The sequence below is a fragment of the Coenobita brevimanus genome, chromosome 103 (genome assembly GCF_032717465.1).
Source record: "Coenobita brevimanus isolate Jiangsu-jjx chromosome 103, ASM3271746v2, whole genome shotgun sequence".
In the NCBI taxonomy this organism is placed as follows: domain Eukaryota; kingdom Metazoa; phylum Arthropoda; class Malacostraca; order Decapoda; family Coenobitidae; genus Coenobita; species Coenobita brevimanus.
The window spans coordinates 7,521,453-7,583,253 of record NC_137056.1 but is presented as its reverse complement, the minus strand read 5'-3'; the positions used below and the strand labels follow the sequence as shown (position 1 = coordinate 7,583,253).

The following is a 61,801-nucleotide window of genomic DNA, read 5'->3' as shown; positions in this document are numbered from 1 at the left end:
ATGTCGACGATGATGATCGTGATGATGACAAAAAAATGGAAAGGGGAATAAATACGTTAGTCGATTTCGCGGATCTGTTAATAATTGATAATGATGTTCCGTGCTATACCCCAAACCAAAAATAAAAAATAAAAAAATAAAATAAAAATCCATTGGCCATTTCCAGCTCGCCACGTTGATCACAAAGCAGATGTACAGTTCTCAGTAACAGGAAATTAGGTCAGAACTACACTTATTTATTTCTGTACCCCTGTTCATTCTGTTATCCACGTCTCTCTCTCTCTCTCTCTCTCTCTCTCTCTCTCTCTCTGTTTCCCTGTAACATCTACCTATTTGCTATCCACGTGTCTTGCTTCCACAAACTACAGTATATATATTGTTTCTCTCTCTCTCTCTCTCTCTCTCTCTCACTTCCGTACCCAGAGCCTGAGAGCAAAGTATCAAAACAGGAGGGGGTGGGGGAGAGGATGGGGGGGACTCGAGGGGATATGGCGATTGGGTACACGAAGGTTGACACGTGTAAAGCAAGGTCGAGTGGGTGAGGGGTGGGGTGGGGTGAGGACATGGTGGGGAGGGGTTGGGTAGGGTGAAAGAGAGGTGGGATGTGGACAGTGTAGGGAGGGGTTGGGTGGGGCGAAAGAGAGGTGGGGAGTTGACAGTGTAGGGAGGGGATGGGTGGGGCGAAAGAGAGGTGGGGTGTGAACATTGTAGAGAAAGGTTGGGTGGGGTGAAAGGGGGAATAGGGTGAGGACATGGTGGCGTTGGGTGGAGTGTAAGAGGCTGGGTGGGAAGGGGGATGGAATGACATTGTGGGCTGGGGTAGAGTGGGAGAGGATGGACGGGGTGCAAAATGGGTGAGATGAGGACATTGTGGGATGGGGTCGATCGGGATGGAATGGGGTTCGATGGGGTTGTTTGGGGTATGATGAGGTAGATAAGGTGTTTGGAAGGAAGGATGGGAAGAGTAGATGGAGGGAAACTGAATGGAATGGGGATGGGGTAAGGTAGGACAGGGAATGTTGGGTAGGGTGATGAGAGGCAAGGACAGTGTAGGGTGTGGCAGGGTGAGACAGGGTTCATGGGAAGGTAGGGTGAGATAGGGTGAGTACATACTAGGGTGTAAAGATACGAGGTAGAGGGGTAAAATGGGAAGGTGGAACAGACAACGTGCATCGAAAGGTAGAATGGAACTGGGTGGACTTTTACGAGGGCGGGGAGAAGTGGGGTGGAGTGGGTGCAGTATGATCGGAATGGATGAACCAGAGTGGGGCAGAGTGAAATGAAGTGGGTGTAGATTAGGGTAAGGTGGAGTAGGGACACTATAAGGTGAGATGGAGTGTGGACATCCTAGGGTAGGGTTTTGAGATAGGGGAAATAGGTAGGATAGTTGGAACAGGGACAGGTAAAGGCCGGATGGTCTCGGGTTGGGTGGAATAGGATGTGACAGTGAAGTGTAGGGTAGGAGTGGATAAGCTGGGTAGGGTGGGAGAAGGGACATCATAGTGGAGGGTGGGGTAGGATGGGGGAAGTTGGATGGGATAGGGATGGGACCTAATTGCGATGAGTGGATTGAAACTATGGGCTAGATTCACAGACACTCTTAAGATCAATTTCCTGTCTTAGCTGTTACTTATTTTTCCGAGGAAGGGCTAGGAGAAAGAGGGTGCAAAATCTCCCCATGCCTTCAGTTCATCCTGCAAATGAAAGTTACGAGAGGGAATCGATCTTAAATATGTTCGAGAATCTCACCCAAGTACCGTGAGTGGTACTGAAATGGGAGAAATGGAGTTCCCCCGAGCTAAGCCCTGTATTGGACTATATAGCCCCGCTAGGGTTACAGGAGCGAGCTACCACTCCCGGCACGGCAGCCCGGGCGAGGCTCGAACTCGCAATCCCCCGATTACGAGTCCAGCGCGCTACCACTGTGCTACCGCAAAATGAATGCGATTCATTTTGCACCCTTACATTCTCTAGTATGTTATTCTTATCATTTTAATATCGACATAATTTGGATGAAAACATAAGAAAGCATACTGAGGGCAACGTGCAGAATAAATCGCAAAAGGGAGAGATGTCACGAAGTCTTTGAAGGCACTTAGAATACTACCTTATATTGTAGAGTTAGAGTGGAGTCCCATCTGAGAGGAATCGAGAGTGGGATTGAGGTGGGAATGAGGTGGGAAGGGGTGGGATTGAAGTAAGGTCGAGATGAGATGAGGTGAGACGGGACACATCTTGGTGGATACGAGGGTGGGATTGAGGTGGGACAGGTTGAGATGAGTTGGGACTGAGATAAGGTTGAGATGGGGCGAGGTGAGGTGGGTCTGGAATTGATATGGAGTGGTGGGGAATTAGTGCTTTATTTGTTTTTCTTTTCTAGGCGAGAATATTTTGCACACTTTTTCAGTCATAGGAACCCCAGGACGGCAACTGAAACTATTACGTGGCAGTGAACACAATATGCTTTCTGTACTGCTTTTACTCCAGCCTGGCCTAAAAATGCTCTCTCTTTCCACCTTGAATACCGACTTGTAAAAATTAACACGAAAATATGATGCAGCTCACGAAGAAACGCAGTGGAAAATATGTAGAGCCATTGTCGTCTTTCATTGCTGAGCTACGTGAAATAAGCCGCAAAGGGGCGAAAATCTGAACCAGGTTAAGGTAAAAGGAGTATAGTTGTCTCCGAGATGAAGGTAGGTTGGGGAGCTTGTTAGTACATAGTTTAGCGGAGTGGGAATTGGACTGATAAGATGGAGTGGGGTGAAGTTGTAGAGTACGTTGAGTGATAGAAAAACAGGGGGTCACTGGGGATGTGTGGAGGAAGGTGGAAGTGAGAATGATGAAGACTTCTGGGAGGGGAATGAAGGTGGATAGGGTTACTGGATGGATTGAGAATGAGGGTGGAGAGAGTGAATGGGGTGGATGGAATGCCAGGTGGGGTGTGAATTAGGTTGGAAAGGAAACTGGGTGGATAGAACGGGTGAATGAGAAGAGGTTGGATGAGATTTAGCGTGGAGAGGCTAGATGGGCTGGAAAGTAGGATGGAATGGATAAGTGAGCTTAATGGGGAAATATAATGAAAGGGGAACACAGTGGGGTTTGGTGGGGTTTAGTTTTATGAGTAGGGCGGGGTTGAGGGTGAGCTGGGTGGAGGGAAATATGGGATGGGATGGGGAGCGGAAAATGGGCGGGGAAGTAGCAGAGGGAGATGGCAGATGCAGGTGAGGGGAGGATTGAGGGTAGATAGAGACGTGATCCATCAAAATAAGAAGCGGATCATAGTCGTAGCAGAATGTGGATGGAGAGACGGCAAAGATAGGGGAGGGGGGAGCGAGGCAAGGTGCGGTGTAACACTGTGAGTTTGAGCTTAAAGACAGGAAATAAAAATGGACGGGATAGGGATAGAAAAACAGAATGACACGGGGTAGGACGGGTCGGAGAGGACAGTATTCCTTTGCTCCCCTCCTCCTAACCCAGGTCTTCTCATTCGTACCCCCTATAGTAGAGAATAAAGCGTATATCGTAACATCAAAGAGCTTGGCTGGTGAGTTGGTGGATGGTGGGTGATGGATGGGGTGGGGTGAGGGGGTGTCACTGGGAAGAACTGCGTAGTGCACGATGGGTGATAGAGGGGCATAGGGGCACTGTTTATTTCTTTTTAGTTTGTTTTCATTTTACTCAGTGTACAGATTAAATGGTACTATGGTGATGATGATGATGATGTTGATGGCGGTAGTGAGACGTGGGGAAGAGACATGGGTTCAGAGAGAGGGCAGAGGGCACTAAGGCGAAGGGAAAATGGGCACAGGGGACACACCTGGCAAAAGGTTAAATAGTACTATGGTTAGGTTGATGGTGGTGGCGGTGGGAAAGAGAGCGGAGTTATTTTAAGGGGTTCAGTGAGGTACCAGGGGGTTAGGAAGGGGCGAAGAGTTTAATAGGTATGATGATGATGATGATGATGATGATGATGATGATGGGAGGTATGGAAAAGAGTGGTCTGTTGGCGTATGTGCGACGTTTTTAGTATTTTTTATCCCAAGTATTTATTTTTCCCCTAGTATAAATTAGTTAGTGATAAGATTGGGATAGTATTAAGATGGTGGTGGTGGTGGTGGTGGGTGGTGAAGAGAGAGGGTTAATTGATATGGGGTGAAGGGTGGGTTCAGAAGGGGAAGGACAGGGACGAGAAGTTAATAGGTTACATAGTTATGATGATGATGATGATGATGATAATGGTGAGGATGAGTGAGGAATCATTGAGAGGAAGTAAGGGGGTTTCGGAAAGGGATAGGGGACAGGGAGGGGGCGACGGGGAACAGACGAGAGGTTAATAGGGTAGGTTGGAGTGTGATAGAGATCTTGATGATGATGATTATAATGATGATGATGATGGGAGGTGAGGAGAGAGAGGGATCATTGGGAGAGGTCCGGCGGGAGCGGGGACGGGGTAGTGGTATTAGGGTAGAGGAAAGAGAGGGAAGAGCAAAATGAGGCGAAGATAGAGAGAATAAACAAAAAAGTCTCCATGACAGGTAATAATAATCATATCAAAGAAGTTGGTGAGATGATGGGGCATTAATGATGGGGTGGGGAGGATGTGTCACTGGGTAGAAAAGGGGAGGGAGGGGGCATGGGGCCACAGGGGATACTTTTTAATAATTCCCAACTTGTCTTTTATAATACCATTGTGTAAAGTAACAGATTATGTGGTGAGATTAATGAAGATGATGATGATAATGATGTTGATGTGATGGTGATGATGATGATGATGATGATGATGATGATGATGATGACGACGACGAGGCAGAGAGAGGAGTCACTGGGGAACGTAAAGGGGGGCAGGGGGGGTACCAGAGGGAAGATGGGGGAAGGATAATATTAGACGTTGTCAGGTAATCTGGTTAAGATGATGATGATGGGAGATGAGGAAGAGAGAGAGAGAGGTCATTGGGAGGGGTCCGTAGGGGATAGAGGGGGAACTATGGGGATAGGTGGGAGGGCAGGAGATAGGGAGGGGTACTAGGGGATGGCGCTGGGGATAGGGAGAGGGGAAGGGGTGAATGAAAGTGAGGGATAAGGAGGGGTCCAAAGGGGACAGGGAGAGGACAGGGATAGGGAGGAAAACATGGAATAGGGAGGGAGGCATGGGATAGGGAGGAGCAAGAGATAGGGAGGGGGTCGGGGATAAGGAGGGAGGGAGGGAATAGGGAGAGAGGCAGGAGTAGGGAGGGTACCAAGAGGTAGGGAGGGGGTAGGGGATAGGGAGGGAGATTGGGGATAGGGAGGGAGGTAGGGGATAGGGAGAAGGTAGAGGATAGGGAGGGAGGCAAGGATAAGGCGGGGGCAGGGTATAAGGAAGGGGGAGGGGATAGGTTGGAGATAGGGAATAGGGATGGAGAGCTGCGGATATGGAGGGGGCAACGAATGTGGAGAGGGCAGCGGGTAGGGAAGGGGGCAGGAGATAGGAAGGAGCGGCAGGGAATAGGAAGGGGAGGCAGGGGATAGGGAGGAAAGGTAGGGGGTAGGGAGGTGTATATAGGGACAAGGGGGGGTACTAGGGGGATAGGGAGAGGGAATGGGGTGGGGTACAAAGGGGAGAGGAAGAGGTGGGGCAAAGGGGGGGTACACGTGTCAAGACTGTTTTGATGACCCCAAGGTTGCTTTGAGGTCCTGGGGTACGGTGGTAGTAGTAGTAGTAGTAGTGGTGGTGGTGGTGGTGGTGGTGGTGGTAATATCGATGACGGTGTAGTGATGATGGTGGTGACTGATGGTGATGACGATGATGATTGCTGGCGATAATGATATGTGATGATACTAGGAGTAATGAGTTTGTGTCATGTTGGTGATGATTGACAGTGATAGTGGGTTGGTGATGCTAGTGATGATGACTATGATGACCGGTGTTAACAGTTGCCTTTTTGTTAATAGCTATAATTTTGATAGTGATAACGATGAGTGAGAGATATTGTTGATGGTAGTGATATGGCAGCTGATGGTGATATGGTGATATATTTGGTGATAACAGTAACTCTAAGATGACTATAGGCTACTCCTAAGCTGAGGAAAATTGCTTGACGGTAATCAGAATAGACAGTTAGGATGGTAATGATGATGATGATGATGATGTGTACGATAATGTTTTTTTTACTATAATGATGAGTATTATGATGAAAAAGAGAACGATGATGATGATAATGATGATGATGATGATGACAGTGATGAAAGAAAAAAAGAGAAAATATGATGATTTATTACTAAGTGGGGGCGCTCGCCATCCACTCACTCGATGTAGTGCTGCTCTCGGGTGTCAGCCCTTTCCTCTCCTCCATCCTTCTTTCCTTCCATCCTCTTCTGTCTTTCTTTCCTTCATCATTCTTTCCTCGTCCTTCTGCCTACGGGTGACTTTACACTCCCTTTTCTGTCTTTCTTTCCTACATTCATTCCTCTTCTGCCTGTGGGTGACTTTACACTGAGTGACAAGCCAAATGGTTTCCTGTACACCAGGAAACCATTTACAACACTGGGTGGTAACCATATAACCAAATTTTGGCGCCTGGTGGTTTAGTGGGTAATTGCGGCACTCCAATCGGATTGAGCTGGTGAAGGTTTATATCCAAGGAGTGGTTGGGGTTTATTGATCACTTAATGCCACATAGGGATGAGTGAGGCTAGTCACTCTCATCTTAAATGTCAGGACCAACTTGCCTAGGCCTGGGCTCCTACGCTCCTCATGGGGCAACGTAGGATTGAATGACGGATGGATGGATAGATGATGTATTGATGACGATGATGTTAAAAAAAAAAAAATCCCAAGTACTGTATAAGGAAGACTAGCACTGAATAACCTTGATGTATGAATTAACAGTTTATTGGTCGTCCTTGCGTCATGAAAAGGAGTGAGTTGGGGATGAATAGGGATGGAGGAGGAAGAGGAGGGAAGAAGGAAGAGGAAAGAGGAAGGAAGGGAGGAGGAATGGGAGAGGAAGGGAAGAGGAATTGAAGGAGTTGGAGGGGGGAGATGTAAAAGGAGAGGAATGCGGAAAGGGATAATGGAAAGACGAAGGGGATGATGGAAAGAAAGAGTTGAGGGAGACTGGGAAGAGGAAAGCAAGGAGAGAAGGAAGAGGGAGAAAGGAAGAGGATGGGGAAGATAGTAGAAGGACGATAGAATGGAAGCTAAGGAAGAGGAAAGGGAGGAGAAGAAAGAAGAAGAAGGGAAGGAGGAGGGAAAAAAGTGGATAGAGCTTTGAAAGAAAGAGAAAAGGGGAAAGAGACAAGGACGGGAAGAAGAGACAAATAAGGAGAGGAAGGATATGGAGAAGGAAGATAGTAAGAGGAGTCGTGAATAAGGGAAGGGGAGAGGAGGGGGGGAGGGAGATGAGTGCAGCTGTGTGGAGGAAGAAGGTTGCTTTTGTGTGTGTGTGTGTGTGTGTGTGTGTGTGTGTGTGTGTGTGTGTGTGTGTAAAATGCAAGGCCATCCATCTTCCCTCATGGCACTATTAGTCTGCTACACTTTTTCGCCCCTCCGAAGCTGTAAATCGACAAGGGGAGTCTGTGTTGATTTTGCCTTGAGGGGAGGACGCCTAGGGCCTGTTTACTTTGAATAGGCGTAAATTGCCTCCCATCCATCTGCACTGCTAAGCTATAACAGGAGACCAACACTATATTATGATGCTAGTCACGAAGAAGTGCTATAGAAGGAATGTAGAGCCTTAGTATTGTCTTATTCTGCCACTGATCTACGGGAAATAGCCTGCAGTTAAACGAAAGATCTCCGCCCAGTTAAAATGAGTGAACTGTAGTTTGAGATTAGCAAACACATTTCTTATTTAATTCTTGCTAGTTTCAGAGGCTTTCCTTCTGCTTTGGAGAGACTGGAGATGTTCGATATTCCCTTCAGTACACAAGAGATCTGTCCAAAGCTGAATAAAATCGTCTGGAGGTAGAAAGAATGAGTCAGTAGAACACGATTGGTATTGGTGGGGATAAGGTCAATTTCCTGTCATAGCTATAGTTCGTCTACCCCCACTTGACAGAAATTTTTCGTTCTTTTGCCTCTTGTTTCCCGTGGCTTAGCTGCAGAATTAGACACTACTTTGACCCTAGGTCCTTTCCATAGCACTTCTTCATGACTTGCACCGTGCTGTTGTTGATCTTTGGTTACTGATCATTATTCAGGACTAACCCTTTGAATCCCAAGAAGTATTTTATATTTCTGCTGCTAAAATTAAATACGTTTACGACGTCTATTTTCAACCCCCCTCCCCCCCCCAGTTCGAAAAGTCTCTCGTAAACCGCAAACAAGTCATCTGGAGAATAATGCGTCACAGGATTGAAGGGGTTAACTGAGATATGGAAATTCTGACCAGCTTTAAGTGGACAGAGCACATGACTTGAATTTGGGCAAGGAATGGATATGAGGAGGACCGTATTACCCAGGAAGTCGATTCATAAATATACGATTAAAAGCCTGCAGTAACTAGGATTCCTTTTTGCAGGTTAGACAAGAATAGAGAAGCAAAAATATTCCCGTGTCTCTTGTTCCTCCTACATAAAAAAAATCTAAGGTACAACAGGGAATAGATTTTAAGTTACACTTTTTTTCTTTTTTTTTTTACTCTAACTTGGCCCATAATTACCATTTCTCCTTTGCTCATCTGTAGCATTAGATTAACATTTGAGTTTGATACTAGTCACGAAGAAGTGCCAGGAAAAGGATGATGAACCACTGATATATATTGTCACTGAGCTACGACAAATAGGCTGCAAAAGGACGAATACCTGGGCCAAGTTAAGGTGAAAGGGCTATAGTTTGTGGATCTGGGTCTTGTATTGGTGTGTTTGTTGTTATGTTTGAGGGAAGCGACGTTAACCCCTTCAGCCCGAGGACTTTCTTTTTGTATATTATTCTGGCCAAGGAAGACGATTTTATACGGGTTTGATATGAGAGAGAGAGAGGGAGGGGGGGGGACGACAGTAGAGAAAAAAAATGACTGATGATGAAAAATATGAAGATAATTGTGATGATAATGATGATGAAAGTTATGAGTGTTTATGTTGTTGTTGCTGCTGTTGATGATGATGATGATGATGATGATGATGATGGTGGTGTTTTTCAGGTAAGGTGGCTTCGACCGGGTCTGGATTTTCTTCAGGGAGTAAACAAAGGTTAGTAGTTATTTTAGTTCTTTTATCATCACATTTTATACTACACGACGAAGATGTATGGGAACGGCACATGGTTGCGTCCTCAGTCTTGATTATTTTGATGTAATTCCTCACCACACCTTTAGTGTCAGATCTAAAACGTCCATCTTCACAAGGAATACTACCCCTTCGCCCTTCTCCACTGCCTTGCGTCATCCCACCCCGTCTCCCCTGCGTCATTCTTCCCACCCCACCCTTTTCCTCCACCCCTCCCCTCCCCTCGAATTTTTAAAGTGAAGTAGGTGATTAGATATTCGCAACGCCAACTTGTGCAGCGCTCATCTTCACAGGATGTACTCATACTGCCCTATCCCATTACTCATCTCAGTTCCAGTCGTTCCCAGCCTTTGTTCCTCCCTGTCCGATTTCGAGAAGTTTGTGGCATACCGTACAGGCCGTCCATCTGAGTCAGTCTTCACAAGGCATACTTCCCCTGACGTCTTGCCCACCAACTACCACCATCCCATCCCATCTCGCCCACTCCTCTGTGCCCACGCTACCCATTAATACGCTAATGTGATGTGGAAACGATCGTCGCAGGTAATGACCGACCTACAACATCCATCTTCACAGGGTATACTTCCTCCTTTGATCCCCACCGTCCACTCACCATCCCAGTCCATCCTGCACACTCCTCTCCGTCCACCCTACCACCGATAGGAATGATATTGACACACGCCTTTATAGACAAGCCTGAAAGTGGTCTGTACTAACCTTTATCGATCTGATTATTGTTATGGGGCGCGAAACTGTCTGAAACTCTGCACCGTCTTACCTCGAAAACCATTACACCGGTCGGCCATTTTTTTTTTTTTCTTAAGATGTGGGAGCATCTTCAGGAGCGACTGTGTCCGTCTGTCTCTCGCTGTCGATCTTCAGACATCAATACGAGTAGGCTTTAGCGACTTTAGCAGAGCCATACCGCGCCACACCACACCACACCACACCACACCACACCACACCAAGGGCTTTAAATGAAGCGCCCTGGAGTACCACATCTAGTACATTCGTAGTTGTTTTTCACATGCCTTCATGACCACATCCTGAATAGACCAAAATCGATGTGAGGGATCTGGAGCAACCCGAAAAGACTTAGAGTTGCTGAAATTGACTACCCATTTTGAATAAAATCGTCTGGTTGAAATGAGAATATAAAAAAGTTATTACATATAGTCATCAAATCAAAGAATGTAGGATGGATACGATTTTCACGTCACACCCACTTTACATGTGAGAAAGATGTAAAGTTATGACGGTGTTGCCACCTACCTAGTACTTAACCATCTTGTGTTTACTTTCAGTCTGAATTAATGGGAAAGTGTCGAAGGTGATGATTTTTTTGTTTTGTATGAAGTTATTGCAGTGTGGAGAAAAAATGCAGGTACAGGTAAAACTGCATATAGTCGTGGAATCGCTGCCACTGTTGCCGCTTCTAGCAGTAGACGTAATAAAACTGTTATTAAACGAGCGGCCGTTGTCAGTGGAAGGAGGCGCAGTGATATGTTCGAGCTGTAGCGAGAAATGCTTTTGACTTGATATGAACGTATTTTGAGAAGCTTGTTGCAAGATGCATTTATTTCATTTATAACAGAAATAGCCAATTAAAGTAACACAATTTTCTTTGTCGAAAACCCTTCACATCAAGGCCTGGAACCACCATTCTTCTTCCCGCCCATTATTATCATTTATGTTTTGAGTCAAGTACAGTTCACTAAGACAGTAGTTGCAGTGGTCCACGATTAGACATTAATTTAGTACACACCGTTATAACTAGCTTTTTAATGTGTGCTTAAGTAGCAGTGATGAGCGAAACATCGTCGTCTGTGATATTCATTTAGATCAATACTGTCCAGGTGGTACCATCATCACACCTCTACCCATTCACCGGGGTGCTGTTCATACCGAGGCCGAATCGGACATTCTGACGCAGATGGTCTGATCATGTACCGTAGGTGAAGGTAGGGCAGATGCCATGAGGCTCAATGCTGCGGTGTTTATTTCCATAACGAAGGCTTTTGAGTCTGTGACAGGTCATTCACTTTTTTTCGTGGGTTACAAGGCCACAGCATCATTCAAGTTACCACAGTTACATCCTAAGGTGTTGCCATTGGTACTTGTTTTATCTTCCACCAGCCCACAAAGAGCCACCAGCCCACAAAGTGTGGATGGACACTTGGTTCGAGTAGCACCGGCTGCCGACAAAAGGACTCAAATCCTGGCGTTGTTGGGACAGTAGCTTCTTACCTAGTAGACCCAACCGCTCGGCTACTGTGGGGGATAAAACTCTATGGCCCGCATGGGGGTCGAACCCACGACCTCCGCGTTATCAGCACGGCGCTCTAACCAACTGAGCTAACGGGCCGGTCGTGTAGGCGGGGGTTGAAAGATGGTTCCATTTCTTAAGGCCACCTTCAGGGTGCTCCCTTTCTCACTGTCACTTATGTCAAACAGTGATGAGTGGAATGCTCAGAACGAGGTGTTTTTCCAACTTTTACTCCTGCCGACACGATCGGACTGTTTGCGTTAGAATGTGACCGATTCCGACCTCTGTGTGAACAGGCTCTTACCCTTTCCACACTCTGATAAGCCTGGAGGAATCACCGGAGACGTCAGCGGTGTTCTAGAAGTGAAGATGCGACCTTTGAAACACGATATAACCTCCAAGACTACCGCGCACATTTTTTTTTTTTCCCTTGGCGGTGACTTTTGAGACACAGTGACACATGGAACGCCACCATCTGTGCCACTATACACTGTTCTTTTGTTCGACGGTGACGCAATACGAGGATGCGAATGTCACTTTTGAAACCCCGTATATAACTTCCAACATTACTGCCGTACGCCTGTTTCTTTTGTTGGCCCCTGACACAATACGGTGTTGTGAATGTTTCTGGTACTTGATGCAACGCGGGATTGGGATTATGGGTAAATATTTCTCTTGGCAAACAATAGGACACTTCGCACGCCCTCACACCGCACCATCTTGCTGCTATGAGGCACTACACGCTGGGGGAAAAAATAATATAAGAAGTAAAAGGTGACAATGATAGAATACAGTTAAATTTCTCACTACCCAAATAATGACTTAGTTTACCATCTGTCTGGCTGTCTGTCTTTCTGCTTTGTATCCATCTCAAAAAGCAAAGACAGATATTAGTGTAACCAATACTTAATGGATAAATCCCTTCACCTCCTAGGCTCTCCTTTAAGTTTAATAAAATCATATTAAATCATCTAGCTTTAGCAAGAATTATAATATAAACTAGGTCCTTCAGCTGAAGAGGATAGACCATCCTACCTCAGTGGGATAGACACGTATCATAGTGACGTGATAGTGTTGCACAATCGAGTTTTTACTAAATAAGTTGTAACTGTTTGTGGATAATATAGATACCGTGGTTTTGATACTGAAAATAACCGTAATGATTCACTGGAGAAACTTTATAAAAGAGATGTCAATGTTTTTACTTGTGAGAGTTAGGTGAGAGCATAATATGTATACCGTCCTTTTATGTTTATTTATTGAAAGTGGTGTTTTATGGTTTAAAGTAATTATTTACCTGGGCTATGCTTACCATTGTTATTACTTATCCTTCTGACCAACGGGAAAAACAAGTGGCACAGGAACATTTTACTCACTCCTTGCCCTTAAATTCCTACGAAAACATCTCAGTTGCAACAGACACTTCATCTTAATTTTCTTTGTGAATGCGAGCCAAGGTACGTGATATTACCTTTTTGTCATGCACTATATAATGGTATTATTTAGAGCCTTCATGTTTGCGTAGTTCATCCTGCAAACACAAATCTCTCTTACGACATGTATTTCATCCACAGTTTGTCTGTGCATCTGGGCCTTTGTATATAAAAGCTTCGCGAACCGACAAATTTTATGCTGTTTTTTTTAGAACTGCTTGAACTTACTTTCTGGCTGTACTACTGTTAAAAGCATTTGTCCAGACTTTATGGTTCTGTAGTACGTATTTCAATTACCTTTCAGTCGAGTAGGTTTCAGTAGATTGTCATGATGCCATTTCCTGCGATGCCTATTTTTTTCTCTTGTGTTCTTGCAGCCTCCAGACGATTTTAGGAAGGACGTCTGTTATAGAAGGAGTTAATCAAGTCTACGTCCAATCCCTCCGTTTTTTTTTTTTTTTTTTTTTTTTTTTTTTTTTTTTTTTTAGGTAGATGGATAGTTTTGATGGAATGGATGTTTGTAGTGAGTGATGAGTGATGGAGTTTAGAGGGTGGTGGATGTATAAAATAAGGGATGTTTGTGGTGATGGATGTTTGTTGTGATGGATGGATGTTTGTGATGATGGATGTTTGTGGTGATTGTGGATATGTAGTGATGGATGTTTGTGGTGATGGACGTTTGTGGTGTTGGTGGATGTTGTCGCGATGGATGTTTGTGGTGTTGGTAGATGTTATGTGATGGTGGATGTTATGTGGTGTTCGATGTGTGTTGTGTTGGTGGATGTTATGTGGCGATGGATGTCTGTGGTGTTGATGGATGTTATGTGGTGTTGGATGTTTGTGGTGTTGGTGGATGTTATGTTGTGATGGATGTTATGTGGTGTTGGATGTTTGTGGTATTGGATGTCTGTGGTGTTGGATGTAATGTTGTGTTGGATGTTTGTGGTGTTGGATGCGTGTGGTGGTGGATGATAATTGGTGATGGATGTTTGTGGTGTTGGTGGTTGTTATGTTGTGATGGATGTTATGTGGTGTTGGATGTTTGTGGTATTGGATGTCTGTGGTGTTGGATGTTAAGTTGTGTTGGATGTTTGTGGTGTTGGATGTTATGTGGTGTTGGATGTGTGTGGTGATGGTGGATGTTATGTAACAATGGATGTTTCCGAAGCTAAATCAAGAATAAAGTTTAACAGACACACTCCCATCCAGGAAATTAATGCGTTTAGGCTAGATCAGCTACTTTTTTTTTTTTTTTTTTTTTCCCTGCGGTCTGACGATTTTAATATGCTTAGAACAGACCCCTCGTTGTGAAGGGTTTTAATGCACTCTCCCTTAACCCCTTCGCGTCCATGGGGGTCTCCTGAGCTGAATAAAATCGTCTGGTGATAGTAATAATGAAGGAGGCGTCATCGTTGTGAAAGGGTTAATGTTATATAGTTCGCTGCGTTTCTCTCTCTCTCTCTCTCTCTCTCTCTCTCTCTCTCTCTCTCTCTCTCTCTCTCTCTCTCTCTCTCTCTCTCTCTCTCTCTCGCTCTCTCTCTCTCTCTCCAGAATCATATCTACTTTTTCACTGACTTGCGAAATGTCACATAAGCTCCCTTACTTTGCGACACACCGAAGGAGGAGGAAGAGGACAGGGCATGCCTATCATTGTGACACCTAACTAGGAGGAAGAAAATGGGGATGATAATGAGAAAGGGAAGGGAAGGGAGGGAATTGAAGGAAGAGGGAGGAGAAGGAGGAAAGGGGGACAAGGAGGGGGAGGGGGAGGAAGATAGGGCAGTCCTCTCTTTGCGACACTTCACTTGAGCTGCCGTGAATGTCAGCAACAGCGACAGCAACAGGACATTACGACACGAGTTCGCACACAAAGCACACAAAGTCGCTGATTCATAATGACAAGTGGATGGCAGAGACACGTATGAAAGGGCTGATTTATTTATTTATTTATTATTCATTTTTTCTCTAATCTCCACAACTATAGGACCTCAGATTAATTATATACTTACTGTAAGGGGAAGTTTACATAGTGGAAGGGATGCGTATAACCCTCATTAACTCCTTCGCCATTTGCAGTTATTCTTAACTTACAGAAAATCGTCGAAGTTAGGGGGTTATTCTACAGACAAATGACGTCGTGTATGTTGTAATTTTGTTTTCTGCTACTCGACGATTTTTACAAAACTTAGGAAAAGTTTCTCGTGGCAGAGGGGTTGATCAGGACTGTGAAAACCTTCGAGTATGAACTATCCTTCTTCGGAATTAAATCCCCCTGGTCGTGTGTGTGTGTGTGTGTGTGTGTGTGTGTGTGTGTGTGTGTGTGTGTGTGTGTGTGTGTGTCTGTCTGTCTGTCTGTCTGTGTCTGTGTGTAGGGGGTGGGGGCATCATTGTTGTCTGCCTGTCTCCACCTGTCTGAGAGAGCCACTGACATCCATTGTTTGGCAACTCGACTGTGTACGGCAATAGATGATTACGATAGCTGGCACGGTTCAGTGGTCAAAGTTCAGCCTCACTGTCATCATCATCATCATCATTATCATCATCAAAGGATAATGCGCTTCAGTACTCAGGGTTCATATTCGGTATCATCATCATCATCATCATCCCCCCTTATCCATTTTATAACACAAGGGTCCATCCCAGTTATTTCCCTCTCTCTTACATCGCGAAAAAGAAAATGCAATCCTCTAATTATTTACGATAAAACCAGAATCACGTCACGATATAAAAAATTGTTGGCTTTTTCTCAACATTTGCTGCCTGCACTCTGTATTGTGGTATGCAGGCTGATTGTGTCTCCTAACTATAGCTGTTCCATAAATGTCTGGCAAAAATTTGGATGATGCCTTCCCATTCACGGTTTAAATTTCTGTCACTTGAATACGATGTGGCCTTTTTTTTAGTTTATTCTTGCTGTCTCCAGACGATTTGCTCAGGAGTGACGATCCAATGGAGGGAATAGATATAGCCTTAATTAACTTTTTCACTGCTAGGTGTTCTCGTCAACGGAAGTAAATGTATCGGTAGCGGCAAAAATGTTAGAATGTTGTCCTCGAGCTGATGGGTTGAAGTAGGCGGCTGAGAATGCCAGTATGATTCCAAGTGTACTCGACGTTTTGAATTCCATGACCCAGACCCATAATGCTAAGCTCAGTCAGGGTTCCATTTTCCGGGGCTCTAATTTGTCGCAGTTTTTGTTTAATTGGACAGTTGTGCTACATCCATTAATAGTGCTAAGAAAAAAAAATCGAGAACATATAGTCTTCTGCTTGTGAATATTTGATTCGAGGTGAGTTTTAGCTTTTTAAAATATCGTAAACTTAGACTCCTGAATTTATTTGCCCTTGCACTTTAAGTACCTTGATCCACAAATCAGGGAGAAACTGCCCCTCAGAATTTCATTGGGTCTGTTACCAAACAATATCACGAACAGAGAATTTTCCTCAATATGAGTGAAAATCCTCAGCCCAAAACTATGCAGAACCACTAAGGTCCTTTTCTTAAGTTAGATCCATTCTGAGGTGAAAGTTCTTTTCTCAAGGTCCTTTCCTCAAGCTAAGGTCCAAGTCTCAAGTTGAGGTCCTTTTTTACAAGTTAAGGTCCTTTTCTCAGGTTAAGGGACTTTTCTCAAGTTAGGTTTTTTCTTCTCAAGTTAATGTCCTTTTCTTAAGTTAAGGTTCATTTCTCAAGTTAAGGACCTTTTCTCAAGTTAAGGCCCTTTCCCAAGGTAAGGTCCTTTTTTCAAGTTAAGGTCCATTTCTCTAGATTAGGTCCTTCTCTCAAGTTAAGGTCCTTTCCGCAAGTTAAGGTCCTTTCCTCAAGTTAAAGTCCTTCTTCAGGTTACGGTCCTTTCTTCAAGTTACGGTCCTTTCCTCATGTTAAAGTTCTTTTCTCAAGTTAAGGTCCTTTCCTCAAGTAAAGCCCTTTTTCTCAAGATAAGGTCCGTTTTTCAGGGGGTCAGAGTTTTCACATTTTTTCTCTTTCTTCGTTGTGCAACCCTGCTTGACCCTTCATCGCCAGGGTGGCTTGTTATCGTACACACATCGGCCTTGGTCAGTGTCACTTGCATACTTTGTTGTTTTGAAGGTCACGGGGACACGGGAGGGGGTGTCCACTGAGAGAGAGAGAGAGAGAGAGAGAGAGAGAGAGAGAGAGAGAGAGAGAGAGACTGAGAGACAGAGAGGAAAAGAAGTGTTTTAATTTTAATCTAAACAGTTGCAAGGTTTCCCAGGTAATATGACGCATTTCCCCGTTCCCTCTGCAAATATAATTAAATTTTCCTCTTCCTGTCTACGCAGCCTCCCCTCACGATTAACCTCTTCACTACGAAATCTCTCTCTCTCTCTCTCTCTCTCTCTCTCTCTTTCTCTCTCCCCCCCCCCTTTTGTTACTACGATTTTATTTAGGATTGGAAGGGGAATGATCTCGCTGCGAAAAGAAACAAATATTGCTGGACTGTGTGTGTGTGTGTGTGTGTGTGTGTGTGTGTGTGTGTGTGTGTGTGTGTGTGTGTGTGTGTAATAAGAACTGCCTGGCTTCATAACTCTCCACTGACTTGCATACTTTCTAAAATTCGCGTAATATGAAAAAAAAAAAAATGTTAGTCATAGATTAAAGACAACGTAACCTGCCTTTACTGCTTCCCCTTTTCTCACATTTTTACGACGTCACCAATTCATGGACTCGGAAAAAAGAACGAGGAAGCTAAAAATATATTAGAACTTCTCCTTTTCTGACAATTTTTCTACTTTAACACGTAAAACAAAAATAAAAAAAAGGAATGTAGAAATCCATCGGGTTAAACAAAACAACAATACTTTTAACATCTGTTTTACTTGCATATTTTCTGGATATATGTAACCTAAAAGAGAAATGTAAATGTGAGGTTAAAGAAGGAGCTACGTACCTTTAGGAGTTTCACCTGTCTCACATTTTTCCGACTAAGTTAATACACGGAATTTGGATATACAAATGTGTGTGTGTGTGTGTGTGTGTGTGTGAGAGAGAGAGAGAGAGAGAGAGAGAGAGAGAGAGAGAGAGAGAGAGAGAGAGAGTAAAGCATATCATTACCTTCTCTTAGAACTCTCCCCTCACCCATATTATCGCCATTAAACATACACATATTCCGGTAATCGAAAAAAAGAAAAACCCATCCACAAATCAACCCCATACCTCACAATTTTCCTCCTAAACTAATACACAAAATTTGGAAAAATATTTTGAGAAAAAAAATCGAAAAGGAAAATAAAAAACATTACCTTCCATTTCAACTTTCCATTCATCATTTTTACGACTGCCTGTAATTATCGCGCGAGACGTGGGGTAGAGTAAGAGGATTGCCGCGAAGCACCTGTCCCAGCCCCGTCAATTCATTCTGGTGTGTGTGTGTGTGTGTGTGTGTGTGTGTGTGTGTGTGTGTGTGTGTGTACTTGTCTTTTGTGTGAGTGTGGATTTGTTTTTGTGTGGATTTGTTTTTTGTTTTTGTGTGTATGTACTTAGGTTTTCTTGAATGTGTGTGTGTGTGTGTGTGTGTATGTGTGTGTGTGTGTGCGTGTGTGGTGTGGTGTGTGCGCGCGCGTGCGCTTGTTTTTGTGTACGAGTGAACCGGTGACGCACTTCCTACGTCACTGTACGTCACAAGAGACCTGTTAGCTGCGTTGGGGGAATTAAAGTGACGCACGTAAGGGAGGGGGAGGAGAGGAGGGGAAGGGGGGGGAGGGGAAAGTAGGTGAAGGTGGGGGCAGGGGATTAGTTCTGGAAATAGATATGGTTGTGCTCACTTTAGGTAGCCATGGTGTTTCCCTGTTTCTGTGTTTCTTGTGTTGGTTTTTTCCCCCTCGGCTTACAGTCTATAAAAGCAGTGTTGGGATTTTATGAACGATGATGATGATGATGATGGGAATAATAATAATAATAATAATAATAATGATGATGATGATGACGATGAGAATAATATTGATGATGATGATGATGATTGTGATGAATGTGATGGTGGGACGTCTTTTGTTGATGTGATCTTGCCATCTCCTGACGATTTTATTTAACTTAGGAAGGATCTGTAGGAGTGACGTGGTTTATTATGGGTGTATATGCAGTACAGTATTTCCTCCTTGACGATGGATACCCCGTGCTGAAAAAAGAAAAATGGAGATAGCAAGTAATAATCTCCTAAAATCAATAAAAATAATAAAAAAAAAATAACTAATACGAGTACGTCACTGGATGCAAGGGAGTGAAGATTAAATCGCGGTTGGGAAAACATTAAGACAAGCTGCAAAATTCTGATGGGCATTTGTGGACAGCCAGAGGTTATCAGATTTGGTTAGCCTGCATCCAACATTACGTCGTGCAGTTAGCAGAGATTTAGCGAGGCCAGACATGTTCTGTTATCTTTTGTGCTTTAGACATTTCCGTCTAAAATATGGAGGGCTTGCCTTCCCGTTCCGGATTAAAATTTCAAGTATATATACGGCCGTGAATCCCAGAACTGCACGCCATATGCAAGGTGAGGTTGATGAATTTGGGGCCAGTGTATTGCAGTCTCCTTAGATTCATGTGTTAAGTTTTTAGGTGTGAATTCTATCTCCTTTTTTGGGGGGAAGGGGGACTTGGCTGGTTTAGTAATGATAGTACCATGTGTCTTTTTTTTTTTTTTTTTTTTTTTTTTTTTTTTAAGGGTAAAGTTGCTGCATATGAGCACTAGCTACTTATTTGGTTCGGTGGGTCTCATCGTTGCACAAGAGGTGAGTACATATTAAATGATGGCTATAAAGCTATTCTGGTTTGAGGGGAAGTGTGTGTGTGTGTGTGTGTGTGTGTGTGTGTAAAAATGAAGGGAGGGTACGGTGGGGTGGTTGAGTACTTGTTGAATAAGAGCAATAAACTTACTCCTGTGAGGGTGTAAAAGAGAGAGAGAGAGAGAGAGAAACACTAATAACACAGCAGATATGAAGGATGAGGGGAGGGAGGGGGGAGTCTACTGTCAAACTCGATGGCCATTTGGGTGAAAGTTGTGATATAGGTGTGAGTGTGAATAAGAGAGGGGTGGGTGGAAGAAGGGAGGGTAGGGGTGGAAAGGGAGAGCGAGGAGGAAGAGGGGGAGGGGAGCAATTGTCAGGCTTATTGTGAAGATGGATGGGGAAATTTAGGGAGGAGTGGGGGAGAGCGAGGTCAAATAACACCCTACTGGTCGTCATTAAAGTCAAGGGTATTTTAAATGTGACGACTTTTCCATATAACGATATTGTAAATTAGGGGAAGTTGGTAAATCAGGTTTGTAGGTAGCGATGGAAATTTAATCGATAGATGTTTTTGATTTACAGGTGATATTCGTAAAAAAAAAAAAAAAAAGGTGAACATCAAAAAACGGGTACTTGATAATTTACTCGTAACTTTTTTATTACAAGCCTCCCTCTTTTTTTTTTTTTGTATTTATTTTTAAATTGGTAAGTCCACAGTAAATTCCAGAAATAAAAGGCTGTTGCAGTTCCACTGTTACCCGTACAGTTGATCTGCCATCCAATCTGCAGTATCAGTTGTATGAAAAGCACTGAACAGCCAGATATATTTGTCTTACAGAGAAAATGCGAATAGCAGCAGCGCTTATTTTGAAAAAGTCAATACCATGGGTACTTTTTGAAGGCATTATAGTCCCACTTACAATAATCATAGTAGCAACAACCAACCTAACCTTGAAGAAAGAACATGAAGAAAATTTTTACGACTTACCGAGTGACCGTCAGGACCTTACGAACATAGATATAAAATCACTCAGTCAGTCGATCATGCTTCTCCGGGTTGAGAGTGATAAAGCAAAATACTCTGCCAGACTGCAGCTAATAATACGTAAAAGAACAGGTAAGGCAGCTTCACCTGACCCAGTTAACACAGAGCTCAGGGGCCATCACGTACTTGAGATGGAAGTCATTTACGAAAGAGACAGAACCTACAGACTCTCAGCGTTTGACGTGCAGTGCTGTATCGAGTATTTCCAGCACGGGACTGAAGGATGTGGGTTCTAGAAAACGCTGTCGCGGAATTTTATAATAGAAAAAAGAAAAAAGAGGCTGCATCCAAATGGCACCTGCACCTATTCTAGTTAGGCCCAGCAAAATTTTGTCGTGGTTTTCTGTTTCCTTCCACCCGTTCCCTCTCTTCCCCCCAGCTTTTACTTTTATACTGAGGGGTTATGGTGACTCACCGTTGCTTTGCCCATGTTGCCAGGTCAGGAGTGTTGCTTGGAGGTGGAAGATGGGAAGTGGGAAGGAACCATAAGTATCATGATAAAATCCAGGCAAAAATCTAACAACTAACTGGCATATAGACAAAAATCTAAAATTGAAAAAAAAAAAAAAAAAAAAAAAAAAAAAAAAAGGTCAGAGGGACAGTGAATATGTTTAAGCGTAGTAGTCAGCTTGTGAGAGACGTTGATCATGATTCAGCAGCGGTCTCTGCTTTCGTCAAAAGATTAAGAACTTTACTTTCGATATCTTTCTGCAGGTAGAGTGGTGCTTCATTTGGTTATTAAAAAGACCTTTGGACCAAAATATTACTTTTGTCTCCTCTGAGAAGCAGTTAGATACTTGCTTATATTGTACTTGTGAAAATCTTTATTCATCTTTATATTACCAGTGCAATACCAGTCTATCCCGTTATACCAGCTTCCTCTCTACCTGCATAATTACTGTACACCGCTTGAGTTAGACAGGTTGGATAAATGCAATAATTCTGTGGTTACCTTACCAGATGGGTCGGTGTGCCTGCTGTAAATGTAATGGGTGTATTGGAGTTGGAGATAATGTTTGCGCACATGCATTCAGGAGCATATTTTAATACCAGCGTACAGAATTGGACCCCATTCAGTGTGTGTTTCAAGCATGTAATTGGTTCCATTTGGAGCTTTGGATCACACACACACACACTCACACACACACACACATTTAAGTGGTTAGGGCTGTTAATTGGTAACTTTATTATGGACTAGGAGCTTAAACAATGTGGAAAAACGAAAACAAGGTATAAAAAATGAACAATGTATTTCTTGAAGAATAACATAACTAAAACATTCATTTGAGCAGGAAGTGATTGACCCTTTCAGTACGATGACGACTTTTCTCTATCCTTACAGCCGCTAGATATACAGGGTGGCACAAAATAAGCGAAACTAATTAATAAGGCTCTGAAATAAACTCGGTGCCGATTTTTTGCATCACCCTGTATTTATTCACATTATAGGGGAAAAAATCTTACAAAATGAAATAAAACAAATCTCCCCTAACCCCTTCAGTACAACGACAGACGATTTTATTCAGCTTAGGGGCTTCTCGTAGTGAAGGGGTTAACCTCTCCTATGACATTATTATGGTCTGTTATTGCTACAAGACGATTTTATTCAGCTTAAGAGACGTACTGAGCTTGAAGGGGTTAGATACAGCCTTCGATAACCCCTTCAGTGTGAGAGTTATTTCCCCACCTGAATGAAATCGTCAGGAGGTGGCAAGAATGAAATGTAAAAACACGGCATTGTAGTGAAGGGCTTATTGTCTGGATGAACTTTAGCGACTGTGTGTGTGTACGGGAAGGATTCAGTGTCAACAACCTCTTCACCATCTGATTATCTCCCCATAACCCCTTCACGCCGAGTACGTCTTATTTCACTCTTATCCCTACCAGACGATTTTAGTAAGTCAGGAAAAATCTTTGGTATTGAGGGAGATAAAGATTGCCTTTAATCCCTCCAGGTTCTGCAATTGTCCCTCTACAGCTGAATAAAATCGTCTTTAATTCAACCTAAATTCAGACGATTTTACTCAGGAGACTTCTCGAGTTGGAGGAATTAGATGCAGCCCTTGTAAACCCCCTCCCCCATCCACGACTAGATTTTCCTGAGTTGCATGAATCGTCTGGTGTCAGCAAGAATAAAGCAGAAAAAAATAGCTCGTCGGGTAGAAAGGGTTAACCACTTCAGTTCGATGATGTGCTTTATATTTTATCCATACTGCTTCGGTAACAGCAAACTCTAAAGAAAAAATTACGTCTTGTTTTTCTTGCTAACTCCATATGATTATATAAAGATTTAAGTTTCAAGCTAATTAACAAAAGACTGCTTATTTTTTATCTTATTCTTCATGCCTTCAGATAATTATATAAAGATTAAAGTTAACATAAAACAGCCATTTTTTTTTAAATCCTTGCTAACTCCCGCTTACAAAAACTTAGGCTGTGTAGCAGTGCAGAGGTTAGTGAAGGCTGTATCTAACCTCTCTAGCTCGAGAAGCCTTCTGTAAGGTAAATAAAATCGTCTGGATAAAGCACGAATGAAATAAAAACGTCATTAGTTTGAAGGAGTAAAGGATAATAAAGCTGAACATTACCATCCATCCATCATCTAATCCTGTGTTGCCCCATGAGGAGCGTAGGAGCCTGGGGCTAGGCAAGTTGGTCCTGACATTTAAAGTTGAGTGACCAGCCTCACTCAGCCCTGAGTGGCATTACGTGAGCAATAAACCCCAACCAACCCTTGGATATAAACCTGCCAGGCTCAATCCGATTGGAATGCCTTAATTACCCACTAAACCACCAGGTGCCATAGTTCGGTTATATGGTTACCACCCAGCATAGTAAAAGGTTTCCTGGTGTACATGAAACCATTTGGCATGTCAGTTATTGTAGAATCATCTGTAGACAAAAGGAAGAGGAAAGAAAGAGGGAAAGACAGACAGAAGAGGAAGGAAGAGAAAGTTAAGCCGTAAATTTAATTCTTCCATTCCAGACGATTTTATTCAGCTACGGATTTTTTCCTACAGAGGGGGAGGTGGTTTAAATGTAGCTTTTATTTAGCCCTTTCTAAGCTCAATATATATATTTTTTTAAGTTAGTTATTGCCTTCATTAACCCCTTCAGTATGAGGTCTTGCCTTAGAATGTGCTTCCATGTACTAACGCAGTATTATCCCATTGTGCCCATCAAATTCTTGGTACAATTACGAACTTGTTTTATTCGCCACGTTATCAAATGTAAACAAACTCTTGGGGTCGTATTAATAAATTTTCTTCAGCCTGTTTATAAGAATGCTTGTTTATACTGTTTTCACTCACACCAAACTGCAGTGAATAATAAAGTGAAAAATACAACAAAACAAGATTATTCTAATTTCACAACCAAAGTACTATGAATATTTAGGTGAAAAATACAGAACAAAATTATTCCTGGTAACAACTGCCTACTGCGATGATTTGTATATCGTAGAAATTAGCTAAGATCCTTTACAAATATGATTCTTGTTTAAGAACATTGTATCTGTTTATTACCACCCTAACAACATGGAACTTAAACCTACATTATCACTGCTCTTACTCGGTACAATACTGTACAATGATGAGTACCATACATGCAGTAAGATAACTTCACCTCTAAGACACTTTGGCACATCACTGTATATATATATATATATATATATATATATATATATATATATAGTGTCCCAGAACTAGATGTTAAAACTTTGGTGAGTCCTAAGGATATATTCGTACAGCTCATACATGAACATAATTAGGTCAGCTTCGGAACGGTTTGGGGTACTGTATACTTATTTTTAAATGGAGTGACGGAAGAAACAACTTGTTTCCACCCCTGCTCCTAATCTCTATATTTCTTGATGGGGCAGTTTATCGTGATTTTGAAGACTGTCAGGGTATTCTTAGCAAAAATATAACAGTCAGGGGTATAGAGGGGGGCAGCAGGGATGGATTTCTACCACAACCACTGTTCATATGGAGGTTGGCAACAGGGATGGATTTCTACCCCAACCACCATTGAAAGTCAGATACCTGCTATTGTATAAACACTGCGAATCAGACGTGTTTACAAAATATTTATGCCTTAAAACTTATAAACAATCACCTAAAGCTAGTGCATGAAATTCTGGGACACCCTGCCTATTATGAATTACAAATCGTTGTGAAAATCTTTTGGTACTGACATGCAGCAGGATTCAGATACATATTATAAATTGTGTATGGATTTGCGACTCTCATTAATCACACACTCACTAATTAAGGTGGAAATCAGAGATGTGCCAACCACAGCCATGTACAGAACTTTATTGCTTTCCGCCAATGCTATTATAAGTAACTTAGTGATATAATTTCTCTCGATGATAATGGATTTTGTAAACTGAAAGTGATAAATGGATGATCCTTAAACCTATCCCCTTTCACTTAACTCTTAGCAGACATCACAGTAAATGGGATGTTAAGAACAGAGCAAAATACCCTCCCTCAAAAACCACCTTCTGTTAGGTAATGCACCAGGGTTATTTCAGGGTCCACTTTCACTCAGCTCTTAACAGCGGACATCACAGTAAATGGGAAGTACAGACCCAGAAACAAAGAATGGAGCAAGATACCCTTCTCAAAGGACGCCCTTCGTTGGGTCATGCAACAGGTCCACCTCGGGGTCCATCTCCTGCCGGGCCTGCGAAGCTGCCTCCCGGATGTTTCTCGTGTGTAGGTCGTCCAGGTTCGAGGACTGGGGACATCTGGGGGTGGACACGGCATTACACCATGCTAAATATATCATCGTCATCATTATCATCATCACCACCACCACCTCAAACAGGGTGAAGCTGGCCCCAGAAACAGGGAAAAAATTAAGCAAGGAAACAGGAAACTTATTAACAGCATGTCTAGTGAAATGGGTCACATAATCATTCACATATCATTCTTAACTCCCAGAAACATGGCTGCATCTCACAAAGCCAAAAATTACTTAAGTAAGGGCTACTTTTAAGCTCAGTAAATTCGTCTGACGGCAGCAAGATATAAATACTGTTATCTAAGTGAAGGGGTTTAGGTGTTAACAGAGGTTGTCTTTAATATGCTTTTTAGAAACTATCGTGGCTAAATACTCCCGATCCTCTCCGAGGTTATTGTGTAAGACAGAGCCAAGTTTGAAATGTCAAGAAAGGTGAGCCGTGTTGGAAATATTACCAAAAAAGGTGTCGTACAGTACTTACTGTCCCCGTGTGAAGTGATCGTAGCTGTTCGTGATGGCCTGCTTGCACACATAGCACATGATGGTGCCACACGGGCAGGTCATCTTGTTGCATCCACCCACAGACACGATGCTCTTCTTACAGTTTGGACACGTCCTGTAATATAAGTATCAAACCTGCCTCAGATACATACCTGCATTTTCACTACAACTCATTACTTACGCTGAGTACACAGATCTACACAACACTCAGTACCGTATTACATATAGCCTAATCATTCATTCATTCATCATCTAACCCAGTGTTGCCCCGTGAGCAGTGTAGGAGCCTGGGGCTAGGCAAGTTGGTCCTGACATTTAAGATGAGAGTGACCAGCCTCACTCAGCCCTGAGTGGCATTAAGAGCAATAAACCACCCCAAGGATATAAACCTGCACCGGCTCAATCTGACTGGAGCGCCTTAATTACCCAGTGAGCCACCACGCGCCATAAGTTGGTTATATGGTTAACACCCAGCGTAGTAAATAGTTCCTGGTGTACAGGAAACCATTTGGCTTGTCACTCCGTACAGTCACCTGTAGACAAAAAGAAGGGGAAAGAATGGAGAAAAGAAAGGCAGAAGAGGAAGAAAGGAAAGAGGGATGGAAGACAGGAAAGGGCAGGCACCCGAAAGCAGCACTACATTGAGTGAGTGGGTGGTGAGCGCACCATATATACAGATAGATAGATAGATATAGATAGACAGATAGATAGGTAGATAGATTGATCTCTCTCTCTCCACACTGTAATACGGAGTAGTTGTTAAAAAATATAATACTGACTAGTTTAGCGAAACACACACACACACACACACACACACACACACACACACACACACACACACACACACACAGTCTCACCACCTACCTTATCATAGCCTCAGACATTTTATTTTCGATGTGAATACGGGCATCCTTCTGGTTATCATACTCCACCTCCTCACAGCGTAGTGGAATGTGTGATGGACGCCGACACTGCCTACAAGTACAGAGATAAGATATTTTAACGCCTTCAGTCCCATGACCTACTGCTTTATTTAATTATTGATCTGTTCAGGCGCTCTATTCACCTGAGCATAAAATTTTCGATCCCTGTTAATATCACATGGCAGCTGCAAGAATACTTTAGAAAATTTTCTCCGTGGGGTAAAGGGGTTAATTCACTGTACAATCACACACGAAGCCTGCCTGTCATTGCACTGCGTCCACTTCACGCTCACGTCATGTCCGTCACTTTCCTCCCTGACGCATCATGTCAAGAGAATCTATAGGCAGAGAAACATGTCATGCCTCTCTCTGTTAAGGAATATTAACTAACAGAGAGAGAAGCAGAAGGTGAAATGTTAAGTGAACTTTTAACCTTTACTGTGCAGAATAAAATTGATCATCTTTACCTGATATTGTTATTTTTTGCCATATTTGACTGTTTTATTCAGTATTATCTGATCTGCTTAATCAAATCATATCGAATTCCAGCATTACTTATTCAGCCCATACCTACCACATCCCAACTTAGCCTAACTAGACCAAACCTAAATTAACCATAGCCTCAAATAACCCAAGCCAACCCAGCCAAACCTAAATTAACCGCAGCCTCAACCCAGCCTAACTTATTCTAATTAAATGCATCCGAACGTAATCGACCATGACTAAACCAAACCTAACTTAACATGACCAAACCAAACCCCAGCTTCACCTACGCTAACCTAACCGCATCCTAACCTAACCTAACTTAATCTAATCAAACCCACCTGCACGACTCCTTAAGACATTCTGGGTTAAGGCACTCCAAGACTCTGTTGTGAGGGTCTGGCATGATGACCATAAAGTTGCAGAAGGGACACGCTACCAGGTCCTCTATGCCAGCCCTCTCCACCTCCTCCTGCTGTCTCCTTTCTTGCACCTGAGGGAGAAAATGTAGTTGGGGGTTATGAGTGGGGATGGTGAGAAAACGTAAGTCACAAATAACACCAACACCACACACCATCATACCGTTACCACACCACACCACCACCACCACTCCACACCATGCCACCACCGCTATTCCACACCACACCACACCATCACTACCACCACTTCACACCACACCACCAACACTACTCCACACCACACCACCACCACCACTACTACACACCACACAACCTCTCTCTCTCTCTCTCTCTCAACAGTACCCATGAGTGTCTGGAAGTGAAGTAATTTAGTGATGCCAAAAGGGCAGACAGATAAACAGATAGAAAGATACAAACAGACAGATGGACGCTTAGGTACAGCAGGCAGGTATAGACAGTAAGTGATTGAGGGGACAGACAGATAAAAAAAAATAGAGAGAAAGCCAGATACAGACAAATAGAAATTGGACAGGAAGGATGGGCAGAGAGGTAAAAAGATAGAAGGATATAGACGGGCAGATACAGACAGACAGAGGGACAGACATATACCTCTAACACCCTCATCTTTTTAAGCACCACCGACCCACAAAGATTGGTAGACGGAGACAAAAGCAACAGACAGGTACACAGAATGATACAGACTGGCATATTTTGTACATCAACACCGCTCTGCCTCACCTTCTTCAGCACCACAGGCTCCATGACCCTGCCCAGCGTTGTCAAGGAGAACTCTGCCTCACAGTACCCGTTCATGCACCTGAAGACGTTGTTGCCCAGCCCGATCTGCGCACCTACGTGTCTGTGGGGGGAAAAAGGAGTAGTAGTAGTTAGGGTCCTATTTTGTATGACCGTTGATTCGTGACACCTCTTCCTCGGCGATTAATTATGAACGTAGCATTGGAGATCTTGTTAACTCCCTTCCTTTGCGATTTATTCTGCGCATTTCACCTCATTGTCCTCTTGTATGTTACTGATGCACACCGTGTAGATATCAAAATTATGCGAATCAAATACGAGACAACGTTGAGGCGTAATATAGCAGATAAATCGCTCAGGAAGAGGTGTTACGATGCCTCTCCTATGCCGCCTACAATGCGCCTAAGCAATTTCAATCTGGTGACGTCAGTTTTAATTTTATTCTTTCATCAAACGATTTTATTCAGTACAGGACAGACCTCTTGCACTCAAACGATTAATGTACAGAAACGCTATTATCTCCGCCAAGGAGGTTATGTTTTTGCCGGCGTTGGTCTGCTGGTCTGTTAGCAGGATTACTCAAAAAGTTATGAACGGATTTTGCTGAAAATTTTGGAGGGGTAGGGTATGGCCCAAGGAACAATCCATTAGATGTTGGTGGTGATGCGGATCATCATCCGGATCCTAGATTTTTTTATGGATTCTTTACCATTGCGGGATAGCGGCAATTTCAACATTTTTGCTTCTAACTGGATAAGTAATGCCTACATAGCTTGCACTTCAGTCTTGGCGGAGGTTTGCAATCTCGGATTGTTCTTGTTACATTTATTACAGTATTATTTATATGTATTATTTTCTTTCATCATCATTAGTGTCTTTCTTCACTTAATCTTGCTACAGTCATGATAAATCCACTTCCCCCCTTCATTCCGATGGCGTACTCTTAATTATATTCGCACAATCTTCAACTGATTTTATACAGTAAAGGAAAGGCTATTTGAACTGTAGGGTTAAATATACTGTAATCTTCTTCAGCCTCTTCAGTATGTGAGCATTTCCTAAACTAATAAAATTGTCATATGGTTGCAAGAAAAATAAACATCATCGGTCTGTAGAAGCTATATACCACGTAGCAAAGGGGGTTATAAACTTCAGATATCCAACTACAATAATGTTATTTCATTCTAGTCTTGCTTCTGCTGAATGGTTTTATCCAGCAGAAGGGAAAGCCTCTTGTTGTGAAAGTTACAAAAAAAAAAAAAAAATCTGTCAACGCCTTCAGTGCAATAACATTTTTTTACCTCATTCTTCCTGCCACCACACAGTCTTACGCAGCTTGGGAAGGACTGCTCGTTGTGATAGGGTTAGAACAGCATTTAACCTCAGATACAATGATGTGCTATTTTGGTTTATCCCTGCTCTCGCCAAGCTATTTTATTTAGTTTTAACTTTGATTTAATTGTGGCTAATACTAATCGAGTTATTTATGGTGTGGGCGAGTCGCAGAAGTCTAAGAGTTTGGATTACAAGCGAACAGAACTGTACATCCAAGTCATCCAATATACAAGTTCCATCCAATATTAGAAGGCTTGTCAATATACGAGTACCGGTACTGCTCTAGATAACTAAGTACTCACTTTCTGACACACTCGATGCAGAACAAGTGATTGATGTGACGGCTGTTGCAGGTGGCCATGTGTTGGGCTGGAATGTTCTCCTCGAAGCATATTGTACACTCATACATCGCAGACCCACTGGCACCCTGGTGGATAAAAATGACAGTACGCTAATGTAGTGAAGTGCAAAGATTAGGCTGCATGAACACACACACACACACACACACACACACACACACACACACACACACACACACACAATGAATCGCAGAACCAGCAACAAGATGAAGTGAAAAAAAGCCTTCGAAATATGACATTAATAGCTAGAAAGCACTGAGAGAGCACATACCTCCACCAATGCCACTGCCATTAAAAAGGATCCTGGTCCGGATCCACCCCCAAATTTAATAAACTGTTCCTTGACTCGTGGCCCACTCTTCCACAAAATTTTATTGAAATTCACAAAGAACTTTTGGAGATAATATATATAGGATCCGGATCCGCCCCGAAATTTAATAAACTTTTACTTGGCCCATTTCAACATACACACAAAGATATTAATACACAGAAAGTGAATCATTCATTATGGCTACGCCGTTGGCATTTCTACTGACGTCCCTGGGCTGATTGAATTAGGAATATCGGACTTACTTATACAGTGAACCACTGCCATGAGCGATATTAGTCCTGAGCCTCTTACACTGTCAACTTTAACATGGCCTAAAACTGACATCTCTTCACCTTGAATGGTTAGATGAAATAATATACCGGTAGCTATTAACACTAGAATAAGGTAGTTACGACAAAGCGCTATGGAAAGGTTGTAATTGTGTCCTCTGGCTCGGTGAGAGAATAAGCAGCAAAGGGATAAAACTCTTTGCCAAATTATGGTGGACGAATTATATGATATTCCCATCCTGCTGTACCTACCGCATGACCATACTGCGAACTATGAGGTCTATCCGTCCTGAGCCTCTTCGTTGACTCCACCCTGGCCTCCTGCTGCCTTTTGAGGTGGCCGCTAATCCTGGGGTCCCTCGGGTTGGTCTTCTGGAGTTCTATCAGTTCCTCCACCAGCTGCTCGAACGCCACATTGCCGTCACATCTGAGTGTACAATATCACTTCTTTCATTATCATCATCATCCATATTAGTTTTCCCGTTTCCCATCAAAGATTTTTAACAGTTTATAAGCTGGAGTGGGTGCAAGCCAGGGAACTGCACACTGATCTTCATCAATCAATCAATCAATCATTTCCTGTAGCATCCCACGGGATGCATAGGGCCTTGATGAACTCTCTCCACCAATATTTATCTCCTACCATCTCTTTCAGGTCCCACCAACACTCCTTTCCTGCTTCTCTCTTCATTGTCCTCAACCAGGTCTCCCTCGGCCTACCTCTGCCTCTTCTTCCTCTAGCAGTCCATTCTGGCACATCCTGTATTAAACTGCCTTGTTTTCTATATATGTGCCCAAGCCATTTCCAGCGAGACAGTCTCGTATTCATCAACAGGTTCAACTCTCGTAATATCCCTAACTCTTTCATTTGTAACTCTGTCTTGACACTTTACCCCAAGAATCCTTCTCAGCATTTTATTCTCAAATCGTAACACTTTCTGATCTGTTGCAATTGTACTGTACCGTGACATGCCCATAAATTAAGATTGGTCTAACCATGGACTTGTAAATTTTTACTTTAGTATGTACCGAAAGCATATTATTATTATTCCATACAGACTTCAACATTCCAACAGCTCGCCAAGCCTGTCTAATCCTGTCCTCAGTTTCATCTTCATAGCTACCAGGTATATATAATATTTTCTGAAACTGGAATCACAAGACATAATTTTTTTTTTTTTTTTGGAGGAGTGTCATCTGTAATTACTTTATGTAGTATGGTACAGTGATTAGGTTTTTGCATTTATGTACCGTGGTTCACTACAGGCAATTTTAAGGACCATATTCTACAGTGCCAATTAGGTAGTCTCTCGTCTTACAATGCTGCATTGTCCAGGACAACACTACCTCTATTTTTACCTACCATGCTGAATATTGCTGATGCTACACATAAGAGTCTCACCTTTCTAAGAGATATTGTGGATCAGCATCTGGGAATATAGACATCAGCTGCGCAAGCTGTGTTGATTTGTTATCATTTGCTGGGTCTTGTAAGTTCTGGTTTTCTTCCTCTTCTAATCTCCTCGCTAGTTCCTCATCCCCAGTGGTGTCCTCCATGTCTTCAACAGCCCCTTCTTCAGCCAGCTCTCTCGCAAGCATTTCATCATCAACTGTTTCTTGGGATATATCTTCAACTTCTTCTTCCGAATCCAGTGCTGCCATTTCACCATCCTGTCGTTGCGAGCTGCCTGCTGCTGTTGCTAAATCATCATCCTCTCTCACACCTGCTTCTTCGTTCAGCTCCTCTGCCAGTCGTCTTGCCAGTCTTTCATCTTGTGCTTCTTGTAGACACTCTTGACGAGCCATTTCCTCTGCAATTTGTCGTGCTAATCTTTCATCAGCCTCAAGTCGCTCCTTCTCTTCCCTGGCCATGTCTTCCAAAATCTGCCTAGCCAAATGTTCATCTCTGTTAATGATGTCTTGTTCTCTGAGTGCGTCATTTATCTCATCTGGTAGTTGACCTTCACTGCTCTGGTTCTCCTGAAGTGGATCATACCAAGATTCGTCTTCATCTTCGTCTTCAGCATCTTCTTCTTCTCCTGCAGTTGTTGGTTCACTGTGCTCTGAAAGTTGGTCCACATAAATTTGTAAGTGGTTATCGTCACTTTCATCCGGCAGATCGATACCTTCTATTACAAACACACCTGGTACCGGTACCACCCCAATGATACGTACGTCGTCATCTCCTGAAACTAAATCTGTGTCAGTGCCTTCATTTTGTATCTCGCCACCCTTATTCCCTCTGTTCTCTTGCCCTTCACTCGTGCCTGGAACTACTGCATTTTCACCACATATGTTTCTTGCACAACCATCGTCTTCATCATTTGTGTTAACATTTCCATCATTCATGTCCACTACAACGTAGTCAGGTTCCTCAATGGCCACTCTTCTAGTACCCGAATTTTCGTTTGATTCTACATGATCTGGTTGAAGCACATCGCTGTTCACATTGCCGGTATACAACGCTCCTGCTACACCACTGTCTCCTCCCTCTGCACCTCCATCGATCACTGTCTTGTCTCTGCTTTCATCAGGCTCACTTCTGCAAGCAGCCTCTTTACCTATATCTGGCGTTGCACATCTGTCATCATGAAGCACCTCCCCAGTATTGTCTTCAGCCACTACATCTGTGTTTGACATTCTGGAGCCATCATCATTATGCATCTCTCTTTCATCATCAAAGTTTTCTTGTGCATCAGCCAGGGATCTGTTCCCAATCTCAATCACCTCACAATTATCATGACTGTCTGCCTGTTCAGTAACTTCAGGATCATCATCTCTATTATCATCAAGTACCTCTACGCTGTCATTACTGTATTCACTTCGTCGTGGGGAATTTATCTCAAGACTGTCTGCCTGTTCATTAACTTGAGGATCATCATCTCTATTATCATCAAGTACCTCTACGCTGTCATTACTGTATTCACTTCGTCGTGGGGAATTTATCTCATGACTGTCTGCCTGTTCATTAACTTCAGGATCATTACTTATGCTGTCTTCAACTACCACTACACTGACATTACTGTATTCACTTCGTCGTGGGGAATTTATCTCCTCTTCAGACATTTCGCGAATTAAAACGTTATCTGCAACTACCGCTGATGTACCGGCATCTCTTTCCAGCACCAGTCTATTTAAATCGTCTTTGTTTACATCCACCAGAACTGCCAGTCTGTCTTCATAAAAAAGGTTTCGAGTCATCCCAGGGCCATTTCTTTGGACCATAGGCATAGGATCAAAATACTCTTCCTCATCCACTCCATCAGCCTGACACGATTCCCACATCATATCCGGTTCCAGTTCCGGAGCTCCTGGAACAGGCCGAACCAACTGTGCATCGTTCACATGAGCACCTGTATCGTACGAGAGAGCAACAGCACCTTCTGAATCGTCCCCCATGGCTTGCTGGGAATCCTGGAGCCACAAGAGGGACTGCAAGAGAGCTTCGGCTTCCTCCTCGGTCTCGCAGATCTCGAGTTGAGTTCTAAGACTGGTTCGGTCCACGTTACTCACCACGGCGCAGACGAAATCCAGCTTCTCCCGGCACCACTTTTCTCTGTCTTCCCCCTGAGGTAGTGCCTCTGCCATACTGCAACACAAAGAATAACACCAACATAGTTCACAGCTTCCTGTTAGTGATAGGGAAGAGTAGGCTAAGAAAAGAAAGAGATAAGTAAGACGGAGAAGGTGGGACAAGGAGGAGGGATGCATGATTAAAGCAGGAAAGAAGAAAATAAAAGTGGAACAAAAGGGGTAAGTCATAGATGGTCATGAAGACAAAAGAAAGATCACGGAAGGCAAAACAGGAGCAACAAGGAAAAACCGTGGAAAAGAGAAGTGTAAGAAGAAAAAGACATCAAGAGGGAGAACGAAGGAAGATTGAAACAGGAGGAAGGGGCAAAAAGGAAAGAAAGGGAGAAGTGTGAATGGAAGAGATAGAGTAAAAAAGGGAAAGCTAAAACAGAAGAAAATGGCAGAACGTGAGGAATGGAAATAAGAAGGATAAGAAGTTTCTGGAAGAGAGAAAACAGGAAAGGACAGAATGCAGTGGTAAAGGAGAGAATGTAAAAGAGAGACAGGGGAAGAGCAAAGAGTGAAAAACAAGAAGCAGAAAGGAGTGGAAAGGAAAAAACTGAAAGGGCGATCGGATCGATGATGAAAGGATATGACAGAGAAGAGGAGGAAAGAGAAAGAGGAAGAGGTAAAAAGCAGGAAGAACAAGAACGGAGTCATGAGGAAAAAGAGAAAAGCAAAATGGGAGAGGAGAAAGTCACGAAAACTGACAAGAATGGAGTCACTAAACGAATGAGAAAAGAGGAAGAAAAATCTGGAAAGTAAGGAAAGGCAAAAACCAGAAGGAAAAGAAATAAGCTTAGGAGGAGGAGAAATATAAGGTAAAGCAGCGACTGGAAGGGCGAGGGAAGAAGAAAGATAAATGAGGGGAAACTAGTTAGATAGAAATTAACCTCTTCTGCTTTGGGACATCTTTTGTAGCTAACGTCACACACATAAACACAGACCACACAAAAATTATCTTAAACTGAAATTACCTGTTTCACCTTAATGCTGAAATGGAAAATTACTTTGTTCTTTGGTCACATCACAATATGAATAGGACAGCAAACCCACAGCTGAACATACTGTGTTTTCTCTGTGGTAAATCAGAAGGAAACAGCACCTAATGTAGCAAATCTATACCCTTTCAGTCGCAGAATGTTATTTTTACCTGGCTTGCAAGACGCCAGGTAATAAAAGAGCAAGGCGAACATATCTTGAATTGAAAAACTCTTACAGTAAAACCTTCACCCCACTCAAAGCATTAGTTTTACAATAGCTACCCAGTTTCACACGGTGTATTGTTATAGCACTTCCCCATCCCCCTTCCCCACCACAATTCCAGTTCATCCCACCCATTCCTATGTCCCTCATACCTAATCCTTAACAACCGATAAACCTCCACTTCCTACAAACCACGAATCCTACAGCAACCACTTTCACAGGGTGTACTTTCCTCTCCCAGCTCCACCAATCACGAACATTTGCAGCCCATCCCGCCTTTTCCTTTGCTCACCACGCCCATAGCGTTACTACCCACCCACCCCACACACACGACGGTCTCATGGCGCGATGCAGGTCACGTAGTCGACAAGCGCGCTTCTAGTTTTATTTGTTATCTCCAGACGATTTTATTCACTTTATTAGACTTTTCGAACTGGACGAGTTTGACATACCCGGTATTTTGGTTATCCATACTATTTTATTTAGCGCGGCAGAGACTCGTCGAACTAGAGAGGTTAGCTAAAGCCTTCACAAAGCCTTTGAACACTGGAGGTCTTTCTAAGCTAGATAAAATCCTCTGGAGATAGCGAGAACGAAATAATACGTAACAGGACTGAAAGAGTTAAATGGATACAATATGGCGTTAACCTTTACAGTACCGGTAATTGTTAACCCGATGAATCAAGTACAGTAACATCTTTTATTCAATTTATTCAACTCTTAGATATCATGTAGTGAAGGGGTAAATAGCCTTTGTTATAACCTCTCCAGTTCAAAGTCTCTCAGGCTGTATAAAGTTGCCTTACAGCAGCACGAATAAAGTACGGTACCGATACTGTATAAAAAAAAATAAAAAAAAATCACATTAAAAGGGTTACCGGTACCCTGTATTTCAGATTATTATTATTATTTATTTTTTACCCTAATGAAATCAAACGTAACCTAATGTGCAGTTTTCTTGGGGGGGAAATTCTTACTGCTTAACCTTGCAAAAGTATGTATACATCAATAAAGGCTTTTTAACTGTACTTTTGTCTTAAGAAACAGGATTTAGTTGGATCCCGGTTACTGAATATTCGGTACCTACATTCTTCATGCAATCATATGATCTGTTTTTTCTAAGTGAAGGCTGCTCGTGTTGATAAGATGACCAGTGACTGAAGCATATCGTTCTTTTAAAAGCTGTTATCAGGCTATCTTACCAGGAATCATAAAAACAGCCCACAGAGTTATCAAGAGGTTTGATTAATTCTTTTCCACACGTAAGAGGTGAGGTGGAGTGAGTATAGCCTAGTGGGATGTTGTTGGGTAGGGCGTGAGTTCGATCCATAGGTAGGGAGCAGTTTGTGGATTAAAATTTCGTTAACCTCACCTGAGCACGTACGGTACCCGTAGTTTGCATTTTATTCTTGCTACTATCAGACGATTTCATTCAGCTCTGGAGAGGTCCGTAATAGTGAAACTGTTAATGAAAGGCCGTATCCAACCCCTCCGGTATGAAGTCTCCAGTAAGCTGAATAAAATCGTCAAGAGGTGGCAAGAATAATTTTAAAAAACCGTCATCGAATAGAAGGGGTTGAAACGATGAAGTACATACCCCATAATATATCATAAAATATATATCCCAGCTAATACCATCACACCAGGCCTGAATGAAACACCCTTAGCATGTATTCAGTATGGACGGTGGGAATTATGTATCCAAGCCGTAACATGCGGTATTTGACACATAAGAGGACTGCTGCGCTTCAGGGAACGGAATATCTAATGCATGCCCAGCCTTGGAAACGAAGAAAATCCATTGTTCCTAGGGTCTTCTTATAAGTGGCTTTGAAGATTATGCAACAAATTTTCCTTGGCGATTAAATCTGAACATTACACCTTAATACCTTGCAAGTTACTAAAGCAAACAGTGTCTTTATTAAAACATAAATAAAAAATAAAATCTAAAATTAAAAAAAAAAATGTGAAGGTGTAACATGCAGAATAAATCGCTCAGTAAGAGGTGCAACGAAGTGTCCTGTGCCACTGATAGTACGGCCCCTTGAGTCTCGACATATCCCGACTACTGAAATCTCAACTACTTTATTCATGAGAGATAGATAGATAGATAGATAATATAGAGAATACGGCCACTTGAGTCGACATATTCCGACGACAGAAATCTCAACTACTTTATTGTTGAGAGAGAGAGAGAGAGAGAGAGAGAGAGAGAAATCCCCATTTGCCCTTCCTTGGTCTCCTTTTCCCGCGTGTTTTACTCCATGTAACGTCAGACGATTTTATTCAGCTTCGAGTGTGCATAGGGTCCCAAGTGTTAGCTAGCTATTACTAAATCCCACATGGTTCTGCCCTCTGTGGAATTCCAGCTACCGCCAGACGATTTTATTCAGCTGAGTGAGTCATAGGAACCGAAATGTTAACCTCTTCAGAGTTAAACATCTAGGCCTTATGCAATCACCTGCTGATGTAAAGAATGGAAACCATGCCTCCCTTCTTCTTTGCTATCGTTATCTCATTCTAGTAGTTCAGTTACTCTTCTAGGAGCTGCCTAGCATGGGCCAACCGGCCTACTGCAGTTATCCTCTCTTCTTATGTTCTTATGTTTATTCTCCTCCCTCCCTCCCTCTTTCCCCCTCTAAGCCTCAACACACTACCTCAGCCCTGGAACGTCTTTTTATAGTTTGTCATCGTGAGTGGTTAATGGATTGTTTTTGATCACTTCGAGACGTGATTCCTGAACAGAATTAAAGCGCCCTGTGACAGCATTGACCACACATTCAGAGGACTTTTCATTCTTTCCTAACTCCATGCGATTTACTCAGCTCTGGAGAGACTTTCCGACCTGTATGGGATATATAGCTACATTTTTCATTTACCCCCTCATCACTAGGATCTCCTTCGAACAGATTTATTTAGCAGTATGGTAGGCTAACAAAAATAGGCTACAATAAAAAAGAGGGAAGGGGGGAGATCGCAGTCATGCCCCTTCAATAAATAAGCCCTTTTTATTCCAACATTTGACTTACTTATCCAGCCTTGGGGAGATCTTTCTACAGGAGTTTAAGGGTCATTGTTTCTGTATATCTATCACTAAAGTGGATTCCCTGAAGATGGAATAGTATGTAAGAAGCAGTTATAAAATCTGAATGACGTCTTTGGGCTGATGGGGCTCAAAGTACATTTAAAAAGTATATTTCGATTCCTGTCTACCCTAAATCGACTCAAACTTCAAATCTTCTTGCCTGATTTCCCCTTCAGCCAGGTATTCTAAATATTCTAACTCTACTCGCGATTTTATTTTTTTTACCATGCCAAAGAAAGCGTCTGGTGTCAACTACAGATTCGTAATTCTCAGCTCAGAGATTAATCTGTGTAGCTACTGGGTACCTTAACTCTGGTTGCGGTTTGTTCTGGATACTGAATCTCTCTCTCTTCCGGGGAATCACGTACTTGGCTAATCCTGCACAATTCATAAACATGTCCTCCCCTCTTCTCCTTCTCTCTCTCTCTCTCTCTCTCTCTTCATTTTCCCACTGTTTCGGGTACACATTTTTTTTTTTTTCCAAGTAGCGCCATATAATTTTATCCAGTTTAGGTTATAAAAATCTAAATAACCCCATAACAACCTTGAATTACATTTTTTTTCCTTGCTACCTTTAGACGATTTTGTTCAACTTAGGGAACACCACTTGAAGGGGTAACTGAAGGCTATATTTGATGTTTCCGTTGCGAAAAAATTACCCACCTCAATAAATCGTCTTGTGGTTGGAAGAAAACAAGTCATCGGATTGAAGAGGCTAGTTTAGATAGCTACATACAAAAAAAAAAAAAGGTACATTATTCTAGGTAACAGCATACGGTTGTTATTATTATTATTATTATTATTATTATTACTGGCGAGAAGCTCTTTCATTACAAGTCTCCCATCCTCTGAATAACACTGCCTGGTAGTAGCAGGAATAAAATGCAGAATACGTGCCTGGAACTTTGGGGTTTAGTGTATGAGAGAGAGAGAGAGAGAGAGAGAGAGAGAGAGAGAGAGAGAGAGAGAATTTTATCGAAAAAAATTACCCGTTGTTATCTTACTTAAGTGGATAACATTCCTCCTCATATCACCAACTTGCCTCCTCTCTCTCTCTCTCTCTCTCTCTCTGTCCTCCCCATTCCTTTCTTCACAAGCATTTTCCTGTCCTCTCTCACGCTTCCGATGTTTAGCCAATCTTCCCCCCTTCCTTCTCTGTCCCCTTGTCCTTCCCCTCCTCTCTCCTGTCCCTTCCCCCAGCCTCATCTGGCATTTCCTCTTCCCTCACAGTCCTCCCCATTGAGTATTCCCCCCTCCTCCTCTATCTTGTTTGTCCCACTCCCTTCCCTTACTAATCCCTTCTTCCTTTGTCTTCCCATCACCCAAGATATATGCTACCCCAGTGCTACCCCTCCTCCCTTCTAACCTCCAGACAAACTCCCTTCTATCCCTTGCTTCTCTCCTCCCTCCCTTCCCCGGCCACCCATTCCCCCTCCCAACCCCGAAACTAATCCTCACGTATCTCACTATCCTCCCTCTCCCGTCCCGTCTAACCACTTTGCACCACCTCCTCCCCTTCCCTGTCCTCCCCTTACCAGTCCCTCTCCGCACCCCTCTACCACCCACCCCTGTCGACCATGCGGTGGCAGGCACAGCAAAACACTTTCACTTATCATCCATTTGTTTAACTCCACATACGTACTTACTTGTTACTTGTGACGCCAGTGTTTCAGTATCAGTCCTATGTTAACCTTGATATGATAGGAAATAAGATATAAATAATCTTTCCGCTAACGTTTATCTCTGTTGTCCTTATCGGGGTTGGAAGGCGTTGTTGCCATATGCGTGTGCTTCCCTTTAGCTGACGTATTTACTATTTTTGACTTACGGTTCTTTATCATGACACTGTTATAACTGATGAGGTATAGTTAAGTAATATATGTCTTACCTGGTTATTCTTAATCCAAATCGTGTCAGTTCTATGAGAAACCGCGCGGAAAGGCGGGTAGGTATGAAAAGCAGAGTTGCCAGGTCGACGCTATACCTTCCCGCTCAATATCGAAGGAAGACAAGCAGAGTTTTCACGACCTCTTACATCTGCTTGTAGATTGTCGTCTTATCGTTAGTATTATGACACCTTCATATTTATTGGTCTTCACAAACAGTCATATAGCGCGTGAGAACCACAAACTTGATAACCTTCATGAATGCACTACCTGGCAACTACTTTGTTTACATGTCGCCAGAGCTGGGCAGCTCCTCACGTCTATCACACAATAACTGACAATAATACACTTCAGTTAAAACACGGAATGCCAACACTCACACTCCAAGTCACTCCTCGAACACTCACGCTTCCCACGGTGCAGAATTCTGTACGATACGTGAAGAATTAAGACGAATAAACAGCAGTTCTTCCACCACACCACAGGACACACAGCCCCCCGCACACTTCTGAGGCCCACTGACTTGCTCGTAGCTCGACACGAATCCGACACGTATTGGACCAAATCCCCCCTACCCCCATCCCCCGTCGTTGTCTCCCCCCTATTCCATCTTTGTTTATTCCACCTTTAACACAGATTGTGTTGAATGTTTATTTTTTCTTTTCGTTTCTTGTTTTTAATAGTGTGCCGAATTACACCATCATACCTCTCCAGAGCGTTGCATATATCCACTGCCTTGCCCCTCACCCGTTTCTCTGACTTCCCCTCCTCTTTTATCATAGTTTACTCATTTCATTACAAATTTTCCCAAGTTCATCTATACAGAGAGATACGTTTCGTACACGGCCATCGTTTTGTCGTATATTTTTGTTCTGTTCAGCCTGACCTTGACGCTGAGCCGCACGCCTGCGCTTCGTGCTATTGTGATCATTTTGCTTTTCACTACTTCCGTTTTAGAGGTTTTCCTTAATCTGAAGTGTATATATATATATATATATATATATATATATATATATATATATATATATATATAAGAATGTGTATGTGAAAGATATTGTCAGAGGCGGTATAAGAAAAACAAAATTACACATCATTGCACGGCTACAATGACTAGCAGTATCTTGGACTTACTACTGTAGGTGTGTGGATTAAATTGCGGATTTTATCAAGCCCATGAAAAGCCGATCCCAGTTCAAGGCCACAGAACCCGGACAAGCAGAACAAACGTCACTGATTTGTCATTGCTGAAGGGAGTAGGGAAGAACATCATATTACCCAACATACTCGGTGAAGTTTGTGTGTATATATATATATATATATATATATATATATATATATATATATATATATATATATATATGCCAGGGGGTATACGAATATTTAAAATAATGTAGCCTAGATCATACAACTATACTCATGGCTTTTCTGATTCACTGTGCCTTCTTCATCAAGCCTTTTCTCCTCCTGCAAAACATCCTATGTCGGGGGGGGGGGATGAAGTTGGGAAGGAGGGGACCTTAACCCAATAAACTAAAAATCGTCCGTTGTAAGCCGGGATATAGTATGAAATTCCATATTCATGGCCAAAACGTCAATCATGAGAACTTGACATTTCTGATACCTTTTTGTTTTCATTCCTTCAATCCGGTGACTTTTTAACCCTTTAATGGACGATTTTTATTTAGCCTAGGGGAGAAATTTTGCAGTGGAGGGGACATTGAGGACTATTATCAAACCTCTCTCTCCAATCGTCTTTCCAAAGCTGCATAAAATCGTCTGGCGTAGCAGTAATAAAAAATGAAAGACATCGTCGGATTGGTACTTTGTTTTCACGATGCCAGATAGTCATAGCGTTTTTGATATTGCTGGCTTCCAACATACAGGGGTACCAGTTGAAAATCAGAGGGCATTATAACTGCATGAGTTGTAAAATGGATCACTCAAACACATTTTAACAGCGCGATCATGGTGCCTACTTTTGAATCCCTTGCGTGTGTATGGTGTGTCACTGCTGTTGCCTGCATCATATTGTGGCGATTTATTTATTTATTTATTTTTCCATAATGTGTCCGACTCTGGGCATAGGGTTAACAGCCGGTTCCCTGAGACTAAGCAATCGTCTTCGTGCCATACACCTTGACGTCACCACTCCGGCAGTAATGCACACCGTCCCTATTGAAAACAGTACCGTACTAAGGTTGTCTCATTTGGGGCTGCTGCTGTGGTATTAGCGGGGATATTTTTATGACATTGGTGGGGTCTTGTGAAAAATCTTTCTTTTCCTTTTTTTTTCTTTTTTTTTTCTTTTAGTAAGATGTTCCCTGCCGAGCCTGTGATTGAATTCGCGTCCTTCTGAACAAGACGATCTCAGTAACCACTTCACAACTGGTACTTATGATATTTATTGGGATTACGTGCCACATTGCTACTGGAGAGGGACGCCTTCATGTGGTGGCACCGATATAATTGCGATAGATTTACCCGATTATACAAACATCCCTCAAACTCCCTTTCCCTCGAAAGGAGGCTGGTAGACTGCTGGAAGAGAGCAGCTTCAGCCTACAATCTACAGGGTTCACGTTCAGATGAGCTTGGTGTTGCAGCTGCTACTAATGACTTCTAGTACTTGCAACTCCTGAGGCCGTGTTCTCGCGAGCATAGAACGTTTTTCTGTCCCCTCTCCCTTAAACCCTTTAATTCAGTGACTTATTCTTACTGCCACCAAACGATTTCACTCGACTTGCGACAGACCTCCTCTGGTGAAGAGATTATTGACGGTCGAAGAAAAGTTGAATATAAACGTCCTAAATATTCAGCTTTTTTGACCGTCAAAGAATACAATGTGAAAAAATCCCGGGTTGAAGGGATCAGTTCTTTTTACCAGGGCAGATGATGCTGGAGAGGGACGCCTTCATGTGTTGGCACTGATATACCCAGGTCGCTTAGCTGCTTGGTTATACGAAGTCCCTGAACTACTTTCCCCATCCCCCAGGTGGAGGACTGTGAACTGTTGGAGACGATCAGTTTAAGCATGTAGCCACCGGGTTCAGGGCAGTCTTGATTCAGCCTCCTGGTTAATATGAAATCAGGACCATGACTGCTTCAGCGGGCTCATGGCCTTTGGTTCCTTCTTCTTCACAAAAAAAATTCATACATTCCTAAGACAGACTGGCAAAATACAGTTACTCTCTTCTGAAAACTGCAGAGGGATTTTGGTGCAGAGCTATTTACTCTGATAGTTAACATTGAATTTACCAGTCTGTGCAATATGCCTGCGTGTAGATCATAATATATTCCAAGAACACAGCGCTCTTATCACCGTACGTATAGGAATTCATTACATCGAGCTTCTGATTAATGAGGGATATGAATTTTACCGTGGCATCCAAGTTTTTGCATTCAACAGTCCTGTCTCGCCAAAATATTGAAGTGTATTTGGACAGCCCTTTGACAGCAGCTGTGTTGCGTACTTAGCTCGCTGTCTCTGTCGTCCCGGCACATTCAGATGCATATCAGTTACTGTATAGGCTAATCTATATTCTGCGTGTTTCATTGCTAAAATTTCACTAAAGCATTTATCATATTGTACTAGGAAGCTCTAAGAGTATTACTGGACTCCCCCCTCTCTCTCTCTCTCTCTCTCATAACACACACACACACACACACAGTCATGCACTATTTATCATTGGGGGTGATACAGTAAAACAAAATGTCTACATTGATATCGTATTATTAAACCCTACCATAGTAATATTTGAATGTTTTCCTAATCGCTAACTCAGCAACAAGTAAACAATGCATATCTTTTGGGACAAATAATATTAATGGTACAGGTTCGTCCCTGAGAGGTTTATTTCTAGTAATTTCCATCCCTTGTAAACGATTTTTCCATCCATCCATCCATCATCCAATCCTACATTGCCCCATGAGGAGCATAGAAGCCCGGGGCTAGGCAGTTGGTCCTGACATTTAAGATGAGTGAAAACGATTTTTCATATTAATGAAAGCTTCTCTATTGAAGTTATGAAGCATATAACGGCATATATATATATATATATATATATATATATATATATATATATATACCGTACAGTATATATGTTGAATATATATATATATATATATATATATATATATATATATATATACACCGTACAGTATATATGTTGAAAAATATACCGTACAGTATAAATGTTGAAAAACATATTACACGTGCATACATTGAAGTCCCAGCCGGGAATCGAACCCGAGACCTGTAGGTAGAAGTCAGGCACCGTGGTGTAGTGGTAACGGTGCCTGACTTCTGTCTGGAGGTCTCGGATTCGATTCCCGGCTGGAGCATCAAAAACTTCTCTCTATATATAGATAGATAGATATAAATATATACACACACACACACACACACACACGAGTGTATATAGTGTATCCAGACAGGATATTTTCTTGGAGGCATATGAGGTCTAAAGCTATGGCACATTCTCCTTTAGTGATTTTCTTATGTACGGTTTGTATTTGCCGCACAATATTTCGGTGATCCTTTCAAGTTTCTTCAGGAGCTCCACAAAGGGCAGGCACGTTTCGTGACTATCTTGTTCCATCTTCAGACTGGATCTGGTGGTTCTGTCGTGGGTGGCCTCTTATATACGGTTCATGTGAATTACGCTGGTTAGTTTTTTACAGTATTAAAAAAATCAGCTTCAGCCCTCGTTTTAAAAAAAAATATAGATTCTTCAGCTGTTTACCATTATTAATATTTTTCAGTAAATTTTTAAGCGAAAAAGGAGAACAGTGGAACCAGTAAGAAAAATTTAAGAAATCTTCACAGTAAATTATGATGGAAAAGTTCAGTGAGAGAATATGATTCCTCTTCGTCTTGATTCCTCCTCTCGTACTTTCCTACCCCTTCTCTCTCTTCCTCTTGCCTCGTCCTCGTACATTTCCCTCCCTTCTCTTTGCCCCTCCTGTCTCTTTTCCCGCCTCTCTTTCCCTTGCCTCTCTTCCCCCTGCATCTCTTCCCCTTGTTTCTCCCTCTTTCTTGTCTCTCTTTCACCTTCCTCTCTCCCAGGCTCATCTCATCTTGGTTTTCGTTTTCAGTGAGGTTGAGTGAATCTTCTTCCTGGTCTACCTCCTGCAGTAACTGTAGATCTTTTCCATTCTCCAAGTCAGCCATAGTTTCTTCCTTGTCTGGGCTGGCTTCCGTTTTCGTAGGGCCGTAGAGAGCACCAGAGAAGTCCTGATAGTCCATTTCATCGCCCAAGTCATTTACGAAGACGAGATTCTCCTCCTTGAATATCGTCTCCAGCAGATCTTGAACATCTTCGCGTTGGTGGCACGTTTGTAAAACTGATTCAAGGCAGTTTTCATCCACTTTCTTTGCCACGGATATGACAAACTCTGCCGTCTTCTCTAGCCAGCTTTGCCTGTTTCCTGCCTCACTCCTGTGGAACAAAATTCATCATCATCATTATCATCATCATCGTCGCCATGTTTACCATTTTTTACACCCACTTCTGAATCATTATATATACATAGAGAAATTGAAGAAATCTTCATGATCATCATTACTTCCATTGCACTTCCTGAAAAACAAATCAACACGTGAAAACTGTCTTACCAGAGGAATGTACAAAAATCATCGTCTTCATCATCATTCTGTCTCTCGTCAATCTCCTTCATTCTATCGTACAAGCAGTCTCTCTCACCAGGCTCATGCATCCTGTAAAACAAATCATTATCATCATCTTTTTTCTGACACACCTTCAAAATCATTATAGTGTACTTTGAGAAAATTATCATCATCATCATCATCATTTCTTCCACTTCTGTAAATGGAGTGGAGAGGTCGTTCATAACCTTCACAAGTGTCTAAATCATTCATCATCATCATAGCCTTTTTGTGTACTATATATCATCATCATCATCATAGTCATTTTGTTTTCTATCATCATCATCATCATCATCATTACCATCATACCATTTTCTTCAGACAACTCCCACCATCGCCACCGCCACCACACCACAACCATCATCATCATAGCTCCATTTATCATCATCATCATCAGACTTGGCCCCTCTACCTTGCACAACGAACCAGGAGTAACTTCAGGATTACTCATACGCAGAGGAATGAGGCAAATCCTGCTAATCCCGTCTCTATAACCATTGCCCTAAACTGACCTGACTTGACCTTGGAACACTGCATTTTGGAATCAGAACACCGAGTTTTGCAATCAAAATACCGCGTTTTGTAATCAGAACACTGTGTTTTATTGGGTGGTGTTCTGGCCATAGCTAACGTTTCTTACTGTCAACTGCATAGGCATACTTAACTGTTAGCTTCTTGGCAGCTGTACTTGCAGCATAAGCCTTAGAACTGCCGAAGCCTGGTTTTCCTGCTTATCATTAGTAGCGTAACCTGTTTACAAAATAAATTCAATAAATTCACCCAACTTGCCAGAAATTTATTGGCAAGAACCACTTTAAACCTAATCATCACACTATCTAAAAATGCTTCTACATTACCTCTGAAATGCAACAGAACGTTTTTCAACCATAACTTTGCCCTGGACCCCGTTGGGGATGCTACTTTAGTTGATCGCCTCGGCACCCTGCGTTCTTTAATAAGTATACACAGTACCGTATCTATTCAATTCAATTATGTAGCCATGATGGGGTGAGCCTTGACTCCCCTAGTCAGACCCTTGGCATCCCCTGTTCACCCCCCCCCATTTCAAATTTCTGTTTATTTAATGTCAGCACATTGCTAAGTGATTCTCCTCATCACCACCTCAGATTCAAGCTTGGTTCAACCTTGCTCCCCCCCCCCCCTATTTGTGAAGATATGGCCATGCTACAGGTTCTGCTGCTGCCTGTTGGTATTTAGTCATACTGAAATCTTAAGAGTCTATGTGGACACCTTGCTTGTGTGACATCACACTTAGGGATTTTTTTTTTTTTTTTTTATGGATAACTAGTTTTCTACTTGCGAAACGGCGTATCATGCACTACTAAATAATTGTCAGCAGCAGTCCAACTCACTGCACTATAATTTCTGATCTGTACTTTTAAAAAAATCAATTATAGAATGAAAATTGAAGAGTGAGAGTGGTGGAGATGGGGCTGTTGAGAAATACGTGTGAAGCGTGGAGAGTAGATAGGATATATTATTCGTGAAAGAAGTGGAAGTCTATGGACACCAGAGTGGTGAAAAGGTAGGAGAAAATGTATGTGGAGTGATAAAAGGAGTATATCTAAGTTAGTTTCAGTGCGGGAGGAGGCGTGGTTGGTCAAGAAGGTGGATAGTTTTGGTGAATGAGTGTGAGAAACAGAGGTACAGAAGCTCACGACGCTACAGTTAAGGTCAAACTGGCAGTATGAATTTTATACTGGGGAGTGTATGACAAGGGTTTGGCACCACTTTTTAACTTCACAATCGTCGGGTTGGCCAGTATGAAGCAGTGTGTGGAAGTGCACCTATCAGGTGGAGCCGGGATTCCGGGGACTTGAATGGTGGGTGGATGCATGTGTCGTCCATCTGTAATGGGGCATGCTTTTGATTAATTCTCCCACTGTCATATTCTTTCCTTTTCCTGGCTTTCATCCCATCCCACCCCACCCCACCTGGAGGTGGGCAAAAGAGGCAGGATAATGAAGATTATGAGGATGACATAATAAATGCATCTTTATGGCAAAATTTTAATCATGCTTAGAAATTACTTTGTGGCTCAGTAAACGAGATTTGTTGAAGTTCTTTAAATTACAGTAGAATCATACACACGGCACTGTGCACTTCATTTGTCACCAGCATCATGCAGGCTTAACTCAACCTCCAAGTTTCTCATTAGTCCTTTCTTGTTAGTATCATGGCCAAACAGCTTACAAGGTCTTCCCACTTTTGTACCTGTTTCGGTCCGGCTCGCGCTTGTCGTCACGAAGTAGAAAAGTGTCCTGAGAGGTTGCCAGGTAGTGACTAGCTAATTTAGTTCTCAGGAGGGCACAAGAGAGGTGACAAGCATCCTCTGTCTCGTCCGAAGTTAACTTTGGTAAAGACTAATGATGCCATCAAATTGTCCTTTTTTTTTTTTTTTTAAGTCTCTATATGGGGAAAAGGTGGGGTATAATATTCCATACCTTTTCCAGAGAAGAAAAGCTCAGACAAAAGTGGATTCACCTGTGCATTAGAAGGGACAAAGTTAATGTGGCTAATGCACGCATCAGCAGCCATCACTTCGATTCCAGTGAATAAAAAGGAGCATCAGTTATGAACGAATCAGCAGCCTGTGGCCAGAATTCAAATACGACTAAAAGAATGGGGTCTGCCATTGCTTAATTTACATATTCGTTATATGTGTTAATATATAAAATATATATAATCACTGGCCAGTAGGTACGATATATGATTACTTAAGGATGGTAGTACGCCGGATGACTTCCACAGTACAGTACCGTACATCAGGTGGGAATTTAATTCATTTGCACTGCATAATTATTTACTGGAATAGTTCCAGTATAACTACAGTCACTTCATCTGAATTTTCAGTCCGTATTTTTCCTGGTTTCACTAAGTGATAGCAAGCACGAGGGTAATCATTACATAAAGAGAAAGTGAGTACCTGTCGTGAATACCTGTGGAATTTGCGATGGACAGTAGGTGCTCTATTGATTTCCTGGGTGTGCGTTGACTGTCACTCTAAGGGCGACAGAGGCAAATCACAACTAATTTTAGCGATGATCCTGAGAGATGCTCATTTTATAGGCGTAAAACAGTGCTGACACTTATATCCTCAGTCGACACTATGCTTAGCTAAGTTGGGACATGCACTGGATTACTGGAAGGTAACATTCCTTATAACCTTCACGCACCCTCCCCGTCCGTCCAGCCAAAACGCGTCCAACACGTGAACTGTTCGTGTGAGTCGTGTGCGGGTCGAGGGGAGGGGGGGAAGGGAGGGAGCGGGTGAGTTAGTCTTTTCATTACACTCGGACACCGGCTTTTCTCTGTACAACCTCTAGTTTCTTTTCGTACTAAACCTATGATTACAATTTTTTTCTCTCTCTCTGATAATAATAATAATTGCGTAGAATTCTTTATGCATCTTGAACTTTAGATCCTTTTTCTGTGCCTCTTGAACTCCTTTCGATCCATCATAACTATGCCTCTTTAAATCCTTTACCTGCTTCCTCTGTCCTTGGGCCGGAGGAATCGCCTGATCGATACCCCGCTGTGACTAGGCTTTGTATTCCCTAGAAGGACAAGGAAAGTGGGATACAAAACCTACTTCCTTATCCCCTGAAAGGAGGAAGGTGGATTGTAGGAAAAGGGCAGCCTACGCCACAGTCCACCGGGTTCATATTCAGGTGAACTTTGGGCTACAACAAAATGATAATAATAATAATAATAATAACACCACAGGAATTTGGTCATAAGTTTTTTTCTGTGTATCCCAGCCCTTATCTGGCTGCTGCATCCTGTATACGCCCACTACGACGACGTACGAATGTCGCTGAAGTACAGCAGTAAGTGTCTAAGACTGCCACTGTATCACACACACACACACACACACACACACACACACACACACACACAGAAAATTAATGCACTGTATCACTTTTTCACTGTACACACACAGTATGTTCGGTGCGGACTTGACGCGAAACAGTCTGGTAAGTGATAACAAAATATGAGTGTTGTTGCAAGTGCTCGATTATTCTACGCCACGTTGGTAACCCTGCCTTCAAGAGTTGCCACATATCGCTTGTTTAGTTTCATCTTGGTACTGGGTCAATCTTAGAGGTGTCGTGTTGATCAATGACCTTTCTGTTATAGTGTGGTGTAGAGTATCAGGGTAGTACTGTGCCATTGTATATAACTGTAGTACTGTTTTTCCCGTACCGTAATTGGCTGAACTGTCACAAGAAACTACGGTAAAACACTTTAATTCTCCTCTTTTCCAACAATACCGAACGTAAATTAACTCTTTAATATTAAAATAGAATCATTTCACTAACGTATCACTGCATCTGTCTTTACCACACCCACACAGTGTCTGAACCATCACGCGACAATGATGCAGGAGGAAGACTGAAAGCGCTATCATTGTATCCTCATCTTCAACACAGTATTGCTCTACGAACGTAAAGCATGCACCAGAGCACCAACCCAGTACCGTAGCACCTTCATGTAACACCGTAAAATCACCACAACTCACCTTGGCTACGAAAATGGGGAGTAACACAGGCAGGATTCAGAGCTAGCAACGGGCAGCTGAGAGCGAGTGGCGTATGAACTTCCACACACTGCCAGCTGCTAGCATTTCGTGCGTGGAAGCGGAACGTATGAGGCCCAGTTCAAGAGAACGTTTTAAATCCCTTTGTTTTAACACGTTCTTCGTCACGTACGTATATGTCGTTTTCGTCATCCGATTTAGTAAAAAAAGAAAAAAAATACGCCACCTTGTGAAATTTTACATATACAAGCGGGCGCACATACCCGCACGCACGCACGGAAGCGCGCACACACACACACACACACACACACCGCTCGCTGGTGCAGTGGTAACGCTCTCGCCTGCCAACTGGTGGACGGGAGTTCGCGCCTCGCTCAGGTTGCGAAAAGTTTCACTGACGAAGTGGGTGGTTAGTCCCCCTTGAGCAAGGGGACGGGTGTGTGCGTGTGTGAAGGTCACAGCCTTGCCCTTAGATCGGACTATATGAGCTCTCAGCTCCCTTCCGGGAGGGTAAAAGCTGACGATCACGACCATCAAGTGATCCTGACCGACCCGGTGAATTACACAGTCTTTCCTCTGCCTCACTCATCCAAATATAACAGTAATAATAATAATAATAATACCGGTAATAATAATAATTCATCTTCCTTACCCGCCGACTTCAGAATCATTATACCCAGAAAGAAAAAGTCATTATCATCATCATTATCATCACCACCACCCCTTACCTTATCTCCCCTCTCCTCTTTTTGCACTTTATTTTTCCTCCCTTTAGACTTGCACCCTTTACCGTTTTGCATCCCTACCGTTCCTCCTCTCTTCCTTACCCTTTTCTTCCCCTCACCCCTTTCTGTTTCCTCCTCCTCCCTCCATTACTCTTTTCAGCGTATTCTCCCCAACTTCTTGTCACTCATCACCCCCTCCCCTCCCCATTGTCCCCTTTCTTAATGTTTTTTCCAATATATTTTCCTCAACGCCTTCTACGAAAGTCAGGCTCCACTTCAGCTTCCGTCATTCTCTCTCTCTCTCTCTCTCTCTCTCTCTCTCTCTCTCTCTCTCTCTCTCTCTCTCTCTCTCTCTCTCTCCCCATTTAACCCTTACCGCACCACTGTCTTGCCTCCTCTTCCTTCACCCCGTCACTCTGCCACCTCTTATTTTTTTTTTTTAATGCGAGGAAGAAGGAACCAAAGGCCATGAGCCCGCAGTAACAGTTCCCTCCAAGAGAAAAACAAAATACAATAGAGAGCCAAATTCAAGATTCGATCATTTTGAGATGCCTGGACACACTGCGTTTAAAAGACTGGAGATCGTAGGCAGCAGGAAATACAGACGGAGGGAGACAGTTCCAGAGTTGACCTGTTGCATAAATGAAAGACTGGGAGTAACGGTTAACTCTTGCATTAGAGAGTTGGACAGAAAAGGGATGAGAGTTTGCTGCCAGACGGGTGCTACGCGCCCGTTGTAGAGGTGGAGGAATGCATGCAGACAGTTCAGAGGAGCAGCGACCATTATAGTAGCTCACAGACACTCAGTCGCACACTTTACTCACTCACTCACTCGCGCACTACCTCACTTACACCATTGACATCCAGTCAATCACTCACCCACTCCTCACCCACTAACTTGATCAGTCATTCCCCACTCAATTCCCAATCATTCTGTCACAGTCACTCACTTTGTCACTCACTCACTCACGCATCCATCTACTTTCCACCCACTCATTCACATATTTCCGACTTCACCCACTCTTTCACTCAGTAAGCCACTCTCTCACACACTCACTCACACCCCACTCTACTCACTCTCTTCCCATCTACTAACTCTGCTCCTCACAAACTACTCTGACTCAGTCTCATTCACTCGCTCACTCAGCCATTACACATACACAAACTCGCTCACCAACCCATTCACTCCCCACTCATCCTTTCATGTCCCACTTTTTCACAAGCCCAACACTCCCTCATTCACACACTCATTGCCCAGGTACTCCATCACTCATTCACTCACTCACTCAGTGCCCAGGTACTCCATCACTCATTCACTCACTCACTCATTCACTCACACACTCATTCAGTCTCGCAGCGTTTGATAATGTGGCCCGCCCTGACTGAAGAATACCTGTGCCAGTTTAATGACACTTCGTTTCCTGGCTTTTCCTTCCAGTGTAGTGCAAATGGAAAACTGAGGCACTATAGTTCTTTCCCTTCATCCAGCACTGCCCTGTATGTACCGACGTTAGGCTATCACTGTACAATCAGACTGAGTCACTGTCATGTATCACGGTATCACGTATTCACTGTACCCTCACAATGGCTGAACCGTGACAAGGTGGTACAGTAACGATCTTTATTTATTTTTTATTTTTTATAAATAACAGAACGGAGGAAGGAAAAACAAGTGAGTTAAAAAACACACACAATCCATACACCAGATTACTGGTGTCCTCCGTTCATAAAATATCTGTAACAGTTAGACTTGAACAACTGTGGGTCGAAATTTGGAGGGAAACAACTCTGGGGAAGCGAATTCCAGAGAGATGCAGTTCTGGGAATGAAAGAATTCTGATAGGCAGAAGTTCAGCAATATGGCTGAGTGACATTCCAGTCATGAGCGCTACCAGATGCCCGTGTAGCACGAGGGAAAGCATGGAGAGGTGGCACCATGGACGGAACTTCGTCTGAGCATTTGCCAAAAAAATATCTGTAAAATAATGCAAGGGAGGCAACATTCCTTCTTACATGCAGGGGAGGTAGTTTATATGTAATGACAGGGTTGTTAATGATTCTAACAGCTTTGTTCTGAATTTTGTCTAGTTGTCTTAATGCAACCTCTCCACAACCATTCCACAAGGTTGAGCAATGTTCAAGCTGAGAGCGCACATGACTCTTATAAATTATAGCTAACTGCTCATCGGCGAAGAAGTTACGGACTCTGTACAATAATCCAAGTTTCTTTGAGGTGGTTTTAGCAAGTGATCTGACATGAGAGGTCCAGCTGAGGGCACTGTTAAGTGAGACGCCAAGAATTTCAATACTTTTGGAGATGGGAATATTAGTAGCACTGAGGGTAATGTACGAATCTGGCAATATCTGTCTATTAGTAAACTGTATATATTTAGTTTTACTAGCATTAAAAGAGACAAGGTTGTTTTGTCACCATTCACTGATCGTAGATAGATCTTGATTTATGGAGATGGCTGTACTGAGTTCAGAGGTAGAGATATTAGACTTTGTAAATGGGTGTCTGAGTGTGAATGAACTATGTAGTGTTGAGTCATCTGCTTATGAGTGAATGGGATTGTGGGTGACAGATAAGAGATTATTAATATGAACCAGAAATAGGGTTGGTGCCAGAACTGATCCCTGCGGCACGTCGGTGTTAATTGAGTGGAAATTGGAATATACATCATCTACTTTTACTCTTATTTTCCTGTCACTAAGATATGAAGAAATCAAAGGAACAAAAGACGTTAGTCCATAGCAAGGGAGTTTGGACAGCAGGGAACGGTGCCATACTCTGTCAAAAGCTTTAGAGACATTAAGAGCTACTGCATGAGTTTCTCCAAAAAGATCAATTGATTGATGGATGGTATGAGTTAAGAGCTTGAGTATGTCAATGGTGGATCTTTCGTGGCGAAAACCCTATTGTCTATCACTAATTAAGGTGTTGGATTCAAGATGTTTAACAATGTGCTTATTAATTAAAGTTTCAAATGCCTTACCAAGAGAAGATGTGACTGAAGAATCGGAGGGGTCAGACGAACTTCCATTCTTCGGAATTGGGTGGATATTGGCTTCTTTCCATGAATTTGGGAATAAAGAAGTACGTATGCATAGTCTGAATAATTTAGCTAGGACAGAGGCAAGTTCAGGAGAACACTTTTTCAAAACAATTGGCGGAATTCCATCTGGGTCTGGAGCTTTGTTTGTAGCACTCTCATTCTATCATTTCTCCAAAAAATGCACGAAAGCACTGTAACATCAAGCTAGTAATGTGCCACTTTAATGTACCACCGTAATATCAGCACAGCGTTACTTGGCTACGGAGATGGGGAATCGAACCAGCAGCAATTGAGAGAAGTGCCTCAATTCATGCCGGCGCCGGATCCTAACATTTCCTACAGTATGTACTCAAGGTCATCAGCCAAGCAGACATTTCTCCCTGGATTTCCGTCATATTCCGTAACGCTACGTAGGGGAACTACTGTTTTTAGTAGCGAGTAGCTGTAGTGCAGTAAGATACTTTTGATTATGAGTTGTGAAGCCTAAGCAGAACTACATCCTGAGATATAACAAATGTTTCTCGATGTTCACAGCTGTTAGTCGTGTTCATGTTAGACGTGAATAAGACGGATCTGAATGTGGTGTACGCCAGACACCAGTGGATCGTCGGTAGGGTTGCTATCAGCTAATTATTCTCAAGAAAAGTATGGCAAATTTGATATGAAAAAATCATTTTGGTATTGAAGCAACTTGATTTGGTATTAACTTTAATTTTTTTAAAAATGAATATGCAAGTATTTTTACAGCTCATAATGTTGCTTCATTGGGGTACTGCAATAGGTTTCTTGTGGATGATATTGACGATTACGGTAAACAGCAGGGTTTTTCACGAGAGTCCGGAACAAAGCCATTGTGTTTGAATCATTTTTTATTTATATATTAGTTTATTAGAAGCAGTATTTGGATTTACTTTTTAAAGCAGTTGGTACCAGCACTGATTATTCTGTATACATTAAGTGTATACATTCTTTCACATCTATACATTAGAGTATGATTCATTGTCGTTTTACGAATCTTGTTTCTTTTTTTCTTAACAAAGGAAAATTCATTACTAATCCATTATTAGGCATACGTTTTTATGTAGCATTCATATTTTTTGTGTAACCTTAACCTATTTTTTTATATGCACGGCAGAAGAAAACAAGGCCAGGAGCACAGAAATTGCTCCCTCCAAGAAAAAACAAAAACAAGATAACAGAGGGCCAAAGTCAAGATCCGTTCATTTCGAGATGTCTGGACACACTGCGTTTGAAAGACGAGATCATAGGTAGTAGGGAATACAGACAGAGGGAGACAGTTCCAGTGTTGACCTGCTGCATACATTAAGGATTGGGAGTAGTGGTTAACTCTTGCATTAGAGAGTTGGACAGAAAAAAAGGATGAGAGTTTGTTGTTAGATGGGTGCTATGCGCCCGGCGTTATGGTGGAGGGATGCAAGCAGACAGTTCAGAGCAGCAGTGACCATTGAAGTAGCGATAGAAAAGAGATAAAGATGCAACAATGCGGCGAAGAGACAGAGATTGGAGGGAGCCAGTAAGAGGAGGAGAGTTAATGAGACGAAAATATACGAGTATTATCTATCCTTCCCAACTCCCAGACACGGAGGTATTAATGTTTTTTAAGCATGTAGCCTTAAGATTCATGCTTGTGTATGCTAAAATATTGGGCTAGCAAAAAAAAAAAAAAAAAAAAATCTCCTCCTCCTCCTTTCATAGACCATTCTAGCTCAGACATAGCAAAACCGATCACATTGTTCTTTTTCTCAGAGAAGTTTTATTCCCAGTGGCTCGTAAGCACGTAGATATTGCCGGAAAAAGGACAAAGGTAATAGGTTGAGAATAGGCCAACTTTTATCATTTTGATCAGATTTTGACAAAACTTGAAAGAAAGATTAGGTTGAGGGAAGGGTGAAGTGTTACAATGTTGAGAATAATCGGTCAGATTTTAAGGTCACAGAACATTGTAAAATTTTCGGCCAATTAACTCAAAAAGTTTTCATTCAGTTTCGGTTTTGCTCGGTGGAACGATTTAGAGTCTGATATAGATTACATTTTTCAGTTTTTAGAACAGTAGGGCAAAGATTAAGGTAAAAGGGCAAGGTCAGCTTGAACACTTCTGATCTAGTTTGAACCAAGCTTAGTGGTGGCGGTCGAGGTCAGGCAAGGATAAAGTATTTCAAGCCTGGGAACACTCGGTTAAAGGCCAAGATCATAGAGCTAGTCAAGCGATCGGTCATAACTGATGGCAAGGCTTGGGTGTTGCGTGCTCTCAATGCTGCCCCTCGTTATTCCCTTCGGATTATTTTATTCAGCCCAAGAGACTTTTTAAACGGGGACGGGTTAGTCTGAGCCTTCCTTAATCTTTTCTGCACTATGACGCGCACAAGTTGAAGAACAACCTTTGGATTTTTTTTTTTACACATAGGCTATTAAAACTCAGTTCAATAAGTATTAAAATTTTTCATTAAATGTATGAAGATATATGGAGGGCAGTGTGACAGAAACCATTGGAACAAGGTCGAGACAAAAACATAAGACAAAGGAAAAAAAAAAAAAAGAGAGAACGAAAGACTTCATCTGTCATGTAGTATGTAGGTAGTTGGGTTATGATCATCTTCAGAAAACAGATCTTACTGAAAAAAGCTCTGTTACAATTACCAGATTATTATTCTAGTGACCAATGTAATTACACTAGTATATATATATATATATATATATATATATATATATATATATATATATATATATATATTTATTTATTTATATTTATATTTATTTATTTAGTTATTTATTTATGTCATCCTTCTACAGCAAACTTCGATTATTGAAAATGATAACTGCATTTATATAAAGAACGGATATTTCAGTTCCGGAAGTTTGTTTTCACTGAATCTCTCTCTCTCTCTCTCTCTCTCTCTCTCTCTCTCTCTCTCTCTCTCTCCCAGGGTTATCTCATCTTGGATTCCATTTTCATACTGGATGGTCGAGTCTTGCTCTGGTTCTTTCTCCATGAATAATAGCCGTATATCTTCCCCAGCCTCCATGTCAGCCTTAATTTCTTCCTTTTCCGGACTGGCTTAAGTTTTCGTAGGCTTGTTGCACCAGAGTAAGTCTTGATAGTCCTTTTCATCGCCCAAGTCATGTACGAAGACGAGATTCTCCTCCTTGAATATCGTCTCCAGCAGATCTTGAACATCGTCGTATGTGTGGCACGTTTGTAAGACTGATTCAAGGCAGTTTTCATCAACGTTGTTTGCCACAGATTTGACGAACTCTGCCATCCTGTCCAGCCAACTGTGCCTCTTCCCTGCCTCATTCATCCTGTGGAACAAATCATCATCTTCATCATCATTAATAACATCACTTGGCTTAACCAGTCTCCAAAAGAAGCCAGCTCGCCCCAGACTCCTTATATTTAGGGAGAGGCTATATATTTTAACTGGAGGAGTACACAGAGTCCAGTACCGATCCTCACGACTGGTCTAAGGGCCGATTATTTGAATTGGCCATGTGACGTATACTTTCGACCGATAATTTTTGAAAATTTCATTAGTATATATTTCCCTGACCCTCAATCCGTCCACCAGCTTTGTTCGAAATCGGATCAGAATTGTTTGACTTTGCATTATGACTTTGATTGTTCTCAGAAATCTTTATCCTTGGCTCAGCCCCAGTCCCTTCACCAAATTTAGTTCAGATCGAATGAAAACTGCGTTATGGAGTCGATCTTCTGACCTAAAACCCGCAGACCTTGGCTCGTATTCTCAGGGGTTAAGGAAACTCCCTAACACCTCTCCCTTACCGATTTATTTTTGACTACGGCTGACTGATATCATTTTGTGTTGTACGTTATTCATGCAGAGTATGGTGATAATGGAATGACTAAATATCACAGAAAATGACGCGAAAGTGTAATAAGCAAACCAAATCGCATACGAAGAAGTGTTAAGAAGCTTCCTTAACCTGCAAGAATACTGGTCCTTGACTTGTTCTGAAAACCTAATCCTTCATCTTTTCTTTACCTTGAACCCCTCCACAGTGTTTGGCCTTAACTGGTCAGGGAACCCCTTTTGGCTGACCATCAACCCCTCCCAAAATTGGATTAATATTGGGTCAGACTAGATCGACTGCTTCCCTTGTCATGTGACTGTGACCATTGGCTGATTGTACTTAAAGGCCAAACCCTTCTCTCTTGCCTTACCCTCAACCTTTTCCAACAGGTTTGGTCTGAATTGGATCAAAACTGTTTACTTGACCTGGCCATGTGGCTTTGACCTCTGACCTTTCCATGTGACCTGTCGTACTGACTGACTGTTTTCAAAATCAAAGCCTTTCATTCTTGTCCTACAATGAACCCTTTCTCAAAGTTTGTTCTAAATCAGACAAACCACTCTAAGTTGACCTTGCCATGAGACTTAGGCCTTAAACTTGTTGTTCTCAGAAAGAGGCCAGCACGTTGGTTGACCCCCATCAGTTCCACCATCTATATCTATATCTATCTATATCTGTCTATGTATATCTATCTATCTATCTGTATATTACATGCACATGGGTTGAATTTGAGCTTGCCCTTTGACCTTAATCTTTGGCTGATTATTCTCAAAATCAAAGCCATTTGTCCGTGCCTTAAGTTTAATCATTCCACTAAGTTTGGTCTAAATCGGATTAGAGTTGTTTTTGACCTTGGCATGTGACCCTGACCTTTGACCATCTGCTCTTAAGCCATACAAGTCAACCACTTTGGTGACACAGCGTCTCGTACAAGTTTCTCTGAAATCGGTTAAATATTTTTCCTCACACACACACACACACACACACACACACACACACACACACACACACACACACACACACACACACACACACCGTAACATCATGGTAGTACAGTGTTATTGGAGTGTAACAGAGTATCACTGTATATCACTGTGCCTTCACAATGGCTGAACCGTCACAATGTGATGAAATAGCAAAATTAGAACAATATCATCCTCATTTCCAACATTGCACTGTACCAACGTGAAACTAACATTGCAGTATAAGAGTATTACTGTGTCACTGCAGCGCATCACTTGTATAACTGTCTAATACCATCACAGTGGCTGTACAACAGTGTTGAGTCTCTACACTGTGGGCTATACCATCACAAAGTTGTGTACAGCACTATCATCGTCCTCTTTTTACCAACACCCCTTTGTACCAGTGCAAGACGAACACTTCAGTATCAGATCAGTACTGTCACTGTATCACAGCTATTGATTGGACCCACACACTGGCTGAACGTCACATCGTTCAGCAGGAAAAGTAAGGCACTATCATCCCATCCTCATCAACACTACGCTGAACCGACATCAGATGTACACCAGAACACCATGACATCAAGCCATACCTTATCACTGTAATGTAGCACCGTAATATCACCACAGCGTTATAGAAGTTAGGAAGATATGGAGTCAGACTAGCAGCTGTCACAGTCAGCTGAGAGTGTGAGTGCCTGAGCCCCTGGCTGCCCGGATGCAAACTTTTCCTGCAGGACAATAATGCTGGTTTCCTGACTTAAGCATACACACACACACACACACACACACACACACACACACACACACACACACACACACACACACACAATATATATATATATATATATATATATATATATATATATATATATATATATATATATATATATATATATATATATAAAATAAAAAAAATGGTTTTACGCCAGGTATCCCCGAAGGTCTATGGCGTTGCCTCTGGGTAGAGGACTTTTGGACTGGAGCGTGTAGCATTCTATGACCGGATGCCCTTCTTGATGACTACCAATGACCCTTGGGTGGATTCGATCCTCCGACCCTTCAGTCAGAGCGGAGCGCTCTAACCCACTGAGCCACGGCTGATTATATATATTTATATATATATATGGAGCGTCAGTGGTACAGTGGTAAAGTGTGCGTTTTCGTACACTGAAGAACGAGGGTTCGCGCCCCGCCAGAGTAGTAAACTTTGTGAGTGTTCTTCAGGCCACGTACTGCACTGGCGGTGGATCGCTATTTTTGTCCACAACTGTAGTTTGTAGCTGTCCCTATGACGTTTTATGCTGGCCGTGGCATCTCTGTAAATATCTTCTAGTACTTTAACAGAAGTTCCTTCTACACTTTGTCCTCGAATCCACAACGAACTCCAAATGTCCAAGGTGTCCTCGTGGACCTCCTTGGATGTTAAGTCCATGAGACCAAGGTAGAAGGTGACTGCATAATGGCTGATGTTTTCCATTTTCTCAGGAATCGCTGACTTCACGGTTCAGTTATCTGTAACAGAAAAACATGTCAATAATTTCAGACTTTCTGTGTAATCATTCAGCAAACTGAATATTAAGTGAAACCTGTTTAGCTCATCCCCTACTGTCTTAGGCCAGGAACTTATTACTAGTCACCGCACGTAGTTGAGCTTGCTACAGATTATACTTCCCATCAAAACTCTAAATAATCTTCCCACTACCCAGGGTGCATCCAGTGTGGTCCTGGGACAAGGGGATCGGCCAAGCAATGTTTTGATGGGAAGGTGCACAGTAGCAGTGTTTGATGATGAGGATGTGGACAGTAGTAGTGATGATAGTGATGGCTGTCGTAGTGGTAGTCATGACTGTGGTAATGACTGTAGTGATATGTGGTTATGGTAGTGATGTGCTGGTGGTGTTAATAATAGTGATGATAAGATAGTGGTTATAGTCATACGTCAGAATGAGTAAACCACAAGTTTTGTGTTCCCATCGACTCCAGTAAAATCAGCTGGTGAAGCAGCCTGGTATTGAGTGGTATGTGGCGTAACTGAATGATTTTAACGCAATTTTCAAGACTAATTTCAATAATAACGAAGGAGACTCATACCTACCTCATAACTAAGGCTTGTCACATTTGTCAGATGAAAATAACCCGACTATAGTAGTTTAGAAGAAGGTGTAACGTCAGTGAATAATAAAAACCTAGTATCCAAGCCTTTTATCCTGGGGTGGGATTCACAAAGGTATTTACGACGGATTTTTTGTCATAAATCAGCTTAGTTTTTGCAGGATAGTCAGCAACAATAGAATATTTCCCAGTCTTGCGTTCTTTCGTTAAAAATAATTCCATGTTACGAGAGGAAAATTATCTCAGCTGTTACCTGTTTTGGATGGAAGGACAGAGAGAGAAAACGGTAGAAACTCTCCATATCTGCAGCTCTTCCT

General features: G+C 42.4%; 1 protein-coding gene and 1 non-coding gene across 2 annotated transcripts; both read right to left on the bottom strand.

Annotated features, from left to right (window-relative positions):
* Positions 1 to 11,501: 11,501 nt before the first annotated feature.
* Positions 11,502 to 11,575, bottom strand: TRNAI-GAU (transfer RNA isoleucine (anticodon GAU)). Its single transcript has one exon. It is a non-coding gene; the product is annotated as a tRNA-Ile (tRNA).
* Positions 11,576 to 24,794: 13,219 nt separating this feature from the next.
* Positions 24,795 to 41,063, bottom strand: LOC145415579 (uncharacterized). Its single transcript, XM_080284800.1, has 9 exons — positions 40,977 to 41,063; positions 32,222 to 34,408; positions 31,072 to 31,246; positions 30,163 to 30,287; positions 28,508 to 28,628; positions 27,692 to 27,843; positions 26,809 to 26,919; positions 25,925 to 26,059; positions 24,795 to 25,447 (listed from the first exon to the last, which is right to left on the bottom strand). Exons 2-9 carry the CDS (start codon positions 34,405 to 34,407, stop codon positions 25,321 to 25,323), a joined length of 3,132 nt encoding a protein of 1,043 aa, XP_080140926.1. The 5' UTR covers position 34,408; positions 40,977 to 41,063; the 3' UTR covers positions 24,795 to 25,320.
* Between the last annotated feature and the right edge of the window lie 20,738 nt (positions 41,064 to 61,801).

Bases quoted from the DNA above. Each gene is read 5' to 3' on its own strand.
- LOC145415579 (XM_080284800.1), bottom strand. From the start codon at position 34,407: ATGGCAGAGGCACTACCTCAGGGGGAAGACAGAGAAAAGTGGTGCCGG. The intron at 28,629-30,162 runs GTGAGTACTTAG...TTCCCCCCACAG, and splicing joins TGCATCGAGTGTGTCAGAAA to ACACGTAGGTGCGCAGATCG. The intron at 27,844-28,507 runs GTGAGGCAGAGC...TTTCTCCCTCAG, and splicing joins AGCCTGTGGTGCTGAAGAAG to GTGCAAGAAAGGAGACAGCA.